This window comes from Gossypium hirsutum, chromosome A13 (genome assembly GCF_007990345.1).
Source record: "Gossypium hirsutum isolate 1008001.06 chromosome A13, Gossypium_hirsutum_v2.1, whole genome shotgun sequence".
Taxonomy (NCBI): Eukaryota; Viridiplantae; Streptophyta; class Magnoliopsida; order Malvales; family Malvaceae; genus Gossypium; species Gossypium hirsutum.
The window spans coordinates 15508749-15580837 of record NC_053436.1 but is presented as its reverse complement, the minus strand read 5'-3'; the positions used below and the strand labels follow the sequence as shown (position 1 = coordinate 15580837).

The window sequence follows — 72089 nt, the reverse complement described above, 5'->3', positions numbered from 1 at the left end:
CCGCACAATCTGAGAAATATACAATTCCGCTAGCTTATCGAGTGAGTAATTTGTACGGACCGAAATAAAATGAGCAGATTTTGACAATCTATCAGCAATAACCTAGATTGCATCCTTCTTGCTCGATGTCAACGGTAAACCCGATACAAAGTCTATCGTGACTCGATCCCATTTCCATTCAGGTATCATAATCGGCTGAAGTAATCCAGAAGGCACCTGATGCTCAGCTTTCACTTGTTGACATACTAAGCATTTTGAAACAAAGTCAGAAATGTCTCGTTTCATACCATGCCACCAATAATGCTGTTTCAAGTCATCATACATTTTTGTGCTTCCATGATGAACAGACAAATGACTACTATGTGCTTCTTTCACAATCGTCTAAATCAACTCTGAATTTCTCGGAACACATATTCGGCCTTTAAATCTTAAACAATCATTGGAATCAACTTGAAACACTGAATCAAGTTTTGAATCACATTGAGCTCGTCTTGCTAACATTTCATTTTCAACTTTCTGAGCTTCGTAAATCTACTTCATAAACAATGGTCTCAGTTTCAACTTAGCTACAATTAAACCGTCATCAAATAGAGCCAACTGAGTATTTATTGCATGTAAAGTAAACAAAGATTTCTGGCTCAAGGCATCAGCAACAACATTAGCCTTCCCGGGATGATAATCAATCACAAGCTCGTAATATTTAAGTAATTCTAGCCATTGACGCTATCTCAAATTAAGATCCTTTTGAGACACAAAGTATTTGAGACTTTTGTGATCGGTATAGACGTGACATTTTTCACTGAACAAATAATGACACCAAATTTTTATCGCAAACACAATGGCTGCTAACTCTAAATCGTGCATTGGGTAATTCTTTTTATGTGGCTTCAACTGTCTTAAGGCATAAGCTATATAACTTTGCCTTCTTGCAGCAAAACACAGCCTAGACCATTCAACGATGCATCACTAAAAGCTGTGAATTCTTTACCTGACTTAGGTTGAACTAACACTGAAACTTTAATCAATAAAGCTTTTAACTGCTCAAAACTTTTTTGACATTTTTCTGACCATTCTAACTTGACGTCTTTCTGAAGTAACTTTTTCATCGGGTGCCAACTCAGTTAAGAAATTACTGAATATCTAATCATTTTATAAAATAACATATATATATATATATATATGCTATTATTTTTTTATACTTTTATATAAAATCTAGAAATATATGCTCATGATGGAATTTGAAAGCCAAGACACCCTGGTTTTTGATATTTTAAATTTAAAATTTGAGGTAAAATCTTATTTGGTTTTTATGTAAAATTTTTATAAATATATTTGTTAAACAAATTTGTTTCACCTACACCGCAAATGTGTTATAATCTAGTATCTATAAATACTTAAAATCCTCATGGAAAATGATTAAAAATCTGATTTTTTTACAAGGTAAATTATGTTACTTTAGTGTTTTTGTTCTTTTTTTTAAAATTTTTTTATACAAAATCAATAAAAACACACATAAGATGAGACTTGAACCTAGGACATAATTTTAAACAATCAATTTTACCATTTCAATCAAAATTTCATTTTATTTTTATATAAAATTTCAACAAACACAGTTTTTACCCGAATCTTTTTTTTGAAGTGTAATAAGTACAATACAATTATAAATATAAGTCTGAGTAGCTATAAATATCAATTTGGAACCCGCATCTTGAATGTGTTATAATTTAATTATAATAAAAAAACCACTTAAAAGGATTATTTTATTGGGATAAATCTCATAGTTCTAGAAACATTTAAAGTAGTTTTTAATATAATATTAAAGCGAAGGATGAATGACTTCATGTCATTTAATTCTTTGGCAAAATTTGTACTTTTTTTTAATTATCAAATGGGCTTGAAGGCCATTACCTCATATTAACAAGCATTAACAAGTACAAGCTCATGGATATCGCTCGGATACTCCATGTTAAAAGGAAATGTACAACGCTTATTAACAACAAGTTTACAAAGGCAATCAGCCACTCTAACTCTATTGCTTAAAAGAACGACCCACTCAATCTTTAAAATCGATGAAAGAATCCAAAAAATCGAAGATTTCGTTTAATCGAAAACTAAAAATCGAAATGTCCTCACGACGAGACTTAAATCAATTGTCTAAATCCACACAGTCGATCTCGAAAAGAGCCATTGTGATGTTATTACGAGCCTAAATAATCCCTTTCCTCAAAGCTTCCGCCTCAGCCTATTCAACATCCATTTTATGGTCCAAAAAGACCACGCGACCACCTAACACCAAACCATTATGATCCATCGCAATGATCCTAATGCCACCACCGAGTCAAAAACTACAACATCAACATTAATCTTAATGGCATCATTCGAAGGCTTGATCCACCTATGGGGCCTAGGGGGTCTGAGGTTCATCGGGGCATGCGAAAGATTAAAAATCTTGAAATTGTCCCCCAAAGTTCTCGCTTGTTCCCACATCAACTGAGTATCATCCTCCTTACCCCAAAATAATGCATTGTTACTACTGTTCCATACATTCAATAAAATCGTGATGAGATTCTCAAACGCCTTAAGATCCGATAAGCGAGTAGCGTCCTCGAGCCAATCAATATAACTCTCATAAGAAGAATCAAGTAAACGTCTGTCAAGCTCTCTAAAAGAAAGAACTGCTCTGGCCTTAGGACAGTCTCTAAAAGCATGGATAATAGTTTTATCCCGAAGCCTGCACCAGTGGCAAACCCAATCGGAGCCCTGAAAAATTGAAGCCATTTTGACATTAGTCGAAAGTAAGTTATGACTAACCTTTCACGCAAAGATACGGATTTTAAAAAGCACATGGTGTTTCCAAATAGTCCTTTAGAATAAACGATGCGGCGCATAACCCATCTTCTTGAGAATGAACCAAGAATAGCCAGATTTTGATAAATAGCACTTAGACTTGTTGTGAAACCAAACAATCCGATCTGAAAGACCATGCTGAACAATCGGTAAGGCACAGATATGATCACTTAGCCTATCCCCATAAAGCTCCTCCACCCAATCTTTATCCCATACATATGAGTTAGGCCTCCATAACTCACTCACCAAACTGTCATGAATGCCATTGAAGGAAGTCCTCAACAAATTGCCATCAAGACCCTCAAAGCCCCATTTATCAACCTTGAACCTAGCAGTCATGCCATTACCTATTTGCCATCCAAACCCGGTCTCAAATGCTTTAACCGCATGCAGTATACTCGTCCAAAAGAATGAGAGCTTATCTATCCCCTTAGGCTGGAGCACATCTTCATTTGGAATGTACTTGGAGTATAGAACACGATAACATAAAGTATCATTATTGTTGATAAGCTACCACACTTGTCTCCCGATGAGCGCAATGTTGAAGAGCCTCAAGTACCTAATGTAACACCCTTTACCCGTATTCATCGCCAGAATAGGGTACAAGGCATTATAGGAGTTTACCAAATTAATTTTCCGTTATTACAAGTTAAATACTATTCATTTACTAAAACATGTCATGACGTCCTTTAGATGGGCCTCCAAAGCCCAAAACATACTTCGGGACCAAACCAGAATTAAATCGAAACCATAGGAAATTTTTCGCAAAATCCCAAAGTTTTTATTTTATTTTATTTTATTTATAAGCTCAATATAACCCCTTTATAAATATCTAACATTCCCTGCAAATTTTAAAACCAAGACCAATCCAACCAACCAATTCATTTCAACCAATTTGATGCCAAATTATACTTCTATTATAATTATACCATTTAACATATTCATCATTCTTTACTTTAATGCATATTCATTAAACAAGTCTTAGCATTTATATAATCATCAAACCTTATACACGCCAAATAAATCAAAAAGGAAATTTACAGAAGCTACCGGAGATAATCTGGATAGTATGATCCTCTGTGTTGATCCAATCCTCCGTATACTTCTACGTCAATTTACAAGAGACATTGAATACACTCAAGTAAGCTTATAGAAGCTTAGTAAGTTCATAGGCATAAAACATAAATCTTGCCAAATATTTATACACTTATACAATATACACAATTATTAAGTTCACCTGTCAACCACAGTCATTGGTGAGTTCCCTTGTATAAACTTACTACTACTTAGCCATTTCTTTTAATTCTTTTGGGCCCATTTGTCACATATCATTCTTAATGAAATTAGGGAACGGTTACGGAAAATTGAGTACTTCACTTCCACTCTGCCAAAGTATAACTATGGTCTTTCGTATGATCACTTATCACTTTTTGAAGTCATAGTCCTGCCACGGTCTTACACTGATCACATTTATCACTTGTCATTTGTCACTGATCAGATAAGTGTAGCTAAAGCTATCACTTATCACTTATCACTTGTCACTGATCAGAAGTACTCAAATCTGACGTTCCGCTCAATTTGATCATTTATTCGATTTTCGGGTTATTATTTTATTCTCTATTCATCAATAAATATATCTCATCATACATTATATAATTCATAAAATTAACATTGAATCATTAAATTTCAACCATATGAACTTACCTGGGTCGATTTGCAAAAATTTGTGAAAGTTTAGGAACTAATCAGCTACTTTTTCTTTTCGTCGACTTGCTTCGGGTTCTCGATCTATCATTGTAAAATCATTCACTTATCAGTGTTGACTTCATCTTCACTCTATTTCACATTCTTAATGCTTATAACCCGCTTGTAAGTAATATTATCTATAATTTCATTATTTACTTATGTATATTCTAATGTTGTACATCCGTGTCATAGTCACTAAATTATTTTTATCTTGAGCTACAGAACTCCAAATTAGGATTCGCTAATTTTCCCTAAAACTAGACTCACATATATTCTTATCATAAAATTTTTAGAATTTTTGGTTTAGCCAATAAATACATTTTATTCTTTAAAGTCACCCCTGTTCTGCTGTCTGACAATTTCGCCCTTCTTCACTAAAAATTAATTATCTCCTCGTACGGAATTTGGATGATGTCTGTGTTTATTTTTCTTGAAAATAGACTCATTAAGGATTTTAAAAATATTAATTTAAGCTCATAATTATTTTTATCCAATTTTTTATGATTTTCCAAAGTCAGAACAGGGGAACCGGAAATCATTCTGACATTGTCTCACAAAATTATTATATCTTATGATCTATAATTCCGTTGCTTACACCATTTCTTCTATAAGAAACTAGACTCAATAAGCTTTAATTTAATATTTTATTCATTCTCTAATTAGATTTCTACAGTTTTTTGTGATTTTTCAAAGTTAGACTACTGCTGCTGCTGTCCAAAACTGTTTTAGTGCAAATGTTGATTTCGATTTTTGCCCCAAATTTCACAGTTCATACAATTCAGTCCTTGCTCAATTAACCCCTCAATTAAGCTAATTTTTCCCAATTAATGCTTTACCTAGACATTATAAGTTATTTCACAATTATTTAAGTTTAGAATTTCCACATAAAACCCTAAGTTCAAACCCTTTCACTATTAGGTCCCAAACATTCACTTTCTATTCAATTCTTTCAATAAAATCAACATATAAACAATTTAAAGCTCTAATTCCATGCTAAATCATATACTTTCAGCACGTATTCATAGCAACTTTCAATTTCTTTCATAGAGTTAAAGACTAATGAATTCAACAAGTGGACCTAGTTGTAAAAGTCACAAAAACACAAAAATTTCAAGAAATAATCAAGAATTGAACTTACTTGCAGTAAAAATATGAAAAACCAGCTTAAGAAAACCCTTCTATGGTGTTTTTTCTGATGAGAATACAGAAAAATAAAGAGAAATCTAGATAATTCCACTTTAGTCCTAGCTTTATTAAGTAAATTTTACAATATTCCAAATTTACCCTTAATTCTCCTTATTTTCTTGCTGATTTCATGCCTTTGCCGTCTATCCCAAATAGACATTGGGTCCATTTTCCTTTTAAACACTCTTTCTTTTTTCATTTAAGCTATTTAATCATTTTCTAAAATTTTACATTTGTTACAATTTAGTCCTTTTTAGTCCTTTTTATGGCTCAGTTTAAAATTTTCAAAGTCTAGATACCTCGTTTTTTATTATAATTATTTTAATATTTATTTCTAGTCCACTATTCGCTACTTAAAAAATTTTCCTAACTTCATATCTAACTTATATTCACTAAATTAATAATATTTTCTATTCATTTGTCGGATTTAGTGATGTCGAATCACTGTTCCGACACAACTGAAAATTTAGGCTATTACACCTAAAGTCGAGACCACCAATACCCTTAGGTATACATAGAGAGCCCTATGCCATCATCGCCCAACCACGATCTTTGTTGTTTTTGCAACAAAATTTGTACTTAGATATATAAGTTGGGGATGTAATTTTTTTCTTATCTATTTTGATTTTTAATAAATGAATGTCTACTTAAAAGTTGGTTGATGTAGTTTATAGTGTTATATTGTCTCATAATTTGGTTTAATTAATAAGTATAAATTAATAGGTATATTGACAACATAACTAGTATACACTTAGTCAAAATTATTCATCAGCAGGTTAATCGGTTGTAATGAAATTTTTAAGTTGGAATGTTCAAAGTTTAGGGAAGCCTCTGACAAGTCGTCGTCTCCATCATATACTACAGGACATAAACCTCTTTGTAGTTTTTTTTATTGAAACAAAGCTACAGAACTCGAGGATGGCTACTATTTGAAAGGCGTGTGGGTTACAAAATGGTTTAGATATTGTGCAGTTGGGCGTAGTGGTAGACTTTTGATTGGTTGGAAGAATACTTGTATTGCTTCTATTCGATCGTTTTCAGAAAGGGATATTGACTTTTTAATAGTTGATGATTCAAAAGGTAAGATATGGAGGTGTACAGGTTTCTAAGGGGCTTATGAGGAATGTAACAAAGGGACTTATTGGAACATTCTAAGACAACTAAATGATTGTCCGAATATGGCTTGACTGGTCATTGGAGATTTTAATGAGATTATGTTTTCATCTAAGAAACAAAGAGGGTTGTTATGAAGTGATCGGTAGATGGAAATTTTCCAAAATGCATTATCGGATTGTCTTTTAGAGGATCTGGGTTATAGTGGCACATGATTTACCTAGGAGAAGGGTCGTACTAAGGCGACTAACATTTGTGAGCCGCTTGATCATAGAGTTGCAAACAACCTTTGGTGGGACCTATTTCCGTGTTTCAAAATTAAACATCTTACACACTCGTTCTCTTGCACACTCGTGGCAGTTTAAGTTTAAGGCAACATGGTTAATTGAGGGCACTTGTGAGTTTGAGGTAAAACGTTTATAAGACGATTTAAGGGGTTCAATACTAGAAAGAGTAAAATTAGTTTGTTAGGGGATTAAGGTTTGGTTTATGAAAATTAAACGAGAGAAAAATATTATAGAGCATGACCTAAAAATTTACCTCGACTTATAAATTCATTGGCTCCAACAAATGCGATACTAGGAGAGATTGTGGATGCTAAATTAGTTTTAAATCTGGCGGTCGATAAGGAAAAGTTGTTCTGGGAACAAAAAGTGATGGTGAATTGGATTAAGAGAAGACCAAAATACTACTTGTTTCCACAACTTCACCTTGTAATGACGCTGAACAAACCATATTGATGGATTGGTGGACAGTGATGGCAATTTCTTTGATGATGATGAGGTGTTAAGTCGGATTGTACAAGATTATTTTGTTTCTCTTTTAACGTCACATGGAGTGGGGAACTCAGTTGAATTTTTGAAAGGTATTTACAGTTGCATAACACAAGACATGATTTCTGAATTGATTAAAGACTTTTACCATGAAAAGGTATATACCACTTTGAAGTCTATGATCCCTTTAAAAGCGCTTGGGGAAGATGGGCTTTGTATAGTCTTTTATTAACAGTTTTGGCATATTATCAGCTCAGATGTCTTAGAATTTTGTATTGCTACGTTAAAAGAAGAAGTTCCATTGTCTGAGATTAATCATACTCGTATTATTTTAATTCTAAAGGTTAGTAATCCTAGAAGTACGTCTCAATTTCAACTCATTAGCTTATACAATATGTTATATAAAATTGCATAAAAATGCTAGCAAATATATTTCAATTTTTTCTTTACTTATGTATTGATGAGGCGCAGAGCGTGTTTGTCATTGGAAGACTCATTATCGATAACATACTGGCTACGTATGAAGTGCTTCATTCGTTTAAAAATAGGTGAGTTAGTCACCATGGCTCCTTTGCTCTTAAACTTGATATGAGTAAAGCTTACGATAGGGTGGAATGGCAATTTATTGAGACTTTATTATGAAAAATGAGCTTTTTGAATAGATGGATTCAGTGCATTATAGGGTGTGTTATGTCGGGGTTCTACTTGGTAGTCTTAAATGGGGTGGTAGGTGAAAACTGTCTGCCTTTTCATGGATTACGACGGAGTGACCTCTTAAGTCTATATTTATTTTTGATTTGTAGTGAAGGGCTTTAATCTCTTCTCATATTAGCATCTCTTAGTGAAAGGTTAATGTGAGCTAGAATCGCTAGAGGTGTATTGCTAATCACGCATCTGTTTTTTGTAGATTACGGTATTATCTTTGGTGAGGCTAATTGTAACACTTAATTATTACTACCAACCCAAAATTTAAGGAAGTTAGGGTTAAATTGGAAGGATTAGCAAAATTTTAGACTCTACTAGGGACTTCAAAAAATTCAAGAGTTGAATTGCGAATTGTTTTATTTTAATTTTGGTTCGATTAGAATGGAATTGGCTCATTCCATAGTGGGAGACAAAATGATTAAGGATGAATGGATGTGGGAAATATTGAAGATTGTGCCAAATGAATATATATACATAGGTGTGTGTGAGTATGGAGCAAAATTTCTCAATTTTGCTCGCACATTTTCCTTATTGTAGCACCACCTTCTCTAATTGCTCTAAAAAATGAGAGGATTTAGCTAAATGTAACTCTGCATACCATAACAGTCTTGTGATAAAAGTCTGGTAGTAGAGAAATTAGGGAATTGGTAAGTTTCCTTACCTCTCTGTACTTATAGATTAAAGAAAGAGATAGGATAAGAACTCTTAAATGCTTTCTACAATAATAAATTTTGGGGTTTTAAGGTTTGAATGCCTTTAAGATAACCGACAAGTGGTTGTTATGTTTAGTTTCCAGGAAAATGGAGGGTCTAGCGTTTGGATAAAACTGAGCTATTAAGAATAAGGAAGCAATGTGAGTTTCTGCACTTCTTTTCTGGAATTCTTTGTTTTAACTTTGTGATAAGTGTTGGGATGACAAATGATAAGCTTGTATGAAATTTGTTTGATGAATAGGTATCCGCCAAAGTAGTTTGATATATGTATCATGTTTTAAATGATAGCATACTCTTTGCTGGTATGTAAGTAAAATGCATGTATTGTATGATTAACGATGGAGAATAATGAGGGGTTAGACAAAGTTAGGATTGGGACAAGGTGATTTCGTTAGATATCGTTATACGGGGTTGCCGAGTGCACTCATGATGTGCGAAGCTTTGGGCCTTTGGAAGGGGACACTGCGGTGTTTGAGCATTAAGGTTAGGAATGGTGAAATGAAGGAATGAGAGGAGGAATAGGAAAATTGGAATTTCGTTAAGATTCCACCATCCAAGATTATAAGGAGAAAACCGCAATGTGCGAAGCTCTAGGCATTGTGAGGAAGATATTTCGGTGTTCGAGCATTAAGGTACATCTGAGATAGATCAATATCGATAGCATAATGTTCCATAGAGCATTACTGTGATGATGTTCAGCAGACTCTATGTGGCTACACCGCAAAGGCGGTAGGTCTTTTGGGGCAACACCTCAAATAGTTATAAGGTATAATACCATAGCTCGGTTCTGGCAACCAATATAGTTCGTCGGGAAAATAAACACGTAGTAGTCTACCATGATAGTAAACATATGATTATACTGGAAAAAATCATGGATCAACACACTAGTAAATAATCCACCAAAGAAGATAACAAGAGTGGATCAGAGAATGTCTTAAATTAACAAAGGTAAAAAAAGGAAGTGACTTCTCAGATAGGAAGGTATACGTATTGTGTTCAGTTTGAGTCCATCAAGAAAGGTGCAAATCCTACATTGTTGAGGGAAATAAGGAATTGGGCTAGATAATAGGTCAACCACCAAGTAAACTTGAGTTTAGGAAAAACCTACCAGAGTCTTCAGGAAAGAAAGTGCCAGCCTAAGGCTAAATGACTAGCGGAGCCCGCCAAAGGCTAGTGATGGGTGAGAGTTCGATAGGACCATGAAAAGTGATAATGATCCTAATGTTCTACCCCAGGCAGGGGCAACAGGTCCACATAAACACCCTTGATAAATGGACTGAAAGAGTGAGTATTGTAGAGGTTACACTACAAGCATCAGTGTTCCGAGGAGAAGGGAATGTTATATACAGAGATAGTTTTGTAATAAAGACCCACATTTTATTTGTAACGGCCCAAATTTCAGTGATAGCGGAATAGTAATTTGAGATAACTAAATCCGACATATGAGTCTAGATATTAGTAAGTAATAGTTAAATGTGGTTTTAGAAATATTTTCGAATTAGTGAAATTATGAATTAACGGAAATTTGTAGATTAAATGAGATAAAAATGAGGTATCGAGACTTTGAATTCATAAATCGAGCCATAAATATTTTTAGAAATATTTATGGAGTGTTAATAAGTTAGTATTAAAGGTTCATTAAGAAATTTTAACATTTCGGTTATTAATTAAAGAAAAAAGGACTGAATTGAATAAAGTACAAAACTATAAAATATGATTAAATAGCTTAAAAGATTATCAAAGAAGGAGTTAAAAGGTAAATAGACCCAAATTACATGGATTGACAGCATGGGTGTGTAGGAAAAATAAAAATCAAGTGTGACCAAGGGCAAAATTGGAAATAGCATAAAGGTTAGTAGTTAAAAATGAATTAATTGAAAATTCTAGATATTTTCTTCATCTTCTCCAGCCAAAAATAGCCATTAAAGAGTTCTTAGAGCTGGTTCTCATATTTACTACATGTAAGCTCAATTCTTGATTATTTCTTGTAATTTTTGTGATTTTGAGACTTTTACAACTAGGTCCTATTATCTAATCCATTAGTTTTTGCTTTTATGAATGATTAAGAAAGTTTCCATGAGTAAGGGATGAAAGTTTATGATGATTTAGTATGGAATTGGGGTTCTAATTTTATTATATGATGATTTTAAGAAGAGATTTTTATAGGAAATTATTTTTAGGACCTAATTGTGAAAGTTGTTGTAATTAGGGTTTTATATTAAAATTTTGTGTGTCAAAGACTGTGAAATAGATTATAATGTTTAAATAAAGTGTTATTTGAGAGAAATTAGTTCAATTGATGAATAAATTGAGCAGTTACTAAATTGTAAAAATTTAAAAAGTTTGGGGTAAAAGTGTAATTTTGATATTAAAGGGTATGAATTGTGAAATAGAATAGAATTGAATTAGATGCTAATGAGGGAATGATTTTATAAATATAGATCAAGAATACGAAGTGAATCGTGGAAAGAAAAAATTACAAGAATAACCCTTGAAAATTCTACGACTTTTGCAAATCAGCGTAGGTAAGTTCATATGGCAAAGTTTAATGTTTTATCATGAAAACCTTATGATTACTAAGGTATCTTATTGTAGATGAACACTATCAAATTTTATTAATTACAAATGATATTTAATTAAAAGTGCAAATTAGTTGGAATAATGGTTTTGAGTGCTTTCATTCAATGAACATTATAAATTGACGGAATAGATGTGATAAGTGTACCTGTATAAGACCATAGCTGGGCTATGGCATCGGTGAATTGTGATATGTATTCCCGTATAAGACCATGGCTGGGCTATGGCATCGGTATGATGTGATAATATGCCTCCACATAAGACCATATCTGGGATATGGCATCGGTATGATATATGATCCATGTAAGACCATGGCAGGCTTATGGATTCGATGTGTGATAAGTGACTATGTGCAAGTCCATGGTTTACTATGACAATGTGATAATGAAGCACTCAATTCTATTATTGTTCCCTAATTTGACAATGGAAGTAAGTGAGAAATGGGCCCAAAGAAGTTAAATCCGTGAATAGCAACATGGAAATTATTCAAATGAGCTTATTAATGAATTTGCGATTTACAGGATAAATTAGTTAAATTAAAAGATATATGATTGCATACAATGTTCGGTAAGATTTATATTTTATGCCTTTGATCTTACTAAGCTTTTATAAGCTTACTTGTGTGTGTTATTTTTTTTTGTAGATTGACTTATATATATACTGAGGATCGGATCTACATCAATGATCACACTATCCAAATTTATTCCGATAGATTTTGTTAAACAACTTTTTAGTTTATATGGCATGTATAAATATTTGGTTGGATAAAGTTATAGATGGTTAAAGTTTGTAAAAGGGATTGTCATATGTGTATGAAACTTAGTTTGATGGTTAAGTAGTAGAGTGTTAATATAAAATGCATATTACGGGCATAAATAGGTTGGTTGATTATAATTTTTACATAATTGTGTTTAAGTGCAGGTAATGGATGAAAATGTGAGAAAAGTGGCCTAAAACGGCCTATTTTTGTCCACATGGTTAGACACACGGGCATGTGTCTAGGTCGTGTATGACAAACGGTAAGCACACGGGCGTGTGATATGACTGTGCGTCCCCTGCATCCTTAAATATGAAATCAGGATAGTACACGGGCCAAAGACACGACCATGTATCTTGGTCGTGTGAAGGACATGGGTTTCAAGCATGGTCGTGCGTCAAATTCATGTGAAAATGGGTTTAAAATGGTGAAAAATCCGTTTCCCACGCGGCCTAGCCACATGGGCGTGTGCCTAGGCCGTGTGCCTCTTTGATACTTAAGAAATTGCAAGTCAGAATTCCACACGGGCTGGCCACAAGGCCATGGGATCTCCACGAGCTGGCCACACGGCCATGTCCTAAGCCACACGGGCGTGTGCCCCTATCTTCAAGATAAAATTTCCAAAGTTACCGATTTAGTCCCGAACCACTTCCAAAGCATGTATTGGGCCCCGTAGGCCCATATTAGGGACTTTATCGTAAAATTTGAAAAGATTTAATTTAAAATGTAAATTTTAGACTTGGTTTTATACGAATGCTAGTGTATAAGTCCGATAATGCCTTGTAACCCTGTTCTGACAAAGGATACGGGTTAGGGCTATTATATTTAGTGGTATCCTAGCTTCAGTTTAGCCGATTCTTGGAATATGTAAAATGTGAAAAGTGTCTAGAATTGCATGCCATATAAATCTGTGATAGTGTGATGTGTATGATCTGATCTAATCCTTGTTTTTTATTATAGATTATCTTCGATTTGAAAAGATGTCAGATAGACTAGAACAAATTGAGTAAGAAGAAGTTAATAGTTGAGTACAAACCTCTGAACAAGGAACAAGTAGTGAAGTTCTAATTTCATTGATAAGAGAACAAGAACTCAAAAATATGATTTATGGATTTATAAATCAGTGGTATAATGAGAATATGCAAGAAAGAAATCAGACTCAGCAACCTCCTCTCCCTATTTCAACATCGGTAGTACCCCCAGTTGCTCCTCCACCTCCTCTGACAACAGAATTCAGTAAACGTTCTCTGTTTGAAAAGCTCAGAAAATCGGGGAAGAACAGATGATGACCCTGTCAAAGCTGAGTATTGGTTGTAAAGTATAATGAGGGTTTTTAAGCAAATGGCATGCTCACCAGATGATTACTTAATATGTGTTGTGTCATTATTGAAAGAAGAAGCTTATAACTGGTGGGAAATAATAGAAGCTGTAGTACCGATTGAGAAAATCACTTGGGAATTTTTCCAAAATGAATTTAAGAAGAAATATGTTGGTAGAAGATATTTAGATAAGAAGAAAAGAGAATTTTTCGACTTTTGGTAGGGAAACAAGTCAGTGGCTGAATATGTGATAAATCGTAATTTATACATATTTTTACCTCATGATTAGCATATTTTTGGATGAATTATCCTTAGATTTGGTGAATTCAATGCTCCTAATCCTTTGATTTCATGTTTTATACTTAGGTGAGAAGAGGAGAGTAAAAAAAGTGATAAACAGTCCGAAAACGGAGAAAATGGACCAACATGTGAAATCAACACGGCCTGGACTTCCGTACACGGGCAGGCCACACGCCCGTGTCTATTTAACAGACTCAAACACGATTTGAAGTAATCGCACACAAGCGTGTCACACGGGTATGTCCCTGTCGAGCCCAAGTCTAGTCCTATTTGGAAAAGGCCACTCTTGAGGGTTTAAAAGCATTATAAAGCTTATATAAACACCCCATGAGGTACCAAAAATGGACACACGAAGTAGGAGGCAAGGAATTACTGGAAGAAAGCTGATTGATCCATCTCAGAAGCCGGATTCACCTTCAAGACTGAAGATCTCCCTTCAATTCCCTTCAAGAGTTCTTGGGTTCTCTTTATGTTTTGTTATCATTATTCTTTTGAGATGTTTTCTTTCATAAATATGAACTAAATCCCCTAAACACCTAAAGGGAATGAAACTTAAGACGGATCTTGTTATTATGTTCTGAATTATATGATAAATATTTGACTTGTTCTTAATTATGAGTTCTTAATTCTTGCTTTAATAGTCCAGGATATTGATTCAAGTATTGACGTGCTTATTCAGAGGAGCAAAAGTCCCTGTCTAAGAGTAGATCTAACATAATTAAGCGGAGTTAATTGCATGCCTAGAGATAGGGTGACAAGATTTTGCCGGATTAGGGTGAAACCTAATCAGGGAATCTATAGATCGAGTTAATGCAATACTAGGGAGTCAATTAGAAAGAGATTTCAATTAATCAACCTAGGGTTAGACATTCTTAGTCTCGATAGAGATAATAATATAAATTAGGAATTTCTACGGATCAAGTCAAGTGAATAAATCGTCTGATTCAGAGTCAATAACAAGTGAAGTCTAGGTGGATTTTTCCCTTAGGTATTTTCCAAATCATTCAGTTTTCCCAAAAAGTTATTTCTCCAATTTACTTTCTGTGCATTCTTAGTTTAGTAATTAGTTTAGATAAAACAAACCCCCTTTATTTTTAGGCTAGATAATAAAAAGAAAGTTAATACTAGTACTTTTAGTTTCTTTGGGTTCGACATCCCAGTCTTGCGATAAGCTATACTACTGTTCGATAAGGTGCGTTTGCCTTTGTCGTGATAATAGTTAGTTTTCAAGAACGGACATTCATAAATTATAAAACTTATCACGATTCACATCACGATCAATATGAAAGAGAATTTGTTTATCTGAGCAAATATGCACGAGATATTGTACTCAATAAGGAAGAAATGTACATCAGATTCGAAGAAAGGCTAAATGATGAGATCAAAATGATGATAGGGGGCACTGAGATACGAGAATTCGTTGTACTATCAGAGCGTGCTCAGAAACTTGAAAAAAGTATATAATAGAAAGATGTAACGAGATAGAAGGAGCAAAGAATTTTTCAAAAGAAGTGCATCTAAGTCATTTTCAGCTTTACCGGTGAAGAAATCTAAAGAAGAATTTAGTCGAGCCACTTCAGCACCAGAAAGATCGGTAAAGAGTAGACCAAGACAATCTGAATACAAGGCATCTGACAGACCTGTGGTTAGCGTGGGTAGTGTGCAAAATACCCAAAGGCCTTAATGCCAACATTGTGGAAAAATTCATCTCGGTGAATGTAGAAGTAAGTTAGGGGTTTGTTATAAATGTGGGGCCACTGATCACTTTATTCGTGATTGTCCCCAACTACAAGTAGAAGAAGTGGAACAGAAGGAGAAACTAAAAATTTCTTCTCAAAAAGGAAGATGTTCTGGTCAGAGCAGTGCTACAGGGGTTACTCATTCGAGTATGAAAGATACTGCTAGTTGATCAGAAGTTAGGGCCCCTACTCGTACTTATGCCATTTGAGCAAAGAAGAAACGACAGCTCCAGACGTAATTGCTGGTACTTTCTATCTTTATGATGTTACTGTGTATTTAATAGACCCTGGGTCTATGCATTCATATATTTGTACTATGTTAGCATCTGAAAAGAATTTATTTGTTGAGCCTATTGATTATGATGTACAAGTTACAAATCTGTTAGGCCAAAGTGTGGTAGTGATGTACAAGTTACAAATGTGTTAGGCCAAAGTGTGGTAGTTAATCTAATATGTCATAACTATCCACTAAAATTAAGGGCTATGATTTTTCCGCTGATTTGATGTTGTTACCCTTTTGAGAATTTGATATTATCTTGGGTATGGACTGGTTAATGAAACATGATGCGGTAGTGAATTGTCGAGAAAAATGAATCAGTTTGAAATGTCAGACAGGTGATATTATTTTGGTTGAGTCTGGAAATTTGGGTGATACTGTTAGAATGATTTTATCTATTTCTGCGTAGAAATTGTTGCGTAAAGGAAATGAGACATATTTAGCCTATATTCTTGATACTCGGAGTTCTCAATCAAAGTTAGAACAATTATCTGTTGTGAATGAATTCATGGATGTATTTCCTGAAGAATTGCCAGGTTTACCATCCAAAGAGAGGTTAATTTTGTGATAGATGTGCTTCCGGGACAACTCTCATATCAGTAACACCATTTAGAATGGCTCCAGCAAAATTAAAAGTGTTGAAGACACAGTTACAAGAGTTGTTAGACAAAGGGTTTATTAGACCGAGCATGTCGCCATGGGGTGCACCTGTCTTATTTGTGGAAAAGAAGGATAATTCATTAAGGCTGTTTATAGATTACAGGCAGTTGAATAAGGTAATGATTAAAAATAAATATCTTTTGCCTCGTATTGATGATTTATTTGATCAGCTTAAGGATGCTGCGGTGTTTTCGAAAATAGACCTTAGATCTGGGCATTATCAGTTAAAGGTAAAGGAATGTGATGTACCGAAATTACCTTTTAGAACTCAATATGGTCATTATGAGTTCTTAGTTATGCCATTCGGTTTGACAAATACTCCTGCTGCTTTTATGGACTTAATGAATTAAATTTTTCAGTCTTACCTGGATAGATTTGTGGTTGTATTTATTGACGATATGCTGATATATTCAAAGACAGAATCCGAGCATGCTCAACATTTGAGAATTGTACTACAGATTTTGAGGGAAAATAGTTATATGCAAAATTCAGCAAATGTGAATTTTGGCTTCATGAAGTGGGATTCTTGGGTCACATTGTGTCGGCTGATGGTATACGAGTAGATCCGAATAAGGTGGCAGCGGTGATTAATTGGAAAACTCCGAAGAATGTTACAGAAGTACAAAGTTTTCTAGGGTTAGCCAATTATTACCATCGATTTGTGAAAGACTTTTCAATGATTGCTTCTCCGATGACCCGGTTACTACAGAAGAATGTTGAATTTATATGGTCTGATGAGTGTCAACGAAGTTTTGATTAGTTGAAGAAAATGTTGACAGAGGCTCTAGGGTTAACTCAGCCTGAATCAGGTGTGCCGTATATGGTATATAGTGATGCATCTTTGAATGGTTTAGGCTGTATATTGATGCAGTCAGGAAAAGTTGTAGCATATGCTTCTCGGCAATTGAAATTACATGAGAAGAACTACCCCACACACGATCTTGAGTTAGCTGCTATTGTATTTGCTTTAAAAATCTGGAGACACTACCTATATGGGGAGAGATGTTATGTATATACAGACCATAAAAGTCTAAAGTATTTAATGTTGCAGAAAGAGCAGAACTTGAGACAGAGACGATGGATAGAGCTATTGAAAGATTACGATCTTGTCATTTACTACCATCCGGGAAAGGCAAATGTAGTGGCAGATGCACTTAGTCAAAAATCGTCATTATTGACTCTTCAAGCGTTGAATGCTCATTTTTCTGTTAATGAAGATGGTTCTGTGTTAGCTGAATTAAAGGCAAAACCAGTATTCTTTCCACGAATTCGGGAGTTGCAAGATGAAGATCCGAAGTTAGTGTTGAAACGACAGATGGTTTAAGACAACTTGAACTTAGAATACCCTATTGATGATAGTAGTATGTTATACTATCACAATAGAATTTGTGTTCCGAATAATTCAGATTTGAAAAATGACATTTTATCAGAAGCTCATAGTAGCATGTATTCGATTCATCCGAGTAGTACAAAGATGCATTGTGATTTGAAGCAAATGTATTGGTGGCCTGGTATGAAGTGAGAAATTTGTGAATTTGTAGTAAAATGCTTGATTTGTCAGCAGATAAAAGCAGAACATCAAGTGCCTACGAGTTTGTTACAACCTGTAATGATTCCAGAATGGAAGTGGGAACTTGTGACGATAGATTTTGTATCTGGGTTGCCTGTGACTCCAAAGAAGAAAGATTCAATTTGGGTGATAGCGGACAGATTGACTAAGTCAGCGCATTTTATTCCAATTAGAACAAATTTTCCATGTGAAAAATTAGCGAAATTATATGTGTCAGAAATTGTAAGATTACATGGAGTGCCAACGTCAATTATTTCTGATCGAGATCTGAGGTTTACTTCGAGATTTTGGAGTAAACTACAGGAAGCTTTAGGTACTAAGTTAAAATTTAGTACAGCTTTTCATCCTCAGACCGACGGGCAATCAGAGCGAGTGATTCAAATCTTGGAAGATATGTTAAGATGTTTCATACTTGAGTTTGGCGGTAGTTGGGAAATGTATTTACCTTTAGTTGAATTTGCTTATAATAATAGCTATCAAGCTAGTATCAAAATGGCACCGTTTGAAGCTCTGTATGGGAGAAAATGTAAAACCCCGTTGTATTGGTCAGAATTAAGTAAATAGAAATTAGTGGGAGTGGATTTAATTCTGGAAACTGAAGAGAAAGTTCAGATTATTCGAGAAAGTTTGAAAGCTACTTCCGATCGTCAGAAGTCGTATGCAGATTTGAAAAGAAGAGATATAGAGTTTAATGTGGGTGATTGTGTGTTCTTGAAAGTTTCCTCTGGAAGAAAGTTCTACAGTGTGGTAGAAAGAGAAAGCTTAGTCTACGATTTATAGGGCCGTATGAGGTCATTGAGAGGATTGGTCCAGTAACTTATAGATTGGCCTTGACTCCGGAACTTGAGAAAATCCATAATGTATTTCATGTATCTATATTGAGACGGTACAGATTAGACCCTTCACATGTGATTCTTCATACTAAGATAGAGCTACAATCAGATATGACTTATTCAAAGGAACCGGTAAAAATATTAGCTAGGGAAGTTAAAGAGCTACGGAATAAACGAGTACCATTAGTAAAAGTGTTATGGCATCGACATGGATTGGAGGAGGCAACCTGGGAGACGGAAGAATCAATGAGATCACACTATCCGCATTTGTTTTCAAGTAAGAAATTTCGAGGACGAAATTTCCTGAGAGGGGAGAGTTGTAACGGCCAAAATTTCAGTGATATCGGAATAGTGATTTGAGATAACTAAAGCCGACATATGAGTCTAGATATTAGTAAGTAATAGTTAAATGTGCTTTTAGAAATATTTTCGAATTAGTGAAATTATGAATTAAAGGAAATTTGTAAATTAAATGAGATAAAAATGAGGTTTCGAGACCTCAAATTCATAAATCGAGCCATAAATATTTTTAAAAATATTTATGGAGTGTTAATAAGTTAGTATTAAAGTTTCGTTAAGAAATTTTAACATTTCGGTTATTAATTGAAGAAAAAGGACTGAATTGAATAAAGTACAAAACTATAAAATATGATTAAATAGCTTAAGAGATTATCAAAGAAGGAGTTAAAAGGTAAATAGACCCAAATTAGATGGGTTGACAGCATGAGTGTGCAGGAAAAATAAAAATCAAGTGTGAACAAGGGGCAAAATTGGAAATAGCATAAATGTTAGTAGTTAAAAATGATGTAATTGAAAAATCTAGATATTTTCTTCATCTTCTACAGAAAAAAACAGCCATTAAAGATTTCTTAGAGATGGTTCTCGTATTTACTACATGTAAGCTCAATTCTTGATTATTTCTTGTAATTTTTGTGATTTTGAGACTTTTAGGTCCTATTATCTAATCCATTAGTTTTTGCTTTTATGAATGATTAAGAAAGTTTCCATGAGTAAGGGCTAAAATTTTATGATGATTTAGTATGGATTTGGGGTTCTAATTTTATTCTATGATGATTTGAAGAAGAGATTTTTATAGGAATTGATTTTTAGGACCCAATTGTGAAAGTTGTTGTAATTAGGGTTTTATATTGAAATTTTGTGTTTCAAAGACTGTGAAATAGATTATAATGTTTAAATAAAGTGTTATTTGAGAGAAATTAGTTCAATTGATGAATAAATTGAGCAAAGACTAAATTGTAATAATTTAGAAAGTTTGGGGTAAAAGTATAATTTTGATATTAAAGGGCATAAATTGTGAAATAGAATATAATTGAATCAGATGATAGTGAGGGAATGATTTTATAATTATAGATCAAGAATACGAAGTGAATCGTGGAAAGGAGAAATTACAATAATAGTCCTTGAAAATTCTACAACTTTTGCAAATCAGCCCAGGTAAGTTCGTATGGAAAAGTTTAATGTTTTATCATGAAAACCTTATAATTACTAAGGTATCTTACTGTAGATGAACACTATCAAATTGTATTAATTACCAAATGATATTTAATTAAAAGTGCAAATTAGTTGGAACAATGGTTTTGAGTGCTTTCATTCAATGAACATTATAAATTGACAGAATAGATGTGAGAAGTGTGCCCGTATAAGACCATAGTTGGGCTATGGCATCAATGTAGTGTGATATGTACTCCTGTATATGACCATGGCTGGGCTATGGCATCTGTATGATGTGATAATGTGCTCCATATAAGACCATATATAGGATATAGCATCGGTATGATATGTGATCCGTGTAAGATCATGGCAGGGCTATGGCTTTAGTGTGTCATATGTGACTATGTGCAAGTCCATGGTTTACTATGGCAATGTGATAATGAAACACTCAATTCTATTATTGTTCCCTAATTTGACAATGGAAGTAAATGAGAAATGGGCCCAAAGAAGTTAAATCCGTGAATAGCAACATGGAAATTATTCAAATGAGCTTATTAATGAATTTGTGATTTACAGGATAAATTAGTTAAATTAAAAGATATATGATTGTATACAATGTTAGGTAAGATTTATATTTTATGCTTATGAGCTTACTAAGCTTCTATAAGCTTACTTGTACGTTATTTTTTTTGTAGATTGACTACATACGGAGGATAGGATCTACATCAATGATCACACTATCCAGATTTATTCCGGTAGATTTTGTTAAACAACTTTTTGATTTATATGGCATGTATAAGTATTTGGTTGGATAAAGTTATAGATGGTTAAAGTTTGTAAAAAGGATGGCATATGTGTATGAAACTTAGTTTAATGGTTAAGTAGTAGAGTGTTAATATAAAATGCATATTATGGGCATAAATTGGTTGGTTGATTGTAATTTGTATATAATTGTGTTTAAGTGCAGGTAATGGATGAAAGGGTGAGAAAAGTGGCCTAAAACGACTTATTTTCATCTACATGGTTAGACACACGGGCGTGTGTCTAGGCTGTGTGTGACACACGGTAAGCCCACGGGTGTGTGATATGACCGTATGTCCCCTGCATCCTTAAATATGAAGTCAGGATAGTACACAGGCCAAAGACACGGCTGTGTGTCTTGGTCGTGTGAATGACACAAGTTTCAAGCATGGTCGTGCATCAAAATTGTGTGAAAATGGCTTAAAAATGGTGAAAAATCAGTTTACCACACGGCCTAGTCATATGGGCGTGTGCCCAGGCCGTGTGCCCCTTTGATACTTAAGAAATTGCAAGTCAAAATTCCACACGGGCTGGCCACACAGCCATGAGATCTCTACGGGCTGGCCACACAGCCATGTCCTTGGCCACACAGGCGTGTGCCGCTATCTTCAAGATAAAATTTCCAAAGTTGCCGATTTAGTCCCGAACCACTTCCAAAGCACGTATTGGGCCCCGTAGGCCCATATTAGGGACTTTATCATAAAATTTGAAAATATTTAATTTAGAATGTAAATTTTAGACTCGGTTGTATACGAATGCTAGTGTATAAGTTCGGTAATGCCTCGTAACCTTGTTTCGGTAACGGATACGGGTTAGGGGTGCTACATTAGTAGTTATCGAAAAAGAAAGCTGAGCATCGCTAGCCTAGAATATTAAATATGAGTATCAAGGATCCTATTCGCCAATGAATGGCTTAGGGTAGTGAAGACATTAGTTTTGCCAACTGAGTTGTCAAATTCTCTTACAAAAATAGAGAGTTTGACTTTAAGCAAGATGCCTTATTTTTACAAGATCTATGCAGATATATATACAAGTTATGTGTTGATCTCACTGAGTTCATTTGAACTTATGAAATTATTTTTTGAATGTAGGATTAGGTAAAGATATGGGTATCACGAGGGACCAAGCAAGTTTTTGCCGGAACAAGTGTCGCGTTGTAGCTGTTCACGTATATAGAGAGGCATTCATAGCAGCCTTGCCTCAGGATTCAAGCTGATTAGGTCCATATTTGAGTATAACTCCAAAGTTTCTAATTAGATGTTAGAATTAAGGTCATAAGGATTACCCATTAGTTGAGAGTGAGATTTGTATTATTTAGACTCCCTAAAAAATAAAATAAAATAACATTTGAGTTATTAAAGTATGTAATTAAATATAAAACAGAATTACCATTTAAGTTATTCGGTTTGGTGTATCATCTAGTGCCTAGATCTGGCTATCGGGTTGGGTATAGGGTGTTACATTAATGCTTTGGGTGCGGCTAATTTGAAGAGTTTGTTGGGAAAATATGTAGAGTCTCTGGGTAGTTAATTAATTCCAACAAGGCTGGAGTGTTTTTCAATTCAAATTGGATTAAAGAAAATAGAATGGATATGTGTCAGATTCTAAGGGTGGTTAGTAACAATAATCCAAAAAAATATTTGGGTTTTCCAGCTATAGTAAAGTGCTATAAAAATTGGGCTTTCTTGAATCTTCGGGACAAATATAATAAACAAACCTACATTTGGAGCTCGAAACTATTGTCTTTGGGTGGTAAGGAGGTTTATCAAATTGATTTTCTAGGCAATTCTGATGTATGCAATGTCATGTTTTCTCTTACCTAATACCTTTTGTAAAAAACTTGATGCTTTAACTGTACGATATTGGCGGAAAAAATCTGCTAGGAAGAGGGGCATTCACTGGTGCTCTTGGTCGAATCTTTGTTGTTTTAAAGAAGACGGAGGACTAGATTTTCGGGATTTAGCAAAATTTAACATTGCGTTATTAGCTAAACAAGGATGATGTTTACTTGTTAATCCTGGATTGTTAATTGCTCAAGTGCTACAAGACAAATATTACCCAAACTCTAATTTTCTTAAGGCATTAATTGGCTCTAATACATTTCTAACATGGGTAGCATTTAGTGCTCTAGAGGGTTGTTGGAATCTGGTTTACAATAGAGAATTGGGTCGGGTTCATTAATTTCTATATGGAATGATTTTTGGTTGCCTAAGGTTCCTTTGCGCAGGGTGGAATAACTGAGAAGTGATGGACTTGATTTGGTTTCGGATTTAATTATTCCGGGTACAAATAAATGGAACTTGGAGCTTATAGTTTCAATTTTTACTAAAGATGAAGCTAATTGCATCATGAATATTCCTTTGCGATGGAGATGACTGACTGGTTTAGAGTGGTGAACATTCTGGCTTATACACCGTTAGAAACAGATATCGCTTGCTAATCAATCCCCCTGTCTTAAACTTGACTATGCGTAACGTTTACAAACAACTTTGGCAATTGCAGTGCCCGTCCAAGGTAAAAATGTTAGTTTGGAAGTTTATGTGTAATTATGTCCCTACAAAGCACAATTTATTTATAAAGAGAGTTGCTACAGATGCCTTATGTCCTCAGTTTTTTTTTTAATATCGAAACTTTTAATCATGTAAGTAGAGACTATGTGTGTGCATGTGGAGTTTGGGATAAATTGGGAATTAAATGGCCATCGGGTATATCACAACTAGACTTTACCGACTGGATAACATGACTCTATGTATAATTTACAGGTGCAAAGAAAATTGAGATTGCAATAACAGTGTGGGCAATTAGGAATGCAAGAACTAAATTTCATATGGAAGGTTCCAATCAAAAGGTTGAGGAACTTATCACCTTTTTTCGAGGGTATTGTACTTAGTTGGATGTTATAGCGTTGCAAATGAAGTATCCAAAGCCACAGGTTGAGGTCCTCCAGTCTCCATTGATATCATCGTATGTCAAAGTTAATGTAGATACAAGCTTTGCCCCTAGAAACAAACATTTATGCTTAGGAGTGAATACTCAAGATAATAAGGGCTAAATTTTAGGCTTTTGCTAGAGAAACAACTATTGTATTTGTTCCACCTTTGTAGCAGAGGCATTAGCAATGGTGCATTGGCTACAGTTTACAACTGACTTAGGCTTTCGACATGTGATAATAGAAAGTGATCCATTATCAGTAATTTTGAAGCTAAACTAGTAGGAAATTGACTTATCGGAGATAAACTTGTTTACCTGAGATGCGAAAAACTCTTGTAAAGCTTCATTTCCTGTTGATTTGCGTTCATCACCAGAAATGGTAACCAAACTACACACGCAATAGCATTAGAGGGGATGCTTAGGCAAGGGGAGGCTTTTTGCGTAGAAGATGCACTACCACCGGCCTTGACTCGTGCTGCAACCGATCGTCGATGTATGGACCCACCTTGACGATCAATGGTGCATACGAAGTTTTTGGGGAATCATCTTTAATCTGTTTTTCCCGTTTCTTTTTTGGTTTTCTTCAACGTTTTATGATGCTTTGTTAAGGAGATTAGTGTCGGTTGAGCTCAAGTTTTGTTAAAGAAAGGGGATGGTTGGTTCATTTCTTTAAAATTTTCTTCTGTTCTTGAATGTTGTTTTACTTTTCGGTCTTTTAAGGATATGTTTCCAAAGACTTTAAATTTGTTTTGTACCCCTCTCTTTTCATCAATAAATTCAGTCAGCTATTATTATTAAAAAAACTTATACGAAAATAAATCTAGATAGATTTTGCCTATAATAAAACTTAAACCAGAATAAATATAAAGCGAACTCAAGCATAGTTTCACTTATCATTAAGCCACGACCTCATTACTTTAGATAACACCATCAATCTTGTCTCAAATTTGAAAATCCTATTCGATTAACTTGAATTTAAATAGGATCCAATCTTATTTTATAAAAGATCAGTACTTTGAATTTGCTCAATCCAAACTTGAAATCACAAATACGGATTAGATCAAATCAGTATATCTATTAAATTATAAAAAATATTTTTTTTTCATTTACAATTCAACTCCAAACAAAATTTTTAACCTACATAATCATAAAAAGCTTTCAAAATATAACTTTGTTAAATAATAAAGGTTAACCCTATTAAAATTTGACTTTATTTTATTATCTTTAATAATATAATAATTAAATTGATCTATTTAATAATAGAGAAATTTGATCCAATATCTATAACGACGAACCTATCAAATATTTTTACAAATACTTTCACAAATACTTATTACATCCCTATTTCATTTTTACTTAATAACTATTTCATTTTAGCTAACCAAACGTACTATTGATCAAATCCAAACCCAATTTTATCATACTCAAGTGAGAAGCAAAAGAGTGAGTAGATCCCACATTCTATGTGAAACGTGTAATCCACGGTATGAGCAAGAGCGTGGGATAAGTAATTTATTGCTTATTTAAGTAGTGGCGAAAAGGTTGCTCAAGTGAAAATTGCTTGGGAAGATTGGAAGAGGGAAAGGCCGAGAAAGCAGGGAGCATATGACATGTAATTATTTTTGTTTATTTATTTAATTGTATTAATTTTACGAAAATATCATATTTTTAAATAATTTTGTTATTTTAATAACTAAAAAATTATAATAAAAAAGTATATTTTGATAAAATGCTTTTCCATCATTCTCCTCTTTGTCTTTCGGTCTACTTTTAATTTCATCCTTACACTTTACAAAAATTAAGAAATTAGTCCTTATATTTTAACTGGTTAGAATCTAGTTCTTGTAAAAAAAATTGAGAAGTTAATCAAGTTATTGGTAAACACATGAATTTGAAATATTGATATCTATTAATTTATTGCATATGTATTATCAAACTTATTTTGTTGCTAATTCCTCACATATAAATTATTAATTTATTAATTTTTAGATTAAAATTTTAACAATGTTATCCAATTTGACTAGCTTTTCAATTTTTATGAAGTACTATTATGATCAATTTTAAGAAATTAAAATAAATGAATTAACATATCAATTTTCGTGAAGTGTAATTCATTTATTAAATCTAAATATACAAAATGATTTATTATTAGACAAATTATGGATTTTTTTTCTCTTTACTTTAGTGTTTTAATATTTATAATTTAATATTTCTAATATTATTACTAATCAGTAAAGATTTTGTGAATTAATTGTTGCAATTTTCTTTTTTTACCTAAAACTTAAATTTCTTTATCTAATTAAAAAGGTGAGATTATGATTATCAAAATATTCTATTTTTCATTCCAACAATTTTTAGTTCAATCTCTTAATTAAAATTTACCTTTTTTAATAAAGATGTTAATGTGTTCAACTATTACTATTACAACTAATAATAAAACCAAATTACAAGAAATTAAAATATAAAAATTAAATGATTAAAATATATGTGGTTAATGTTTGTGTTTTTTTTTACATTTGTTAGGTCTTCTATTTTTATTTATAGAATTTAGTAATTGTATTTTTTTAAATTTAAAAATTTAAGTTTAATTATTAATATAATTTAAAATTTTATGTAAATTTTTTAATATAATATTTTAAAATAAAAAATTCACTTGATAATGATGAAATATAAGAAGATTGTTGCAATGAACTTGAATTTTAGCGGTGTTAATAATTGTACTTGCATCTTAACCAAATTAAATCCCTAAGTTGAATTAGCAATAACGCAATATTTAGCCCATGAACTCAACAACTTCTCACAATTTAGTCTTTAAATTTTTTTTGTTCATATTAGTCTAAAAATTAACAACTTTTTCAAGTTTTGATCCATATGCTCACGCGAGGTGATGACATGTCATAATCTTAAAATGTAATGTTATCACATAGACCAAAAATAAGGAAAGTTGCAAGTTCCAAAATTAATGTGGACAAAAAAAAATTTAGGGATTAAGTCGAAAAATTTTGTAAAGCTCGGGGCTAAATGTTGCCTTATTCCTTGAATATAGTACAAGGACTAAAACCAAAATTTCACCGTTTTATTCTTTAATACACAGTAAACTTTATATTATAACTGTCGAGGGTGTCGGAGCAAAATATAAATAGCGTTTGTTTTGGTTCTTCTCCATAGCCCCAGCTTTAATGGCGTGAAGAGAGTAGAAAGGGGGAGTGTATGTATATAAATTTCTACGGTTCTTAAAAAGTAACCGTATGTGATGTGATCTCCTTCAATCTTTGCATGCTTCACCAACTCTTCAAACAAAGAGAAAACCCAAAAATTAAATTCATTTTTCATATCACTGAAACTGCAATTCGTGTAATTCATATTGTTCTTCACTCAAAGAAAACCAACCCCAATTTTTTGTTTTTTTTTTCTTTCGAAATCTGAGCAAAACCCAGACGATAAGAAGTGGTAATTGATTCTGGGTATTTGTTATTTAAGTCTTTTTCGATTTGTATCTGATGTGGGTATTTTGATTTTCTTTTTTGTTTTTCTGTTGTTGTTGGAAGCCATAGCTGAGATTTTGGTGAAGAAGCAGAAGAAGAAAGATAGAGGAAACATGAAGGATGATGAGGAGTTTGAAATGTTGTTAGATGAGATCCCTCATGCAACATCACATCATCATCACCATCATCTTCATCTGCAAAAAAAACATGATGATAATAATATTCATCACCATGTGAATGGGTCATTTCATGGCATGTATGGTCTTATGTATGATGGTACATCAAGTCATTATCATAAGCATACATGTGTTTCTCCTGTAAGCGGTTTCTCTTTACACTCAGATGGTTCTTCCTCGAGTCTGTTTTCTAATGATGGACAGCAGTCTTTGTCTGAAAATGGATCACCAACTCCACCGGCATTAGAGGACCTTAAGCCACACTTGCCTAATGCACTGCTGATGGATTCAGCTGTTAGGAACAAGGGTGGCAGTGAGGGTGGCTTGATTGGTGAATTGGGTCTTTGTAGAAACCGTAGTAAAATGTATATTAGCAACGATCAAGAAAAAGTTGATCCCAGTTTTAGAGATTTTGTGGGAATTCAACCCACTGTTCCAATGAGTGTTCCATTGAATTTCAATGGTGGGTTTAATATGGCATTTTCCAACGATGCTTTGGGTCCTCACCAGGGAATGAGTTGTTTGAATGGTGCAATGAGATCTCCATGGCAGAAAGGTGATTCTGTATTGAATTTAAGCACTTCTTTGAGTAAACTTTCAGTGAATGATGTTTTGGTCCATGGTTCTCCCAGGTTGATTCAAGCAACCCCTCATGTAAGTGTTGAAAATCTGCTACATCATGGGCTACCATCACCATCCAATGGGATGGTTAGAGCACATTCTAATGCTAGAATCCCACAAGAAGGTCTTGAGGCTTTTGCTACTGAGGATAGTTTCATTATCCAAGGAAAGGGTTTAAATTACATGATCAATAAGGGAATTGATTGTTGTTCAAGGGAGCAAAACAAAGGTTCTCTGCAGGAGGTTGGTGCGAATAAGCGTCAAGAAAGAAGGTCATTATCGTCACAGCTCGATGGTTGGTCTCAAATTGCAGCCGTTTGTGGAAATGTTAAGAATGCTAAGTTATATAGCGATTTCTCTTTGCCACCTAAGTGTAACTCTTTGGCAGAAGCTCGCGGATACATATACTTAATAGCGAAAGACCAACATGGCTGTAGGTTCTTACAACGGGTATTCGATGAGGGTTCCCAACTGGATGTGCAAATAATATTTAAGGAGATCATTGATCATGTGGTTGAACTTATGATGAACCCTTTTGGGAATTACCTCATGCAGAAGTTATTGGAAGTGTGTAATGAAGAACAGAGAATGCAGATTCTGTTAATGGTTACAGAAGAACCAGGGCAACTTGTTAGAATATCTCTCAACACTCATGGGTATTTCTGAAACCCTGCAATATATTAATGTATGCATTCTTATCTGCAGGTTCTAACATAGTTTTTCATTCTTCCAGCACTCGTGTAGTTCAAAAGTTGATCGAGACTCTCAAAACCAGGCAGCAAATTTCACTGGTTATATCAGTACTTGAGCCTGGGTTTCTATCTCTCATCAAGGACCTGAACGGAAATCATGTCGTGCAGCGTTGCTTGCAATGTCTTAGCAGTGAAGATAACAAGGTAAGCCTTCCATCTGCTGAATTGTTGTGCATTAACATATGAAATGTTATTTTTTTGTATAAGCTATGGACCATGACATCTTTTTTCGGGGTCTACATAAGGACAAGAGGTAAATGATATTTGATAGTATCCCTTTAGTCCCTAATAGATTGAGCCTTTAGTCACATTCCATGTGCTTCATAACTGCAAGCCATATGAGCTGTTCAGTGGATGTCATATTCTTTGGTTAATCATCAATTGGTGTCTGAACTCCAAAGTCCAAACATGATGCGTCTTTTATAATACCAGAGTATGCTTTTTCTTTTTCTGATAAAGGGTTAGATGTCTTAAGTTTAAGCAGGCAGAAAATTAATCAGCCATATAATGACCTAGTATCTCTTTGGAACTATGAAAAGTTGTGTAAACTTGATGCAAAATAGTGCTGTGTTTAACCACATCTTTGCTGTCAATATACGACATGCTGTCTGTTAGCTATTTTGTGCAGATGTTGCAGTTGGCAGTGAACTACTTGATTTAGTAGGGTGGCATTTTACGTATCTCGATGGTTTTATTTAAAATTCTGTTAAGATAACGAATGCATAAGTACTTGTCGAATATCATTCAGCTTTTTTCCTGAGTCATTATTCTCCTCCATAGATATCTCACATTTTTATTTTCAAACCGCTTTACAGTTTATCTTTGTAGCTGCCGCAAAGTATTGCGTTGATATTGCAACTCATCAGCACGGCTGTTGCGTTTTGCAACGATGTATTAGCCATTCAACTGGTGAGTATCGAGAAAAGTTGGTTGAAGAAATATCCACCAATGGGCTTCTACTAGCACAGGATGCATATGGGTAAGTATTGATACGATATTATTAGTCTATAATTGATTAATTGTTAACCACCACTCAGCCTTTTTTTTTTTTTGGGGGGGGGGGGTGGAGCTTTTGTTATAAGAGAAATGTAGTTTTACCAATGACTTAGCTCTCATCTTGAATTTTTCTAGAAAAAAGAAAAAGAAAATCTCGAAGTACATAACTTGATATATAGAAGTGTATGTAATTATAAGAATTTCGAATTTGCTGAATAGCCTAACTTCTTGGTCGACTGGAAATACAGAAGGCATGGGAAGCAGAAAATCTTCTTGGCATATGGGGATGGTATTAGACCCTCGGTGTTTAGTCCTTATGTGATACTAGTGATACTAGAATGTGGTGACAATTGCATGAAGTAAATTAATGGCTTGTTATGTGTTATGTATTCAATTCTGGCATGAAACATGCTGAATATCCTCATACCTGTCTACTCAGTTGTTCCTGTTGGAAAATAACTGTTTGTCTTCACTAGGTCCTTCAATGTTCATAAGGCTGAATTTACAGCCAGGTCTCTGAGACTGATCTCTTATCAATTCTTACATGAAAACTTCATGAAGTTTGCTTAACATATGACCTCTTATACACATGATCATGCTGGGAAATTCAAATATAACTTCTTTCTTTCCTTCTCTTTTAGATATCCAGTGGCCCAAACTGTTTGTTTGGTATACTGGAGTCATCTTTTGCCTCTTTACGTTAGAAAAAAATGGCAAAAAGAAGTCTTTGAAATGGTGAAAGCTTTGTATTTTTGGAATACTTTGTCATGAGACCGGTTAGTCCATTCTCTCCAATTGGGGACCAGTGGACCCTGCAATGAAGTTAATGATAGATACTCTTTTCTTTTATGATATAAAATTAATTATATTCTTGTTCACTGCAGATTTTTGTTTTTTCATTTTGCAGAAATTATGTTGTTCAGTTTATCTTGGAGTTAAAAATCCCATCTGCCACTTCAACTTTGGTTTCTCAATTTCAAGGGAACTATGTACACCTCTCATCGCAAAAGTTCAGCAGTCATGTGGTTGAAAAGTGTCTCGCGGTATTAAATGACGAGAGCCGGTCAAGAATCATCCGTGAATTGCTCTCTGCAACTCACTTCGAACGGTTGCTACAAGATCCTCATGCAAACTATGTTGTGCAAACTGCTCTCCGTGTTTCTGAGGTTCTAAAGTCAATTACTTTCCTTTTATCAATGAAGCCCCCAATCCCTTAACAAACACTCTCCCTCATGTCTCTGGTTCAAAAAGCACAGATATAATACCTACTACATGTATGGCCCATAGTTTTGGTCGAAAATACATGCTAATACGAGAAGGAAAACTTAATGATCTCACGTTAGGATCAAATTGTTTGGACCAAAACCCTCTTTCTCATCCGAATTACACACTCTGGTTTCTTACTAATTTATTTACATTTTACAATATTGTCATCGGTTTCTTGTGGCTTCTTTGTTGATGTTTGTGGTTCTTGTTTTCTATGTCAGGGACCTCTGCACAACTCTCTCATCGAAGCAATCGAGTCCCGTAAGGCAATCTCGCGCAACAGCCCATATTCCAAGAGGATTTTCTCTCAGAAGCTTCTGAAGAAGTAATGTAAATTCTCCTTGTCTATGCAAGAAGCAATGTTCTGTTTTTTTGTTTTTTTGTCCTACTGGATTTAACCATAAAAGGCTCATCATTGCCTATAACTAAAGCAAGAGTTTTTATCTTCTCAAAGTTCATGGAATTGTCTTTCCATGCACTCTGGAAAGAGTGTAACAAATAAAGCAATTTTCGCTTCAAAAAGTTGCTTTAAATTTTGAACATTGTATTATCCTGTTGTCTTTTGGTTATCTCTATGCATTGCATATCAAATATCTTTGTTTACTTTGCAATTCTCACTGTATGAAATTGTACACTGTTTACAAGCCTTGGGGATTTTTATGGTTCCTCATATGTGAATGCTGCCATTTTGAATTATATGCAGAAGGATAGACGATGCATTAGATTTTACTCTTCATTCTTTTTGGGGTTAATTGCATGAGGGATCTCGAATTATAGATGTTAGCTTAGGTCGATGCCATCTTTAATAACATGCACGAGGATAGATGATCCATTAGAGTTTACTGTTCATTTTTTGGGGGTTAATTCAAAAGTGGTGCTCGAATTATAGTCCAGATTCTAAATTAGTCTTTAAACTTTTAAACATTCTAATTAAGTTCTCAAAGTATCTAACATGTACTTCTACCAATTTAATGTCAACTTAATGCTAGCTTGGGCGTTAAATGTCATGTCGACGTTTTAGGGTTTTTATGGTTTATTCATTGGATGCCATTTTTAATAATGTACATGAGGATAGACTTAATTTTTAGGGGTTAATTGCCCAAGAGGTCCTTGGGCACAGATGTGGATGTCATTTTTATAATATGCAGGAGCACAAATGCTGCATTTGATTTTACTCCCATCTTTTTTGGGAGTTAATTGCACGAGAGGTTCTCGAGCTATAATCCAGATTTTAAATTAGTCTTTAAGCTTTTAAATATTTTAATTGAGTTTTCAAACTTCTAATTTTAATTTAAGCGTTAAATGTGGGGTCGACTATGATGCATAGCATATTTAAAACTTGTTGAAATATGGGTATACCAAGTCAAGTTTTTCATGCCTAAATACAATTGTGTTTAAAATTAATCCATGTGCTTTAAATTTGTTTTATGTTCAATCCAAGCTAACATTTGACTAAATTGACAGAAGGACTTAATAGTAATAGTAGTTAAGTAAAATATTTTAAACTTTGAAGTTAAATTTAAATTTTAAATAATAATTGAACAATGTTTAATTAATTCGGTCCAGTTCAAACAATAATTAAGTTGTTCCGAAGTAGTAACTTTGGAGCTTAATTTAAAATTTAAATAATAATTTAACAACATTTAATCAATTCTTGATCTGATTGATCAATTCGGTCTAGTTCAAACAATAATTAATATGTTCCCAAGTGGTAATACGTTGTCAACAATGTAGCTTAAGAACGACGCTCTTCGGAAGTCCTATGCTGGGAATACAACTACCTTGCAGTATGACTGTCAAAATAATTTGTAACCAAAAAAAAAAAAAAACAAGTGTCTATAGTTGTTGATATCAATATCGATTTATATAGAAAGAACGATTTAAAATTTTTGATATTTAAATTAATTTTTAGTGTTTTTTTAAATAATTTTAAATTTTTTTATAATTACATTAGAAAATATATAATCATCAAATTAAGTTATTGAACTTAAATAATAATTTTAAAATTTACATTTGTATTAAATGTATTTTTAGCATATCTTTTATTAATAAACTAGAAATTATATTATAAATATATGTTAAAAGTATTGATAAATCAAATTTCATTCATATATGATTGATAATTTTACTATGGACCAAATTAAATTGAGTTCGAGACTTTGACTTAAATAACAAAATAAATTAATTTAGAATAAATTTAAAATATATAAATAAATAAAAACTTTTAGATCGAGTCATGTCAAGTTTGAATTTAGATTTAGAGATGTTAAATGAAATTGTGGATTTAGATAATATTCAGATTCATATTTTAAAATTACTATCTTGAATATGTGATGCGGATAAACATCCTGAATATTCATTATTAAAGTTGCATTATTTATTCAAATAACAGATATAGATTTGAATTTCAAATCCACTAATTTCAAAATTCTATAAATTTTGATTATATATATAATGAATTTTATAGGATTCAAATTTAGATTTTTGTGGATTTAAATATCCCAAAAGTAATTGAAAATTTTGAGTATAATTATTTGCTATTTTAGACATCTTTTAGATAATAATATTTAATTTAAATTTAAATTTAGATAATAATATTTGGATAAATTATAAATAATAAATAAGTTATATTTTTAGAAAAATTTATGATTTAGAAGGTTAAATTAGTCATATATGTAAAAAAAAAGTTTATTGACTAAATAAGTCGATTTTTTGAATATTTGAGGAAACAATTCTTTTTTGAAGAGAGAGTGAAAAAGCATGCCGAGCTAGACGCACTTGTCCTTCAAGTTGTATTTTCTAACTTTTTAAATATAATTAGTTTGTTTGGTCATATAATTAAATGTTAGTGATTTTGTTTCAAGCTTTTTTTTAATTAGTAATTATTTTTAAAAATAATTTATTTTTAATTAATTTTTTAATTAACAACTCTTTTATTCATAAAATCAAATAATTATTAAAAATATGATAATTTTTAGTAAATATAATTTTTATATGCGTAATATTTATTTTTCAATCCATATCATGAGTGTAGTAAATTTTAGTATTATATATTTAGAATATTTCACATATAAACATAATGATATTTGAAATAATTAATTGAAATATTTCACATATAAATATATTTGAAATATCATGTCCACAATGTAGATGAAAAAATAATTATCTTTGAAATATTTTAATTATAAAAATATTAATGACATTTGAAATAATTATTTCATTTAATAATTTTAGAAACCACCATACGCACAATATATGTGAAGAAAATAAAAATTATACATAAAGAAAAATATATTAAAAAATTAGTTGATGTTTATATTATATATAAATGAGTTAGTAATTTTAAATACTTTTAACATAATGGTATATGTAAAAAAATATATTTGTATTATATAATTACATATTTATTATTTAATTTATCAATAAAATAGTTATTAATTAAAAAGATGAATTAAAAATAAAAAAATTGAAACCAATATATTTATTAATTAAAAATAAAAAAAGCTTGAAATAACATGAAACAAAAATTACAAATCAAACCTAGAACTTAAAGATAAAATTACTAACATTTAACCATTTAACTAAACAAACTTATTATATTAAAAAAAATCAAAAAATATAACTTAAAAAGAAAAGTGCATAGCTGGATGCGTTTTTCCACACACTTTCAAAAAATGACTTATTTTCCTTAAATTTTAAAAATATTAACCTATTTAATCAATAAACTTTATTTTTAACATATATATGAATAATTTAACGGGTTTAGAATTATGATTATTTAAAAAACTAGATATATCCACTTAGGCTTCCTTTGGATCCAATCGGGTCTCAGTGCGTTAGCCTTTTTAGGCTAAAAAAAATTGCAACTGAAATGTTAGTAAACACAAGGCTATTTGGAAAGCATTCTTCAGTACGTTGAGAATGCATTTCACCTCACAGGAGGCTTAAATCCAGACTGGAGCCTTTTGGTCCAGTAAAAATTTAACAACTTCAGTTGTTTTTTCTTTTCCTCTTTTACCCATATATTATTTATTTTTTTCTTATTCTAGAGTTGCTTCATTATTTTATTAATAATGTTTTATTTTTCTAAAGGCTCAATAATTTGAATAATTTTCAATAATGAATTGAGCCCTATAATTAAATATATGATTAATTTTGAAATATTAAATAAAATAAATATTTGAATTTTTCTGGAGTTTTAATTATTTATTATTAAAATTATTATTAAAAATAAATATAATTGAAATAATTTTTAATCATTTATTAATTTTGTAATTGTTAAATAATTTTAAAAACTTCTATTATATATCAATTTTAATCTGATGTCCTTAATAGTCATTTTTTATTTTCACATCACTGCTACAGCTGCGTTTGAATCTAAACACACACTCCACCATTGTTTTTAATCTCACAGCTACATTATCCAATCTCACCGCTACAATAATTAATCTCACTACCACCGCTATTTTTAACCTTACTGAAGTTAAACACACCACCTATCCAAACTAAGCCTTAAACTTAAAAGCCTTCCTCCAAATATAAAAAAGAAAAAAGGATCCACTATAAAGCAACCTTTAATTAATTAATGAGTTTTTTTAATTAAAAAAGGAAGGGGCGGTGAACTAATAAATAATTAATAAAAGAATTTAAAAAGGGTAAACTACACATTAGTCACCCAATGATCTAAAATTTTTATTTTAGGTATTTAAAATAAAAAGTTTGCTATTTAGGCATGACATTACATAGTTCGGTCATTTTAGTCACTGCCATTAAAAAAATAATATAATAACAAATTTAGTCCTCAACTTTCATGTATTATATCAATTTAGTCATAATTTTAAAAAATTATCTCTCAAAATTTACAAATATAATAAAATAAAATTCAAAGAAATATTTAAAAATACATAAACATTTTAAAAAATATAATAATAAATTTAAATTATATTAATATAAAATAAAATAAAAACCTCTACCACCCCGTACCCATCCCTCTCCTCCTCCCCCACTAGAGCTCCCCCACCCCCCCCCCCCCCAAAAAAAAAACCGGGCCATAGGTACCAGTTCTGCAATGAAAGTTAAATTAACGTAAAAAACTAGCCTCAGTGTATACTCTTGCAAATCCACTCGAAAGGGCCATCACTTATAAAGCATAAATATATGAATTATAAGAATTTATCATAAGTCAAAACTTAAATTTGTTGTTATATTTAAGAAAATATTTATGTACTTTTTATATATTTTTAAAAAAATTTTAGGATTAGGATCAAATTGAGAATATTTATAAATTTTGAGGGTTAATTTTTAAAATTATGACTAAATCGATATAATATGTAAAAATTGAGGGATAAATTTGTTATTATACTATTTTTTAACTGCCACATCATCTTATTAACGAGAGTGACCAAAATAACATAATTATATAACATGAGTGCTTAAATTATAATTTTTTATTTTAAATACTTAAAATAAAAATTTTTATAGTTAGATGACTATTTATGCAATTTACCCTTTTAAAAATTATCAAAACCGTCACCACCCGGTAACGCTAAAAAGTTTAAACGCCATGCTTTCGAAAATTTTCAGGACACGTGTCGGATTTTTGAGAGATTAAAGGAGGTGGACCAATCATGTTAAAGAAACTGATCGGATCTCATCGCCCAACTCTCATCCACTAATTCTGATATCAAACCCCTTTTAGCTACGCCGTTGTTTTTCATATCCTCGCCACGTGTTATCTTATAGTCAACTTGCTTCACGTTTTAACCTTTTAAAAATTAAGAAAATATTTAATCACAAAAAAAAAAGCCATAATTATTTTAAAAAAATTCATTCTTCTATTTGTTCTCTAGAACCTCCCAGAAATCTCTCATATTTTGAATTTACGGTAAAAAAAGAAGCTGTTTCGGTTAATTGGTGAATCACTTTGTACTGCGGATTTTGGAGCTTTGGTTTTTTGGTGAAGTTGTGCGTTTACTGGAAAAAAATCTGTTCTTTTTTTCTTTGGAGTATTTGATTTTCCGGTGAAATTTGTCTGTTTCAGGTAAGATTTTGTTATTATATCGCTTTTTTTTGTGCGGAACTTTTCTTTTAGTTGATCTGTTTAGATTTAGGTTGGTTTTTGATTTTTTATTTATTTATTTTTTGTTTAGTTTATGAGAAATGCTTGAAATGGAACGTTAGTTTTTGTTTTTTATTTTTGACATTTTTATAAGCAACTTACTAGAAGTTAAGTTAAATCTGATACTATTTGCGGTTATAATATTATTTTTTGCCGTTATTAGGATTTGAGGTTTTAGTTTTACAGAATTATTCCGCTGTTTGTTTGATGAGAAAAAAATGATTTGCACAAGAAAAAAACCCTGAATTTTCACTATTTGTTTACTGCTAACTAAGATATGGATTGAGTTTGGTGCTTTGTGCTGAAAGGTAATATAATTTTTGTTTGATCTGTATTCATAGCTTTTAGTTTTAGGTTTTAGATTTGATTACTGCTCAAAACTGAGGATTTTTTTTAATAAAGGATTTTTCTAATTTGTGAATTATTCTGTTTTTCCCGTTAGAAAGCTTAACCGGAAAATAATTGTCTTCCATAAACTTGGCAGCTGATAAAAAGATGGAATTTATGTTTAGTGGTGGATAAGGATCTAGGAGGAATGTCTGACTTTTTGTATGAGGTAAGTTTCTTGTTTACCTTTTACTTTTACTTTTTCTTTTTCTTTTCAGTTTATTTCCAATTTCTAGTAATCTAGTGCTGCAGTGTTAAAAAAGTTAGTGTAGGATGCTATAATTTCGTCTTAATAATTCAACGTGAGATTGGTTTTGCTTTCAGTCGTTCATTAGTTTTTTCATGTAAATAGAACTTAAAGTTGTATAGCATCGAATAGAACCTCTCTTGTTATGATATTAATGGAGGGACTATTGAGTATTTAAGGGTGATGGATTTGTTCTGAAGAAAATCTCAAGTACTTTAGTCTGAAGCTTGTTGTTTCCTTGATTTGTGGGTTTTGTGTTGCCTGTTGGACTTTGTTGGCAAGTTAGGATTTCAGGGTTTAGTTTGCTCATTCTCTTCTTCTTTCCAAGTTACATTATGTTATATTATATATCATTATTATGTTCTTGGAATGGTTGTTCAATTTTGCTCTTTTATTAGAGACTGGACGTCCTGATAAGTGCCAGTGAATTTAACCCAAAAATTGATTTTATTATTTAAGTTGTTTCAATAATTTAACCTAAGCTTGTTTGCAGGTGACTGATATCATTGCACCGAATAACAATTCCTTTGTACTAATGTCTTCTTCTTGGTGTGTTGTTTTAAATAGGATTTTAATCAGTTTAAGGACTTGATATGCCAATGTTAGATTTGCTTACTAATGCCAATTTTTGGTACACAATAGAGCTGTTATCTAGTGCAATGGTAAAAATCCTTGGGGTTGAAAGTGTGCAAGAGCATGGGCGCAGGCAGAGGCACGAGATGATTGCTTTATAAAAAAAATTACATATTAATAGTATTTATGCTGGTGGGATCATAATTGGATGGCTATTCTTTTGAAGATTGCTCTTCAGATTCGCCTTGAGCCACCTTAGTGACCACCTTGTTTTTGGTTGCATTACCATTTTATGAAATGCCTTGTGCTAGATAAGGGATGTAACTCAATTCATCCTTCTAAAATTATCTTTAATTTCATCTACTCTATTTTCATTTCCTTTGACAATGAATGACTGATTATGTCTGAACTTACGTAATTGATGTTACAGCTTGAAGATAATGTTTGGGATGAATTTGGTGCTAGTGCTATCGATGATCATATAGTTCCTCGTACTGTTGATGAATATGGGGCTCAATTCAAAATTCAAGGGGATTGTCGAACAAAACCACAACATGAAGTGATTGGAGTTGCTAGGAATGCAGATAATACGGCTAAATATGGTATTTTGGGCAAGAAGAAAAAAGGCATTCATACTTTGACCAAGAACAAAATGTTGGAAAAATACCCTTGGTCTCACAGTTCTGATGGCATATTTCCCACTTCAGGTGATAAGGACTCACTCAAAGAAGTTATGGGCATGGTTTCTGGTGATCCAATGATGTCCAGCCAGGGTCTCAAAACTGGTGATATAGATTCAGTTAGCAGTGATTTCTGTGCTGAAGATCCTGTCTTGGTTGACAACTGTGCTACAGAGGACACTAACATCTATTGTTTTCCGCTAAATCACATGTCTGATACTAATGATGATCTCAGATTTTTTAATAATAACCATGAAGACAAAGAAAACAGCGATCTCCTATGTTATGCCTGGGGAGATATTGGAAATTTTGAGGATGTTGACCAGATGTTCAGGTAGTTCTTGAAATCCTATTATTAATAAGTTTCTCGTTTTGCTTTACTAGGTAAAACCCAAGGTTCAGTAGGATTTGTGCTTTGAGTATAACATAAAAGCATCTATGTTTGAACATCCGTAAATATCCACATACATGTACCTGCACCATATTTGTACGCATGCATGTATTTGGGTTTACATAGTACTTATCAGTACTTAACCTTTCATATTGATCTTACAGAAGTTGTGATTCAACGTTTGGGTTGGGGAGTCTCAGTAATGAAGATGATTTGTGCTGGGTTTCATCTTCACATGCTACTGAAGGATCTCAAGATGTGTTGAAGGCTGATGCTAAGTTGAATGGTTTACCAGAGCATTGTGCAACTTCCAGGCCAGACAATGCCGGTCCTTCAACTATTGATTCTTACAAGAAAAATGTACTTCTAAGTGACAAAATAAGTTCCCTTGATACGAGTGGTGATAATCCTGGTCTTGCTGACATGTCTTCTTTGGATGTATCCAATAAAGAATCTGAAATTAAGGATGACTTGACACCCACTGAGCAGGTTAGGAAAATCTTTCCTTTTTCTGAACTTTATCTCTCTCCCTATTGATCTTTTTAATTTTATATTTTGTTTAGGAATATCTGAATATCTAACTTTGTCAGCTAGAAGTTGTCATCCTCCAAAAATCTTTTAGCCACTTATTCTTTCTGAAGATGAATTTCAAGCTACAGTAAATTAGGATGATAAATAGAAATATTACTAATAAGGTACTTTGAAGGAAACCGCAGCCTACTATTGGCAAGAATTATGCCATTTTTATAGTCCTTGTTCATAATGTATATAAATCTTCAATCTAAAGTCGGATAATAAATACTATGATCTACGCATAAGCTGGTTTCAGATGAAAGAGTTGATTGTAAATTTTACATATTATTGCCATGTGGAATCTTTACTATGTTGTCTAAGTTGTATCGTTAAATTACAGATCAGCCCACAAAAAAGGCAGTCCAAGCAACTGAGAGCATCTGGAGAAGAAACAGATCATCTCCTCGAAAATGGTGGCTCTTTTTACCATTATGGTAATATCAAGCAGTTTGCAGATGTGAAGCATCCCTTTACTGATTCGTCATGTCAACTCTTTTCCCCACTGGACCTTCAACAGCACAAGCAAAACAGGGGCCCTGGTTCTGTAAGCTATGGGCAGGCCAGTGTTCACTATATGCATCTCAATAACAGCGGTCCTTCAAACCAAATTTCAAGATTTCCAACTCTAACTAGTGCCAAATCTGAAAATAATGGGCATCCTTCGACAAACGAGTCATCTTGTGCATCGAATCAGGCACAGTCCATAGAGAGCTCTCGGGGTCTTTCATTTGAGGTTCCTGACATTATAACGAATGAGAAGATGGGAAAGCCATTTCATCAACAAGAAACAAAAGCCCCAGTCAACGGGAATATCAACCAGGCAAGAGTGGAAAGTCAGATTGCATTTTATGATCCAGTCACTGTTCAAAAGCAGGTCTGTCAGTCTGAACAGGACGAAGGTCATAGTGAAGTTGAAGGATTTAGTGTAGGGAAGCAAGCAGAATCAGGTTTTTCAAACAGGCAGAAAAGCTCTTGTGTAGGTTCATTGTTGGGTGAAGTCTCACTAGAAGCAACCAGTTTTCGGCAGCTTCAACAAGTCATGGAAAAGGTATAACCGATGGAAAGGTTTTATGATGTGCACATATTTGCGTCTCTTGTGGGTAATTGGTAAAACAGTAATTGATTGAGTTAAAACTGCTTGAATTTTCAGTTGGATTTCAGGACAAAACTGTGCATACGGGATAGTCTGTATCGCTTGGCTAGGAGTGCTGAACAAAGGCATAACTGCACAGATACGAAAAATGGCATTAGAGATGATGAAGATGCAAGTGGTCCATTGGTGGCCGAAGAAACAAACAAGTATGTTTTGTTGCTTTGAACATGAATTTCTTAATACTTTTGATCTTGTCACTGTTTGACCACATAAGGCAAATGATGTGAAAATCTGGACATTAATGATAATAACACATAAGATGTGAACTTGGCAAGTATCGATTTCTAAGGAACTATGAACAGTTACATCTTGAGTACAGTGTGCTTCTTTTGTCTCATTCTTTCTTGTAATTCTAAATGCTGCGTTTATTCGTTTTGTTTTCCAGGTGCACTAGATTTATGGACATAGAAACTGACACAAACCCGATAGATAGATCCATAGCACACTTACTATTCCACAGGCCTTCGGATCCGTCTCTAAGGCCTGCTACTGATACCACTTCTCTAAAGTCTCATGGCATGGTAAAGCACTTGTTCATTTTCTGTTTTGAAGAAAACTCATGTTTCCCCTAAGCTCACAAAGCATTATTGAAATGGCAGATTCTTGGCTCCCCCACTGCTCGACCTGCCTCCGCTGAAAAGCAAATCGATCATGAAGAAAACAGTGCTGTTTCAGATAACAACAGGTAACTTTGTGGATTTGATAAAATAACAGAGTTCAGCACTTTGTAAATTGTTATCTTATTTATGATCATGTGAAATGATTGTGGGTGAGGCTCAGAAAATACGAAGATGATGCAAAGGGTTGATTCTGCATTTTTTTTTAGGCTTTGATTTTTTAGATAATGTTTTGTTATAACTACTTATAAGCTATTTGTCCACTTATTTGTCACTAATACTTCAAAAAAATTTCTATTTGTTTTTCACAAACTATATGGACTTTTGTGGAACCATATAAGACCAATTTTTTCTTTGAAGAGTACTTATATTAAGGAACTAATTTGTGGACATTTATAGTGTTGAAGATGAATTTTAGTTGTTGGAAACATTAATTAAAGGTTTAAAAATTGTTTCTGCAACTTAGGTTTCAAGACTTGCCAAAATATCTCAAAATATGGGTGAAAAATATAGCTTTTGGCAGGTTATATCTCGAGACATACAATCTTTGAAGTAGATTTTTGTATTTGAACTTTTGTGTATCTAGGCATATGGTCTTATGTTTTCAGACTCGACTACCAAAGTGTCTTAAAATTATTTTAAATATCTTAGAACATTTTGGTATTTACTAAAAAAAATTGATAAATTAGTGTATATTTAAAACATGTCTTTGAGTATTACTATTTTTTGAAAATGTTTGATAAAATTTTCAATTATATTTTCATCAAATGATTTGGAAAATATAATATAGATATAATTTAAGAAAAATGACTTGAAAAATATAATATATATAATTGAAGAAAAATTCACATCTTGAAAACGCCTAGACCATTTAGTCAATTACAATGAGAGATATAACAACTAAGCATGAGAGAAATTCAATAAAATTCAAAAATTTAAAATAACTATATGCATGTACTCAAAATAAAACATGAATAACATGCACCAACTACCAATAGCATGCATTTAAACAATGTATCAATAAAACATACATGTATAGATATTAATGTATTCGTATAAGCATATGAAAAATACATTCAAAGTAAAGTGGATAAGCAAATTTCATTTCTCTCTCTCCTTTTTGGTATACTAAAAGGTATTTAAAACAATGAATCATGATTTTAATTTTAAAGATGTTTTAAAAATCAAAGTTTAAAGAGAATAATAATTAATGTAAGTACACAGTGTCATAAGATTAAATTGTCCTTTTCTGGACAAATATCTCGAGACATTGTTGCAGTAAAACAAAAAAAATATAATTTAAACAGGTCAAAACTTATATACGTAAAACCTATACAAAATATTTTAGCACGTTTATTATTATAAAACATGTGCAAAAAACGAACCATAACAATATGAGCATACTTGAATCAAAAAATCACTAGGTGACGTCTTTTTATAAACATAAAACACCTCAAGCCAAGATATGAAATAATTTAAAATTTTCAGAAAAGGCATATAAATTTAGTACAAGGGATATTAAGTATTTGTCATATATTTCAAACATACTCCGAATACAAATGTACCAATATGCAACTTATATGAACTTGGATCTATTTATTAGCGATAAATATATTCTAAAACTTACACTATTTACATGGATCAAATAAAACTTGACTTTAAATTTTTAAAATTTTCTTTCAAAATGGCTATTAAAGTAGTAATAAAATCATAAATACATTTTTAACCAGTTTGAATTTTTCAACAATTATAAAACAAACTTATTTAATAGATCAAATGACATTGTTAACAAATCACATCTTAATTTTTTTTTTAATTTGGACTCTTGATGGAGAAATATGTAAAAATATCACCATAAATTGTTTTGAAGCATTTACTAAAACTTTTTTTTTTGATAAAAAATAACATCTCTAAATGATTATTACATTAAAAAAAATATTAAAAAACATGTCTAAATGATTTTAATGTTCATAATTTCTCATAATCAATATTTGCATTTAAGCTGTAGGAGTCCTACAAACTAGCATCAAAACTCAAATTGTTGCAAGTTGCAATATTTTTTTGTCAAAGCAAAATATAGAAGTAAATTCTAAAAAATGTTAATTCATTTTTCCCGAACATTACTTGTTTAGAAGAATTTTTTTAAAAAATGCTTTTTTTTTTCGTAAAAATTATTTTCAAAAGTAAACTTAAAATCATTAAAAAAAAAATCTAGTTCTGTTTTCTCCTAGAATGTGCATGTGAAAATTCATAAATGTAATGTCTTAACATGCAGGCATCCTAAGGATAAATTTAAGCATGATTTCAACAAAATAAATCAATAAATTACAATTCATGCTCAAGCAACCAATAACACAAGATATAATTTGAAGCATAAAAGTTATCCATCCTTCTTTGTGTGTCAAAAGCATCCGAAATGTTATGCTTTGCTTCTTAATGTTTCAACATACCTGCAAGAGACACTTGGATTTTGGTACTCAATTTGCTTTGGGTCCTTGGAAATTGGTTACATGCCTCTAGTTCATTTTGAAATCTATACTTGTTTTTTTATTAATTTTTTTATTGGATAAGTATGTAATATATGATCATAAAAATGACTGCTCATGCTTTATCATTTTTGATGAATTTTCTAAAGGTAATCAATCCTTACATACTCAGTGTAATCTTGAACGATTTTATGGAACAATTATTCTTCACATACTTATCATAACCTTAACTGATCTCATTGAACAATGGCGCACTTTATTACATCAATGTAATCTCAGATAGTTGCTCTGCCTTCGAGGCAAACTTAATTCCGAACGGTTATTTTATCTTTCCTATGAACATAATTTTTAATTCTTACCAATAGTCTCAATGCTTATGATGTTGGCGTAATTCGAAAGACTTTTGGATTACCACAAATTTTGTAAGAAAAAGTAAGTAAATTTCTCTTAATCAAATTGACCTCATCCATAAGGCAAAACTCTTACTGCTGCTTTTGTGTTAAGAAAAGTTACTTTATAATATTTTCTTAAATTGGAGGGAATTGTTATCATAAATATCTTGATCACATTGTGAGTCTCATCAAAGACCTATTTATTACATTTTTCGAGATTAGGCAAAGGGAATTCAATTACTATTCACGTATTTGGGCTTTTTCTTTCACTAAGGGAGCTCTTCATTACTTCTCTCCCTCATTTCAGTCACGGATGGATCTACGTCTTATACTGGTGAATCGTTCTAAAATTTCACCACCTTCTCCACCTTGTTGAAACTTTACATCAACAATAGGCTTAATCCACGTCAAACTTAGTTAACTAAATCGTATTTTTGCGTAAACAAAATTATTTTATTCAAATTGATTTGTAAATAATAATATTTAATATTAATTAAGAGAAGATATTTATCCATTATCTATATAAAAGTTTTATGTACTATTAGTGAATAATAACTTGATATTTCATCATCAAATGAAACAAAAAAGTAAAATTTATAAAAAAATACTAATAAATTTATTTAGATGTAATTAAATATTAATTTATTATAAATAAATACAAAAATAATCCTAAATTCAAGACCCTAGAATTTAAATTTAACATCTTAAATTTTCTTTAAACATGAGAGTTATTAGTGATTATATATAGTAGTTATAATTAATATTTAAATAAAATTATTAATATTTAATTATAAATTTATTTTTATTTTAAAGTGTTATGTTATTAATCATTAACAATGCATGAGACTCATGCATAGACGACACATGAAACATTATTCAAATTTTAATTTATATAGTATTTTATTTATAAATTATTTAGGTTAATATGTGCTTCAAGTATATATATATATATTTGTACATTTAGTATTTAATCACTCTATTCTTATTTTTAAAAATTTAGTTCATCTATTTCTTGAACTTCAAAATTTAAGTCCAATTACTAATATAGTTAAAATTCTTCTATTAAAATTTTTTTGTATGGTATTTAAATTTAAAAAAGAAATTCACTTGATAACAATATATCAAAAAAAAAGGTAATGAATCCGAATGTAATAGAAGAATTTTAATAGTTTCAATAATTTTATTTGTATTTTAAATTTGAAAAATAGAGCAACTAAATTTTGAATCAACGATTTATTACAAATAAATTTTTTTTTTGAAAGCACATCCTTAATGCCTTTAATTTTAAAGTTTTGCTTTATCTTCTATGAGTCAACTTTTTTTTTTTTTTAAATTTGAGTTTTACGTATATATAAAATTTTGAGCTGAATTTTACAATAAAAAATATGTTGTCTAAGATTTATTACGTTAAAATTAATAATTCAAATTCAAATTTTTATATACTAATAAATTATCACACGTGTAACGTGGAAAACATATTTATAAAACACATGTGGATGTGAAAATTACAATATATATATATAAAATGCAACTAATAAGAATACAGCAAACGCATATATATTCAGAATTGTAAGAAAAACAAATTAGTTTAAAATTTGTAAGTTGAAAGAAAGAGTATTGGCAAATTCATCTAATAAATAATATTAGATGCTCTGCAAAATGTTATGTGTTCTATATAATTGAATGGTCTATACCGTATCATAATTTTACACAATTCTTAATTTTATTTACCTATATATTAATTAACTTATATTTAATGTTTTTTTTATTTTTTTATAATTTTTGTAACGTTTCATTTATAATGGTTATGAAATTAAATCATATTAATATATAAATTTATTTTTAAAAACATAATAATTGATATTAGATTAAATTTATTGCAACGTTTTTTATATTAGTATCCAAAATTGTCCGAATCTATTTATAAGCATTATTGGCCATTATCAAGATTAGTTTTGTTTAATTATAAATTTTAGCTTTTTTTGCTTTATTAAAATTGAGAGGCTAGTCTTTATATTTTAATTTTTCAAATTTTAGTTTTTACATTTCTTGTATACTTATTATTATCCTAAATGATTTCATTGGACAATGGTTTGCCTTACATTAATGTAGTTTTTAATGGTTGCTTCGCCTTCAAGACAAATTTAATTGTTAGTATTTAAATTTATCATATTTTATTAAAATAAATAATAAATTTAAAGTTTAAAAACATTCATTTTTGTTGAGAATATTTTAATTTTTATTGTTTTAATTATAAAATTTATCAATATAAAAGTAAAAAAAAAAAGAAGAAGTTATTTTGTTGGATGATTTAGTTGGATTTCATTAGAGTTACAGAATTAACTGAAAATAGACAATAGGTTTTGTTAGAATGATACGAAATTGATTAAGTAATTTTCAATCAAAACAAAAAAAACTTTAATTGATATTTTTTTCTAATTCCTTTTTTATTAATTTAAAAATTAATATATAATAAAATGAGATATTTCAGTGTGAAAACCTTTATATTGTTCAATTTAATTTGTAATAATAATATTTAATATTAATTTTTTGATTTATATATAAATTATTTTTTTATTATTTTGTGGTTTTTATAAATTAGTTCATTAATCTTTTTTTTTTTAAAAAATCATTAACACCTCTAATTTTAATTTTAATTTATTTTTTATGAGTTAACTTTAAGTTTTTAAGCTTCGATAATGATATGCATAAATTTATGAGTTGGATTTTGCCATAAAAAATTGTGTTGTCTATTTATTATGTTAAAATTAGTAATTAAACTTTGACATAAGTTATTATTTTGGCACGATAACTTATTTAGCACTTAAACAAATTATTTTAACTCTTAATTTAAAGTTTCAAATCATTTAAATTTGCGATAAAAAATTCATTTTGGCGCAATTAAATATTTTTTAAAATTTTAAAATATTTAAAAAAATATAAAAATATTTTTATATAAAAATTGTTTTTTATTATTCAAGACTTTCTATAAATTAATTCATTAATTTTTGAAGAAAAAAATCATTAACACCTCTAATTTTAATTTTAATTTATTTTTAAGAGTTAACTTTAAATTTTTAAGCTTCGATAATGATATGCATAAACTTATGAGTTGGATTTTGCCATAAAAGTTTGTGTTGTCTATTTATTATGTTAAAATTAGTAATTAAACTTTGACATAAGTTATTATTTTGGCACAATAACTTATTTAGCTCTTAAACAAATTATTTTAACTCTTCATTCAAAATTTCAAATCATTTAGATTTGCGATAAAAATTCATTTTGGCACAATTAAATATTTTTTAAAATTTTAAAAAATTCATAAAATATATAAAATATATATATTTTAAATTTTTTAATTTTAAAAAAATTAATTAATTCCTAACGGGTATACTCATGGACTATTTTTTTTTGTTTTACAAAAAATACTAACAGATAAACGTATATTACCAAAAGAATTAATAGTTAATAGTTAATAGTTAAATGTAAAAGGATAAAATTTTGATAGATTTTTTGTGTTGGTTTTTAAGAGAAAAATATGTTATTAGTGTTTAATATTGAACTAACAATAGAAGTTAAGTTAAATTTAACTACATAAGCTAAATAAAATATGAGACAGAGACTAAAATCATAACTTTACCATTTATGTAAAACAATAGAGAGAGCAGCAAAGGTTTATGTAAAACAATAGAGAGAGCAGCAAAGGTAGTTTTCCACGGGCCTCTCTCTAGTAAGCCCTGCCGTGGCACCATCATAATAAAAAACAAAAGCACTCGGTAAGCTGGGTATATACTTAATCAATGACGTGACCATCTTCTCTGTCTATAACTTTGATCAAGGCAAAACCGAGCACTGAATTTGATTGGACACAAAACGACCAAATCTGAACCACCGTGTTTGGCTTCAAGCTATCCTTATTGTTCTTCAACACCTTACTATAATCTCCATTTATGATATATGATAGGCTCAATCCGATGCTCCACTTGGTCAAGTTTACCGTGTTGGAGATTTGAGTGGAGACGATAGAATTAGAGACTTATATGGAAATAAACAATACACTCCGAGGCGCGGATGACACTTTCCAAAGAGAACTATTTGCCTCCACACAAAGTTGCTAGAAGGTTAAGAAAAACGTCCTTCTGGGATACAACAAAGTTTTGAATTTCCTTTGATTAGCAAAATCAAGGAATTCCCTAACTTTTACTCTAGTTTTTGAAAATAAGATTGATTGTAATTGTATATTTTTTGAGCACCATAATGCCTCTATTTATATGCACTCAATGAATGCAAATTTGAAAGCCACAACCCTTCATATTGGATATACATCTTGAGAGAAACATGTCCTATGGAAATGTATCCATTGGATGATAAATCATCACTTTTAATTTGAATAGTACTTATGAATAATTAAATTTGTAAGATGATATATCATCACTTTTAATTTGAATAGTGCTCATGATTAATTAATTTACAATCTATAATTTCCAATAATCCCCCACTAGATTGCTAGTTCTAGAAAATAAGTACACAACGATTATGCATAAAGAAGGGTGTCCAAAGGTTTAACCTTCCTTTAGTGCAAACTCTCAGAGTATCAACAAAGTGAATGGTGGCTAGTCGCTTGAACAATCACTCTTAAAGTCAATACTGGAAAATTTCACACATAAAAAGTTTAATTTGCTTTAGCACCATTATGGCCATGTGCTTGTCCTGTTTCATGAATGTAACACCCCTTACTCGTATTCAACGCTAGAATAGGGTTAAAGAGCATTATCAAACTTACAACACAATTATACATAGTTTTAGCATAGATAACATCATTTCATACATTCATCATTCAAACTCAATCAATTTGTCTCTAATACGAGCCTACGAGGCCCTAAACATGCTTTAGGAATGGTTTGAAACTAAACCGATAACTTTTAAAACATTTGGAACACATAGAAAATTTTTCTCAAAATAAGGGACACACACCCGTATGGCCAGGCCGTGTGTCTCACATGGCCACCAGAAAAGCCCGTGCCACAGGCCGTGTGGACATTCAAAATGGGAGCACATGGACGTGTCCCAGCCCGTGTTCTACCCCGTGTAACTCTCTGACTTGGGTCACACGGCCAATACACAAGCCCATGTGCCCTAAAAATGGCCAAACACACCCGTGTGCCAGGCCATGCCAAACTTGTAGGGTATACTGACTTATGCCACACGGCCAAGTCACACACCCGTGTGTAAGGCCGTGTGGAGCATACTTGTAACATCCCGATTTTGGGTCTAGTCAAAACAGTGGTTTCAGGACCACAAATATGAGGCCATAAAATTTATTTTAATATTATTTTGAGGTCAGCAGTATGATAATATGATTGTGTAAAAGTTTTGTTAAGAAATTTTACCATTTGAATGCTTAATTTGTGAAAAAGGACCAAATCGTGTTAAGTGCAAAAATTGTGTTCCATTAGCTAAAGGTGTTAAATAGCTATAGAAATTAAAAGTTGAGGTCCTTAATGAGTAATTAGGCCATTATACATGTGTATAGCTGCACATGAAGTGTAATAAATGAAAAGTCAAAAAGTCAAAAAAATGGGCATGGGTTGGTATTTGATGATACAAGCAAAAACTAATAAAATAAAACAAGTGGCCATCTTCTTCTTCATCCATTCTCAACCAAAAATTTGAAGGAGAAAACCCCATGGAAGCTTGAAATTTTTAGCAAAGTAAACCCTCTACATGTAAGTCATTTTGGTGTTAGTTTTTGATGTTTTTGAGATTATTGAAGCATGATACAACTATTTCTACCATTATTTTGAGCTAGGGCTTATGTTAAAAAATTTACCCATGTGTGTCATGCATGTATTTTGATGATTAATGGAGGAATATGGAAGTTTGGTGTTAGATGAACATCTTTTTCTAAGAGAATTTTTCATGAAATCACCTAAAAGGACTTGTTTGTAAAACATATAAAAATAGGTGTTAAAAATGTGATTTGATGAAAATTTTGGGTTGTTATAAGAGGGAATATGAATCAGCTATGCTTGGGTAACAAAGAAATTGGCTCCATTTCATTTTACGAGCCTAGGGGCTAAATTATAATTATGTAAAAGTTTAGGGATAAAACTATAATTTTTCCAAAATATGATTTATGGGCTGTTTTGAATAATGTGGTAATTAAATAAGTGAAATTTTCTATTATAGATTATGAAAAATGGAGTCCGGGCCTAGACTGGGGAAAGAGCAAGATCTTGGACTAAATCAATAAATTGTCCATATTTTTGTACCGAGGTAAGTTTGTGTGTGGTTGATACAACTTTTTATTATGAATTTGCACTTAATGTTATATGAATTGTATAATTGTCTCGTGAATATTATTGATGTTGTTCGATAAAGATTTGAGGTGATAAAAGCTGCTTGAACCTTAGGAATACTTAAGCTACAAATATTATGACATTAGGTTGATGAGATCCCATATATGACCATATCTGGGATATGGCGTTGATATAAGATTTTGTGTAAGACCACTCTGGGACATGGCGTCGAAATGAGAATTCGTATAAGACCATATCTGGGATATGGCATCGATGTGAGATCCCATGTAAGACCATGTCTGGGACATGGCATTGGCATCTTATTGTGTGTATGATAATCCCGAGTATCCTTAGTATTCCAAATGGTTCAATGGGTAGTCCAAGGATTTGTCAAAGATTTGTCGAGGTATGAGGGTACAGGTATGTATACCAAGCTTGTAGTTATTGAGATTACAAAATGATGAAACTTTGGTCAGATGAGAATAAAGATATTATGATCTCGAGTTCTATTGAACATTATGTAAATTGAATGAGGTAGGGTATGATTACAAAGATTACTGAAAATGAGATGAGTCAGATTATGTTATGTATGTGTGCGATAATGCATATTATTATTGCTTATTAATTACATGTAAGCTTACTAAGTTTTATGCTTACTCCCTCTCTCTTCCATTCCCTTGTAGTATGGCCAAGCTAGCTCGGAGATCAAAGGACGTCGGAGGCTCATTCACACTATTATTGGATCTTTTGGGTATAGTTAGTCTCAACATTTTGAGTATGGCATGTATAGGGACTTGGTCTTTAGTTATATGTCATATTAGTCTAGCCAAATGTGTTGGCTTATAATGATAGTTGATTCATTTTGTGTACGTCCATGAGATATGGCTCATAATAATTATTGGGTTGTAAACCTATTCATCCATGTATGTATGTGCCAATTCTATTATGATATGGCCTATGGTTATTGATGATTGAATGTTTATGAATATCTTATATGTGTATAAGATGGTATGAAAATGCATGCATACAAGTTTAAGTAATATTGCTTATTCGTATATGCGTGTTGGTAAGATTTGATTTTTCATATTAGGGAGTTCTAAACAAGTATAATGTGATGGGAAGTTGTCATGCGTAGGCTATGTTATGAGTGTTAAGGTATCATTGCAGCCATAGAGGTGTTTGTACAAATAAAGGTGACAAGTGGCTTGGAAAATAGCCTTAAAGTCACCCACACGGGTAGACACATGGGCGTGTGTCTAGACCGAGTGTGACACACGGCTTGCCCCATGGGCATGTGATCCAGTCGTGTGTCCCTTGCACCCTAATTAATGCAAAACAGAATGCCTAGTAGTAAACATACGGGCAGAAACACGACCGAGTGTCTCGGCCGTGTGAGAGACACGGCTTCAGAACATGGGCGTGTGCCCAGGCCGTGTGAAGTTTGCACCTGATTTTGGAATTTAATTCGCCACACAGCCTAAGGACACGGGTGTGTGCCTTGGCCGTGTGACCTTATTTGGTTGATGAAGCCATAGTCAAAGAGTTACATGGGTTGAGGACACGGGCGTGTCCCAAGCCACACGGGCATGTGTGACCACACGGCTTGCCAACACGGGCGTGTGACTCTCCAAAACAGGAAAATTTTCTAAGTGTCATAAAAGTTCCTAAAGTTCCCGGTTTAGTCCCAAATCTTTTTCGATGCATGTTTAGGGCCTCGTAGGCCTGTATAAGGGATGTTAAGTATATGTTTGAATGCCCTTAATTGGAACAAAATTTTATGGTTTGGTTTTCGTGCGTTTGATTGCGTTAGAGTACAGTAATGCCTTGTACCCTGTTTCGGCGTTGAGTACGGGTAAGGGGTGTTACAATACTGACTTGATTTTAATTTCAACACTAGGGGACACACGGCTGTGCAACATGATCTTTGGTCACGCACGGCTGAGACACATGCCTGTGTGGACAAAAATAGGCTATTTACCAAGTCAATTTGCCACCCAAATTTGCATATACCTAGACAACTAAATTGACACCAATTCAAATGCCTAAATAAACATCCAATTTAGCCACAATTAATTCTAATTCATACCATAACCAATACCAATATTCCAACATGCTTATAACTTCAAATCTTACTCTATCAAAACATACCAAAGTAAATATATAAATCAACTAGTTGAACCTTTACTTAACATGCATCATATTGTACCAATTCACAAGCATGATACTAATTCCACAAACCTCATAATACAAGTCATTCCCACATCCATTGATGAACTCAACTATTAACCATATATGAACATATATGCACATAACCAAATACACCAAATTAAGCCAAATCTCATGGCTATATATACAACCAAAACATGACCCTTCACAAGTTATTTCAAATGTCAAAACTCAATACCAAAATACATATAAAAAACAACCATAATCCTATACATGCCATATGACCAAACCAAAAGCTCAAAAGTACCAAATGATAGTAGATAGTGTGACGTAGCCTTCGACAATCCACGAATCTAAGCTAGCTTTGAATCTCTATAAAATATAACAAAATAAACAATGTAAGTTATACAGCTTAGTAAGTTCATATGAAAAACGATAAGCAAATCTCATAAATTGTTTACCAATCAAATGTTTGAAATCAATGAACAACAATTCAATTAAGCTTCAAAACTATCAATACCTCATTCACATAACTTACCAAAGAATTCATCAACTACATAATTTCAATATCCGAATAGTATTCCGTACATACCTGTACCAATATGTAACAAACTCATGTTCAAACAGAAAATGTTGAATACTCAAATTCTCGCACACTAAGTGCCAAAACATAGCCAAAGCTATTTTAATCTCACACACTAAGTTCCTTTCATAGCCAAAGCTATCACGATCTAGCACACTAAGTGCCATATATAGCCGAAGCTATTTCGAATCGCACACTAAGTGCCATATATAGCGGAAGCTATCTCAAATCTTACACTAAGTGCCATATATATATCCGAATCATCGTCAAACATGACTATAATCTCATATACACAATTTATACAATATCACAACATTTAAAGCATAATTGTAACAATGCTTATCACAAACGAACTTACCTCAGATATTAAAATAGCGAATCAAGTCGATTAGTCGATAACTTTCGTTTTTCCCCGATCCTGGTCCGAATTCCTTTTTTCTTGATCTAAATATATTAAAAATTAACTCATTTAATCAAATATTTATTCAATTCAATCCAAAATATACATTAGGGATATTTTACACATTTGTCCCTAAACTTTTACATTTTTTTACAATTTAGTCCTTATTTCATAAAATTGCAAATTCGTGCAATTTAGTACAAACTCATGATTAGCCGAATTTAATACATGTTACTAGCAGCCCATATTTTCAATTTATTCACACTTTTAACCACCACATTTCACATTTCTCAATTTAATCCCCTATTTTGCATTTTCACTAAAAATCACTTAACAAAACTTGTTTAACTAACATCAAATATTCAAAATCTAGCATAAAACATTAAAAATCATACATATTCATCAATGGAATCATTAAAAATCTTCAACAGTTTTGCAAAATAGTCCCTGGGCTAGCTAGTACTAGATGCAACGATTACAAAAACATAAAAATCGTTAAAAACAGATCAAAAACAAGCTTACATGTAAGGATGAACCCTAGCCAAAAATTCAAGCTTCAAATATGGTGTTTATTTAGTTGATTCGCTGGATGATGATAATTAGGAAGACAACCATTTGTTTTCATTATTTTAGTTAGGTTACTTAATAATTTACCATTTTAAACTTGGTTTAAAACCTTAAAATTCACTTGTTTTATGCCCATAAATGTCCATTACCTATAGTAATGGTTTAATAACAACATAAGGACTTTCATTTATATAATCCATAGCTAACAGATACTTTAATCTATTAGAACAACACTTTTTCACCTTATGCGATTTAGTCCTTTTTATCAAATTGACCAATCAAACGATAAAATTTCTTAACAAAATTTTCACACAAACATATTATTATGCTGTAGAAATTAAAATAATAATAAAATAAATATTTTAACCTCAAATTTGTGGTCCCAAAACCAGTATTCTGATTTGACTAAAAATGGGCTGTTACAATGAACATGTACGAGAGAACCATAAAAAAAATCTCGTTGAAGAGGCACCATTTCATGTTCATATAAATGGATTTCATGACAATTAATGTCCATCCATTAAGAGTAAAACTCATCCTCCTAAATTTAAACACTAAATCCTAATCCTTTGTGTTCGTTGTCATTCGATAACTTGTTATTACCTTTTGAAACTTGAAACTAACTTTTGACTATAACAAGGTAGGGTTTCCATTATCAATGACATGATCAGAATGGTTTTAATCTCATCTTAGTGGTCGTACTCTTAACCAAATCCCTTGACAAACCTTTTGTCAATGGATTCGCTAAATTGTCAATTGACTTAATGTAACAACCCGATGGTTGGGGGTGTCAGAAAGTGCATTTCTGGGACTTTGTTTCTGCAAATTGGACTCGTAAATAATAAATATTTATGAAGCTAGTTTGTAATTAATTAGGTTTCGGTTAAGTGAATTTGCTCGAATTAAGAGTAATTAGGTATAAGGACTAAATTGCATATAAAGTAAAAGTTGAATTATAGATTAAAGAATAATTAAAGGGACTAAAGAGGAAATTATACCATTTTTTATTTAGTAGGACGGCATTAGGTATAAATTAGGTGTAAATTTATTATATATATTATAATAACTAAAGTTAAAATATATATTATAATATGTTTACTTAATATTTAAGTAAATATATATTATATAATGATAAAACAAATAAGTTAAAGAAAAAGAAATAGAAAGTTAAACAAAAGAAAGAAAAAAGAAAGAAAAAAGAAAGAAAAGGGAAAGAAACAGACGCAAGGCTTAGGGGTTTCAAAGTTTCCAAGTTTAATTGGTTAGTCAATTTAGTCCCTTTTTCTTGTAATCTTTACGTTTTTGAAATCCCGATGTTAAGTATTACCCGATCCATGTTGAAATTTTAGCAATTATTAAGTTCTTAAGTGTTGTTAATGTTGAATAATTTTAATATTAGGGATTAAATTGATAGAATTTTAAGCTAGAAGTGAAAAATGATCAAATTGTAGAATAAATTGTAAATTTTGAGTTATAAGGACTAAATTGTAAAAATTTTAAAATTTAGGGGTTTAAGTGAAAATAGGAAGTTAAATTTAGTTTAAAGTAGAATTTTTATGTGTAACAACCTGCTTTCAGTGAAATCGGAACAGTGGTTTCGGGACCACAAATATGAGGTTAGAATAAAATTTATTTTAATATTATTTTATGGTCTATGGTATGATAGAAATATCGTATGAAAATTCCGTTAAGAAATTTTATTGCTTATATGTCTAATTTGATAAAAAGGACTAAATTGCAAAAAGTGCAAAAGTTGAATTCTAGTAGCTAAAGGCATCAAATAGCTATGGAATTTAAAATTTGAAGTCCTTATATGACAAATAGACCATTTAGAGGAGTTAGTAGATAATGATGATTATTCATCATTGGAAATTAAGAAATTATTAAGGTTAATTTTGGAAAAATGATAAAATAATGATGATAAATGAAATAAATAATTAAATTATTATCATTTTCATCATATTTCCTAAAAAAAAACATGAAAATCCTAACCATGGAAGTTGAGTTCAAGGAAGCCTATTTAGCTTAAATAGGTGAGTATTCTTATCATGTTTTTAATGATTTTTATGTTTCCGAGATCGTAATAGCTTAATCTAACTATCTCGGGGATTAATTTGCAAAGTTATTAAAGTATTAGGATTTTTCCATAGATGAGTATAGTTGAATTTTGAAGTTTTATGGTAGAAAATGAAAGGTTGTTATTGGAAACACAAAAATTTATATACTTTTTCATACCCAATTTTACTTAAATCCATGCAAATCCAGTTAAATTCTTGTTGAAAAATAATTAAATATTATAAAATAATTAAATCATGTTAAAAATATGAACATGGTGAATTTATTTAATTTTATACTTAATTTTGATTAATTTTGACTATTTTTGACAGATTCGCGCAAAGGGCGAAAATTGGCTCGGCTGACACTACTGAAAGCACAAAACCGAGAAGCAATTTGAAGTATCGAGGCACTTTAATTTCCAGCCTAAGACGGTCCAGAAATGTGTATTAATTCATAATTTAATTAATTTTAATTTATTCCCCATTTAATGTGGGTTAAATAAATTATTTTTAATTAATTATGGAGAAAGGGTCCAGTTGAACCACACTGGTCGAGCCAAATTGAGTGAACCAAACCAGCCATTAAATGGGCAGCCCAGAACCGTCCATATGCTGACCCAAATCAGGATTTTAGCTGATTAAATATGCTTGCAAAAAAGCCCTCAAAAGACTTCTAAATTGCATTCAAACCCCACCTTAAATTATGGCTTTGTATATTTGCCTCAAGCTTAAAATAGCAAAGTTGAAACTGTCACTTTGCCATGTGTGTGGCCGGCCAAGGGAGGTCTCTTTGGATGCTGGAATTTGCTATTTTTAGCAGCCAAAATCAGCTATAAAAGCCACCCCTTGCTGATCATTCAAGGCATCACTCACTCCATATCATTCTCTCATTCCCTCTCTCACTTTTCTCTCATTTTTTTCCATTCCATTCCCTCTTGTTCAAGTGCTGATTTCTTCTCTTGGGAAAGAGGCTTCTATCAGCCATTTTGGAGCAGCAATTAGGTGTTCATAAGCCACCTTGATAGCCAAGGCCAACGAAGAACGAAGAACGGAGCAACTAGTCAAGCCACGGAGAAACACTGGATTTGCCTCTTGTTCCCTAACTCTTTAATTTTTGTTGTTGTTTTGACGAACATGTTTATGAATATTTATGCTATTGAAATGGTTATTTTAATAAATTCAGCTTAAATTATGTTTGTGTTGGGTTGATTATATTCTGCCTGCTTGAATTGTTAAAATGATGTTTATGCTGTTATAGGCCTCGGTAAATTGCTTGGTTAAGTAAAATCATGCCTAAGTTATTCTTGCGTTACGACTGTGAGGTAACTAATAAATTAATTATTTAAACGGATCAAAATTGTAATTAATTGACACAGTACTTAATCAATGTATGTTTATTCTTCTAAGGTAGCTGAAGGTAAATTAGCAATGTATCTGGCGATATGATTAGATTATTGTGATTAAATTGTTTCAAGTTAGGGATGCCTTGTTACTTCACAAAGTCTTTTATATGCTTATTAGATTTAATTAATCGTTTGAATTGACATAGGGATATGCAAGAGATTGGTTCAATTTAATGAGTACGTATATGCAATGACATGTTTGCTTTCTAGAATCTGTTTAGTCGGTTGAATTAACATAGGTATATGTCAAGAGATGAATGGATTTTTGTATGTAAATTTGTTCATAAGTTAGCAAATTACCAGGTTGCTGTGAATTTATTCGTAACAGTGTAAACATGAGTTTAATAATTCTAAGTTAAAGGAATATGATTAATCCAACACAAGTATGTTACCTTGATTAAATCTTATCTGAAATCATGCATCAGAACTCCTTTGTTTTATTTTTAATCATTTACTTATTTTTTAAATAGTTTTTGACCATCTTTTAAAGCCAAATTATTTTTACCTCACCAAAGTGTTTTACAATTAATTTCATAAATAATTCTTTTACAGTCCCTGTGGGTACGATAACTCTACATTTACTTGTCACTTTATTACTTGTTGTGATTGTGTACACTTGCACATTTTTTCCATCGTTCCTGTTATCAGATAAACAACTTTTGTACAGAGAATTTTGATGAAATTATGATTTAGGGACTAATTTGAAAATATGATAAATTCATGGAAAATTTTTAAATTTTATGAAATTCATGGGCTGCTATTGTTAAATATGAAAATTGGCTAGGCTTGAAATAAAGATTAAATTGTATGAATTTTATTTTTCGAGCCTAAGGACGATCATAATTAATTAAAAGTATAGGGGCAAAATAGTAATTTTTCCGAAGATGTGTATTGGATTGAATTGAATATGAATTATATTAAATTGAGTTAAATTCATTCGTATAGATCTAGATAGACCTAATACGAGTTAGATCGAGGAAAAGAAAAAGTATCGGATTAGTAGCCTTTGTATCTACGAACACTTATCGAGGTAAGTTCGTGTAACTAAATTGTATATTTATATATTTTAAATTGAATATTATTGTGTGTGATTTGTATAAAATGCCATGTATAATATCGATCACATATGAGTCCTATTTGAACCTTAAAATTCGAAGGATACAAATGACATGTCATTAAGGTTCCCGAATTGGTTGTAATCCTTCATGTGTTGCGGACACACCACAGCTCTTATGAGCGTCTCGATACTTGGCTCTCACGAGCTTCTCGTTATTTAGCTCTCATGAGCTTCCTGATTAATGGCTTTATTGAGGTTCCCAAAATTTGGCTCGAAAGAGCTTCCTGTTATACATCTCACATAAGCTTCTTGTTATATGGCTCAGAAGAGCTTCTTGTTTACATGTTTGTATAAACAGACATGTACATGAATTGACAGATTACAGTTTTGTGCACTTCATGTGTACTATCCTTGTATCCAACGATATTTTAAATTGTTCAATGGGCAAAGTTCTGATATGAGATAATATGAGTTCGAAACGAACTATTACCCGTTTATACATGAAGTACATGGAAATGATATTACCTGATATACTGATACATGAATTGGTTGTTACTAGAATGTGAAACTTGCTTGATGACTTTGTTTCTCCATGATTAAGGGCTATTATATGTGATTACTTGGCTAACATGATGAGGATATATGTTTAGGCATTTGGCCAAGTTGGTTTGGATAATTCTTGTATGTTTACCTTATATGTGAAATAATGATAAACTCAATTCCATGTTATACGAATTTACTAAGCTTAAATGCGTACTCTATTTTATTTTCCCTATTTTATAGTAATACAAAAGCTTGATTTGGTTGGAAGCTGGTCGGAGTTACTTCACACTATCCATCGGCCTATTTCGGTATATATATAGTAAATCAATTTTGGTTATAATAGCATGTATAGGTTAACTTGGCCATTGACGGCATATAAATGTATTGATGAAACTAGCCATTTGAATGGCTTGTGTTAGTATATTTTGATTTGTATATAAGTGGTTTTTATCATGTTTGAAGTGTGAGTTTGATTATGCATACATATGCATTTGGTTATCTAGATAAATAAGAATATTTGGTTGACTTGTCTTTAAATTGTCATTTGAGGTGCCTAAGAGCACATTGGTTGTATGTGGTAATATGTCATGTTTAAGACATAATTTTGGCTTGTTTTGATTGATTTTTTATGGCTTGATGATGTCCAAAAATGTTGATTTAGGTGGATGACAAATTAGGTGAGAAATATGGCTAGGAAAATTACCTATTTTTGTCCACACGGGCGTGTGCCTCAGCCGTGTGTGACACGCGGTCAGTTGACATGGCCATTTGTCCCTTGTTTCGTAAATTAGCATAAAACAAAATGCTCACACAGCCTAGCACACGGGCGTGTGGCTTGGCCGTGTGACCTAAGTCAGAGAGCTCATAAATTTGCACACGGGCTGGGACATGGTCATGTGTCCCTTGATAAACCTCAAAAGTAACATATTTTAATCCCATGCTTGGCATATTTTTGGATGATTTATCATAAGAATTAGTGGATTTGATGCTCCTAATCCTTTAATTTCATGTTTTATATCCAGATGAACATAGGAAAGCGAAAAGTGCAAGAAAAAGGCCAAAAAGGACAAAATGGGTTTATTTTAGAGTTTCACACGGCTTAGACACTTCCACACGGGTAATCCACAGACCCGTCTGTCATGGTCATGTAAACTTAAAACCATTTTAGAATTACACACGGCCTGAGCACCATCACACAGGCGTGCCACACGGTCGTGTCCCTATCGAGACCTATTTTAATTCTACTCGGAAAAGGCTAATTTTGGGCTATTTTAGGCATTCTAAAGTCTATTTAAACACCCAAGAAGAGGATTAAAGAGGGAGACACAGAGTAGAAGGCAGAAAATACTTGAAGGAAGCCATTGGAATCAGCTCGGAAGTAGGATTTACCTCAAGACTGAAGATCTCCATTCAATTTCTACTGTAGTTTTTAGGTTTCTTTATGTTTTTTTGTTTTCCCAATTTTGAGATGTTTTCCCCCATTGTTATGAACTAAATTCCCTAAATACCTAGGAAAGATGAAACCTAAGACAAATTTTATTATCTTTTGAATTATATGATAAATACTTGTTCTTATACATAATTATGAGTTTTAATCCTTGCTTTAATATTTCAGGATATTAATTCAGGTTTTGATGTGTTTATTCAGTGGAGCAAAAGTCCCTATTTAAGAGTAGATCTTCCATAATTAAGCAGATTTGATTGCAATCCTAGAGATAGGACGACATAAATCTGCCAGTTTAGAGTCAAATCTAATAAGGGAATCCATAGATCGAGTTAATGCGAAAATAGAGGTTTTAGTTAGAAAGAGATTTCAATTAATCAACCTAGAGTCAGTTGTTTTTAGTCTTGAGAGAGATATTAACATAAGCTAGGGATTTCTGCAGATTAAGTCAAGTTAATAAATCGTCTAATTCAGAAGTAATAAGTGAAGTCTAGGTGGATTTTTCCTTGGGTATTGTCTTCTCCATCAGTTTTCGAAAAGTATTTTCCAACTTTTATCTTTGTCGTGTTCTTAGTTAATTAGATAGTTAATCTTAGTTTAAAAACATCCCTTTAATTCTTAGGCTAGATAATAAAAAAGATAGTAATTACTAGTTCTTTTAGTCCTTGTGGATAACTATACTACTGTTCGATAGGTGCGCTTGCCTTAGTCAAATTTTTGGTCAGTTTAACAATCATCAAGTTTTTGGCGCCGTTGCCGGGGACTAAGATATTAGGAACGCTTGAATTTTATTACTTTAGCCATTTTTTTATTTTTACAGATTAATTTTTTTAATTTAATTTTTACTTCTCTTCTAATCTCCCTGTTATTTGCTTCTGGCAGGAATCTCTAGTTTATGATTAGAAAGAACCCGTCAAGACCTTTGCTATTTGACAGTGAGATAGAGAGCACAGCTCGCAGAAATTGAAGAGAAATAAGGCGAAGCCTATAGTATATAGAGGAAGAGCAAGAGGACGTGACCGATATACCAGAAGAGATGGCGGACAATCTGAATAATCCGCTACCTCCTGTAGTTGCTGTAAATCTAGTAAATCAGAATCCTGCTCCTCGTACTATGTATGATTATGCTAAGCCTACTTTAACAGGAACCGAATAGAGTATTGTTGGACTTGCTGTTTTTGCAAATAATTTTGAACTAAAACCTAACACGATTCAAATAATATAACAGTTTGTTCAGTATAATAGTCTGCAGGACGAGGATCCAAACAATCATTTAGCAAATTTAATGGAATTTTACGACACCTTTAAGATCAATGGCGTTTCTGACGATGCCATTCGCCTTCGATTGTTTCCCTTTTCATTACGGAATAAGGCTAAATAGTGGTTAATTCGTTACCATGAGGGTCAATCACTACTTGGGAACAAATGACCGAAAATTTTTTGCTTAAATATTTTCCGCCGGCCAAAATGGCTAAATTGAGGAATGATATCTCCTCTTTTGTGCAGATGGATTTAGAAACACTTTATGATGCATGAGAGAGATATAAGGATTTATTAAGAAAGTGCCCTCATCATGGGTTACCTTTATGGTTACAGGTTCAGACCTTCTACAACAGTGTGAACCCCTCAACTAAGAAAACCATAAATAACAAAACACCTGAGGAGGCTTATGAGTTTATAGAAGAGATGTCACTGAATAACTATCAATGGCAAGTCATGAGAACAAAGCCAACAAAATTAGCCGGTGTTTTCAACCTAGATGCAGTCACCATGTTATCAAACCAGGTAGAACTCTTGAATAAAAAGATTGTTGGTCTATGTGGTTCTACGCAGGTACATCCAGTGATGCAGTGTGACACAAGTGAAGGAGGAATGGACAATTCAAAATATTTACCCTTCGGCCCCAGCATGGAGAACGAGCAAATAAATTATATGGGTAATAAGCTTCGACCTCAAAATAATCCTTACAGTAACACTTACAATGCAGGTTGGAGGAACCACCCAAACTTCTCATGGGCAGGCCAAGGAAATCAGAGACCACCACCCCCTCCAGGCTTCTAACAACAACCTTACCAGCAAGAGAAAAAGCAGAACCTTGAAGAGATGACGACGAAGTTTATTTTAGTGGCAGAAACGCGTTTTCAGAACACTGAAACTACATTTAAAAATCAACAAGCATCGATTTAAGGGCTCGAGAATCAAATAGGATAGCTAGCTAAGATGATTTTAGAGAGACCACAATGGAGCTTGCCTACTAACACCAAACCCAACCCAAAAGAGAACATGAAAGCAGTTACCCTAAGGAGTGGGAAAGTGTTAATTGAATCTGAAAAGAAGCTGCCACAAGAAGCTGATAGGAAAGAGGATGAGGAGGTAAAACCCGAAATCATTGAAAAACCAGTGCTGAGGGAATATAAACCACCAATCCCATATCCAGCAAAGCTGAAGAAAGACCACATGGATGCACAATTTGGTAAATTTCTTGAACTTTTTAAATAGTTGCATATTAATTTACCTTTTGTTGAAGCTAACTCACAGATGCCTACATATGTAAATTTTTTGAAGGAGCTTTAAACAAATAAAAGGAAGTTTGAAGAGTTTTCTGCAGTAGAACTCAACGAGGAGTGCTCAGCCATACTCCAAAATAAACTGGCAACCAAACTGAAAGACTCAAGAAGTTTTACTATTCCCTGCTTAATTGATAGTTTAAATGTTGAGAAGGCACTAGCTGATTTAGGCGCTAGCATTAATTTAATGCCTTACAAAATGTTCAAGCAACTTGGCCTTAGGGAACCAAAACCTACTAAGATGAGTATTCAACTAGCTGATAGATCTGTTAAATATCCTAGAGGTATTATTGAAGATGTACTCGTAAAAGTAGATAAATTCATATTCCCTGTTGATTTTGTTGTGCTTGACATGGATGAGGATGTTGAATTACCTTTAATTTTAGGCCGCCTATTTTTAGAGACTGCTAGGGCTGTTAATGATGTGGGTGACGGTAAACTTGTGCTTAGGGTAGGTGACGAAGAGATTATTTTTAAAATTTATGATGCCATGAGATTTTCTAGAGAACAAGATGACTCCTGCTATTTTATTGATTCTATTGATCATGCAACTCAAGATTCTTTACAGGAAATCTTTCATAAGGATACGTTGGAACTATTTCTTACCCAAAAAGAGGAGGTGAATGACGATGATTCTGTGTTAGGTAAGAGAAAAGCTAAATTAAATTCTAATGAGTCTTCACTGAGATAGAAGAGACAAAAGAATTATGAGGGTATTAAGGTAAACAATGAATTAAAATTATAACCCTCTGTTGAAGAACCTCCTAAATTGGAATTGAAGCAGTTACCAAATCACCTAGAATATGTGTTTCTTGGAAATAATTTCACATTACCAGTGATTATTGCTTCAGATTTACAGCCAACCGAAAAGGATGAGTTACTTTAAGTGTTGAAGGAGCATAAAAGAGCTATAGCTTGGAAGATTTCTGACATAAGAGGGATTAATCCTTCTTTTTGCACACATAAAATTCTAATGGAGGATGGATATAAACCTTGTGTGCAAGCTCAAAGACGACTGAATCCTAACATGAAAGAAGTCGTAAAAGTAAAGGTAATTAAACTTCTAGATACTGGAGTTATTTATCCTATCTCTGACAGTTCTTGGGTGAGTCATGTGCAGGTTGTCCCTAAGAAAGGAGGCATGACTGTTGTGGCTAATGAGAAGAATAAATTGATCCCAACATGAACAGTCACGGGATGGAGAATTTGCATTGACTATAGGAAGTTGAACGATGCCACGAGAAAAGATCATTTTCCCTTACTATTCATTGATCAGATGTCGGAAATATTATCTGGGCATATGTATTATTGCTTCTTAGATGGATTCTCTGGTTACTTCCAAATCCCAATAGCTCTTGAGGACCAAGAGAAAACGACATTTACATGTCTATACGGTACGTTTTCTTGTCGACGAATGCCTTTTGGATTATGTAATGCTCCTGCTACTTTTCAGCGATGCTTGTTGGCCATTTTTGATGAACTCATAGAAGACACTATGGAGGTATTTATGGATGACTTCTCGGTATTCGGTAACTCTTCCATCTTTGGCTTAAAAATTTAAAACGAGTTTTAATGAGATGTAAGGAAACAAACCTTGTACTGAATTGGAAAAAATGTCACTTCATGGTTCGTGAAGGGATTGTTTTAGGCGACAAAATTTCTAATAAACGGATCGAGGTTGACAAAGCAAAAATTGAAACTATTGAGAAATTACCTCCCCCTAGTTCAGTTAAGGCTCTAAAATAGCTAATCCTTTAACAAATTTATTAGAAAAAGATGTGCCTTTCGATTTCAGTCAGGAATGTTTAGAAGCATTTAAAACTCTTAAGGATAAATTAATTAATGCTCCGATTGTAGTTGCACCTGATTGGAAATTACCCTTTGAACTAATGTGTGATGCGAGTGATTTTGCAGTAGGTGTGGTTCTTGGAAAGCAAGAGACAAGCATTTTCAACCGATCTATTATGCTAGCAAGACATTGACAGCCGCACAAGAAAATTATACGATGACTAAGAAAGAATTATTGGCTGTGGTTTTTGCATTCGATAAATTTAGAATATATTTAATATTATCTAAAGTTGTCGTTTACACTGACCATTCAGCTCTTCGATACCTCCTTACTAAGATAGATGCAAAACCTCGACTAATAAAATGAATTTTATTATTGCAGGAATTCGATTTAGAAATTCAAGATAAGAAGGGAGCAGAAAATCTTGCAGCAGATCATCTATCCAGATTAGAAAATCCACATCTTAAGGAGCTTGATGAACATGAGATAAATGTCTCGTTTCTTGAAGAACAACTCCTGGTTATAACTGACTCTGAGGTACCTTGGTTTGCAGACATTGCAAATTATTTAGCTGCTAACATTACACCAAAAGGGTTGACACATCAGCAAAAGAAATGATTCTTTACTGATGTGAAAAACTACTTTTGGGAAGATCTTTTTCTTTTCCGTATATGTGCAGATCAATTCATTAGAAGATGCGTTACAAAGTCAGAAGCAATTAAAATCTTGGAACATTGCCACTCAAGACCGACTGAAGGACATTACAGTGGGACTAGAACCGCACATAAAAAGCTCGAATCAGGTTCTTATTGGCCCACACTATTCAAAGACGCCAACAGGTATGTTACTTCTTGTGATAAATACCAATGAACAGGTAATATCTCCAAACATGACGAAATGCCTGAAACGTATATGCTTTCAAGTGAAATATTTGATGTATGGGGTATTGATTTTATGGGCCCATTCCCTAGCTCATTTGGGAATAGATACATCTTAGTAGCCGTTGATTATATGTCCAAATGGGTGGAAGCCCAAGCTTTACCTGCTAATGATGCTAGAGTGGTGGTAAGGTTCTTTAAGAAACTCTTCTCTCGATTTGGAACACCTAGAGCAATTATCAGTGATAGGGGTACTCATTTTTGTAATGCTCAATTTGATAAAACCCTTAAGAAATATGGAGTTTACCACAGAATAACTACCCCTTACCATCCTCAAACTAGTGGACAAGTCGAAGTAGCAAACCGAGAGCTTAAACGTATCCGAGAAAAGACTGTAGAATCAAATAGGAAAGATTGGGCAATAAAAGTAGATGATGCTTTACGGGCCTATAGAACTGCTTTTAAGACCCCCATAGGAACATCTCCTTACAGAATTGTTTATGGGAAAAGTTGTCATTTACCATTTGAACTAGAACACAAGGCATTCTGGGCTATAAAGTTTCTAAACTTTGATAGCAAACTTGCAGGTGAGAAAAGGTTGATGCAGTTGAACGAGCTGAATGAGTGGCGAGCTAATGCATATGAGAATTCACGATTATACAAGGAAGCAATGAAGCGTCGCCATGATGCTCGTTTAAAGCAACACAAGCAATTTGAAGCTGGAGTTCTTGTCCTACTATACAAATCAAGGCTCAAATTGTTTCCTGGGAAGCTAAAATCACGATGGTCAGTTCCATTCATAGTCCAAACCGTTTTTCCATATGACACAGTAGAGGTAAGTCATCCAACCCACGACACTTTCAAGGTAAATGGACATCGACTTAAACTTTATAATGGTGAGGATTTTAAAGATAATATAGAGGAGCTACGACTCTGTGAACCTACCTAAGTATGCCCACAAGGTAAAGTCGAGCTTAGACTTTAAATAAGCACTTCTCGGGAGGCAACCCGAGCATTAACCCCACTAAATAAGTTTATTTTTCTTTCGTTTTTCATAGTTTAAATGCAGGTATTTGTGACACACACGACTGAACACACGAGCGTGTCCATGGCCGTGTTAAAATAGGGCACATATTTTACCAAGTCAAAGTGACACATGGGTTGCGATAACTAGCCACGACCGTGCGAACCACATGGTCATGAAACACGGGCGTGTCGCAGACCGGGGTGAAACTACACTTTAATTTCCCAAAAATCGGCAGAGGCACGGAATGCATTAAATCACCACTGTCGTGAGATGCGGTCGTGTAACCCACACGATCATAAAACACGGGCATGCCTGAGGCCGTGTGGGCACCTGAGCACACACTTTGAAATTTTCAACAAGTCAGAATGAAAAACGGGTAGATCTCATGGTCGTGCCCAAAATCCGTGGGCAATCCTGACTACAAAAAACGAGCGTAGAGAGTATGACATGAGCGTAAGAGAAGCGAACGACAGAGCACATGGCCGTGCGATGTGGCCATATGTGCCACACGGCCTGGACACACGGGCGTGTCCACAGGCCGTGGGCAACATTGACTTAAATCATCAGACCACAAGCACAAATTATGACCCGGGCGTGTTGGAACTTCCACGGGTGTGGAAGAAGAGAACGAAAGAGCACACGGTCGTACGATGCGGCTGTGCGCGCCACATAGCCTGGGTACACGGGCGTATGCGATACTGGCTTAAATTTCACGAAAAGCACAGGCTAGGAACAAGGCACACTAGCGTGGACCAACGCCGTGTGGCCCAACAAGAGGCATGCACGACTGTGGCCCTCTCATTTTTAACCCAAAACCTAAATCCTTCCTATTTAAGCCCCACTATTCACCCTTTCACCCCCTTTACTATTCACTTCCCCTAGCCACCGCAGTCAACAACCCTCTACTCAGGCCACCATTTTCCGATGAGCCACCACACTAAAACCACCCTTCCTTTCCCCCTTGCTATGCCTTTCTTTCTCTTTCCCCAAACTCATCCGACCAATACTCTTTCTCTAGCACCACTCACATACACCCCTACTAACCGACTCCCTATTCTATTGTATCAACCATTCGGCTACCACCGCCCAGCCACAGCCCTTATCGCCATTGGTTAAACTTGTTTCTGATTTCTCTTACTTTCTTTTACAGTTATTATTCTTCTTTTTCTTCTCTATTATTATTATTTGTTTATTCTACTTATTATTTTTTGCCACTATTTGGCTTCTGATCATAGTTATTTCTTAACTTTTATTATCTAGTTTTCATTCTTTGATGATATTATTTTCTTCACTCGCACAGCTCTAGTCACTAGTATTCCCATACTTACTCATATAGGATTTATTTTGACATTCCCATAAAGTCTTTTAAATTTCGTGTTTCATATATTAGTTTTCTACATTTTACCTATAAATCTTATTATGCATATTATTATTACTAGCATTTTTCATTAGGTTATTACTTTCATACTTCCCTTTTGTCATTAATAACTACATGTATTCTATTTATTTTAATTTCCTTCACATCTCATTTAGTCCAATTTGGAGTTACACCTAGATATCTACTTTGTTGCCTATGGATGATTTGTCACAATTGATTTCCTTGCTCCCTTCTACAGGATTATTATGACAAATACACTCAGAAAAACCAAAGCCGTAGTCCCCGCTTCTAAAAAACAGAAGGGTCCAGGAGCGACATCCTCAAGTGCGACCACTGAGATATGCCATCCCTTCATACAGTTCCTACCAGGACCTCAGAAGGACCTTTTCTAGATTCTTTGTACCAGACCCCTTGGCGTGGGTCAGTGCATCTCCTGGGCTGCATTGGACCAAGTCCATCTTGCTGACTTAATTTTAGCCCTCCTCGCTACCGCTCCTTGGGGCCGTTTCTTCGACATTATTGAGCTGACATACCTGGAGTTCACTTTGGAACTTTGTTTGACAGTTTAGTTGCAGATGGTTATGTCAGAGTTCGACGATCCAAGCACAGTCCAGTTTCGTCTTGGCGGTCTAATGTGTCAACTAAGTGTCCCAGAGTTTGACGTGACCTTGGGACTTTATACCGACGAATTTATGGAGGCTGACAGTTTTCCCCATCTTCACCATCAGATTCATTATTCACCCTCATCCTGTTAGGATGGTTTCTCACCTACAGTAGGAGCCTATGATCCCCATCGTTCGAAGGTATTAGCTCTCTCCCCAACCCTACGATACGTTCACGCACTACTTGCCCACACTTTAATAGGGTGACGAGAGAGCACTGGCATCGTTAATACTCACGACGCATACTTCTTATGGAGCATGAGGCAACGACATGTTTTTGATTTCGCATACTTCATCGCCCTTGCCTTTCGCCATCAGACCGAATGACAGAAAAAGGGATTCATCTGCACCGGCCCTTACGTGACTCGTCTAGCTCGACACTTTAGGCTCCTAAACACACTGGCGCAATCCTTATCACTCACACTCATCGGTCAGATGTCCCCACAGGACATCTCAATTATGCTCCACATAAGGATGATAGAGTGTCGTCGTGGGTTCGATCCTCTTCAATACTGATTAGCACGAGCCACCGATCAGGATGACCCCGAGGATATTACTGAAGATATCCCTTCCTTTCATGAGAACCCACCTTCTTAGCCACCGTCGAGTCACAGACCAGTTCATGCAGCTACTTCATTGACAGGAATTTCTAACCACTTGACTCGATTCAAGCAATATTGCACTCAGCAGTTCAATAGCTCCGCTCAGCGATTCGACAATATAGAGGCGACTCTGCAGTAGATTTGCCAGCATTTTCACATTTCGCCTCCATCACCACCACCTCACGATCCAGCTGCCGATGAGGACTTTTGAGTCCATTTATTTTCACTTTGTTTTTCCTTTCCTTTTGTTTTTATTTTTCATTTTATTTTTCATGTTCTAACAGACTTTTATTAGTATATTTTGAACCATTTAATTATATGGCTTTTCCTTTATTAGTAACCATAAAAGCCCCATCAATATATCTCCCTAAAACATTACTAGTAATATCGTAGTTTCAAAAGGTTCAGTCTATTGGTGCTAATCAGGAATATACAAACAACCCTCGGGGGAAAGATAATCCACGACTGCCATGTTCTGCTAGACCATGTTCTGCTCGACCACAACCATAGCCACCACGAAACTGACCACCATGATAACCTCTTCACTTAGCGCTATAATTGTGGAACCCAACCTCTACCACCACTAGAGTATCCTGCCCCACCTTCACCTCTGCCTAATTATGCATGCACTTCATTCCCAATGTCTATAAATCTGCTTTCACTATTCCATGGATTACATCCAAATTCAGGGCAGTTTCGCTTCTCCCCCTCTTTTATGATATTATGCTTATATTATTATTATCAATCTTTGTACATTGAGGACAATGTACATCTTAAGTGTGGGGAGGTTATTTATATGATTATCAGAAAATCCTTGAATTATAAACTGTTATCAAATAATTTTCTCATATTACTATTAGAATGAATTTTGATTGATTTATGATTTTTATTGATATGTTTTGGATTAAAACATAGGTAATTGTGCATTGATTATTTAAACTTTAGGAAAGTATAGAATCAAGCATGATAAGTTGAATTTTTGAGAATTAAAATTGTTAGGTTGTTTCCCTGAAATAAGGTATTATCTTGAAGTTCTAAATTTATAGGATTGACATCAAAAACCCATAATTTTTGTGAGATTTTGAGCTTTTTAGAGCATATATATTTCTTTCTCACTTTTATTGATGGTTATGAGTGAGTCAATACTAATTTTTTATTCTAGAGCTTGCATTGATTATACATGTCAAGACTACACCTTTGATTTGATATACTAAGATGATGAAAGCACTTAGGTTTTAACCCACATAGTCCATAAAAAGCCTACCCACATAATTAACCTTTAGTGAACCCTTTTGACCCTTGAACATCATTTCTTGATTTCCCTTTAATGATAACCCACAACTTAACTCTTTTTGATTCGTTAAGAATTTCTCCCTTTTTATTGAGATTTGATTTGATTAGTTACCTAACTATGTTCGTTCATTTCAGTTGCTGAATTATTTCTTATTATGTACTT

At 32.8% G+C, this 72089-nt stretch overlaps 2 protein-coding genes and 1 non-coding gene across 5 annotated transcripts; 2 read left to right on the top strand and 1 right to left on the bottom strand.

Annotated features, from left to right (window-relative positions):
• Positions 1-27456: 27456 nt before the first annotated feature.
• On the top strand, positions 27457-32197 carry LOC107893986 (putative pumilio homolog 10). Its single transcript, XM_016819144.2, has 6 exons — positions 27457-27748; positions 27847-29236; positions 29314-29476; positions 30148-30311; positions 31236-31494; positions 31816-32197. Exons 2-6 carry the CDS (start codon positions 27897-27899, stop codon positions 31921-31923), a joined length of 2034 nt encoding a protein of 677 aa, XP_016674633.1. The 5' UTR covers positions 27457-27748; positions 27847-27896; the 3' UTR covers positions 31924-32197.
• A 5107-nt stretch (positions 32198-37304) lies between these two features.
• LOC107893987 (protein LNK1) lies at positions 37305-42645 on the top strand. 3 transcript variants are annotated; one of them, XM_041084982.1, is made up of 9 exons: positions 37388-37634; positions 38197-38268; positions 39350-39521; positions 39627-39933; positions 40155-40479; positions 40904-41611; positions 41714-41862; positions 42102-42237; positions 42316-42645. In XM_041084982.1, the coding sequence occupies exons 2-9, from the start codon at positions 38248-38250 to the stop codon at positions 42403-42405; spliced, it is 1908 nt and encodes a 635-aa protein (XP_040940916.1). In that variant the 5' UTR covers positions 37388-37634; positions 38197-38247; the 3' UTR covers positions 42406-42645. The 3 variants fall into 3 exon arrangements, with proteins under 3 accessions (XP_016674635.1, XP_040940916.1, XP_016674636.1); XM_016819146.2 differs by having other exon boundaries at positions 37305-37634; positions 39350-39933; XM_016819147.2 differs by having other exon boundaries at positions 38155-38268; positions 39350-39933.
• A 20558-nt stretch (positions 42646-63203) lies between these two features.
• On the bottom strand, positions 63204-63310 carry LOC121212792 (small nucleolar RNA R71). The gene has a single exon (XR_005908166.1). It is a non-coding gene; the product is annotated as a small nucleolar RNA R71 (small nucleolar RNA).
• Between the last annotated feature and the right edge of the window lie 8779 nt (positions 63311-72089).

What these genes read in the sequence shown, in the direction of transcription:
- LOC107893987 (XM_016819146.2), top strand. Translation starts at nt 38,248, where the DNA reads ATGTCTGACTTTTTGTATGAG. An exon ending in TTCAACAAGTCATGGAAAAG is followed by an intron (nt 41,612 to 41,713) that starts GTATAACCGATG and finishes TTGAATTTTCAG; the next exon opens with TTGGATTTCAGGACAAAACT. An exon ending in GTGGCCGAAGAAACAAACAA is followed by an intron (nt 41,863 to 42,101) that starts GTATGTTTTGTT and finishes TTTGTTTTCCAG; the next exon opens with GTGCACTAGATTTATGGACA.
- LOC107893986 (XM_016819144.2), top strand. Translation starts at nt 27,897, where the DNA reads ATGAAGGATGATGAGGAGTTTGAAATGTTGTTAGATGAGATCCCTCAT. An exon ending in ATATCTCTCAACACTCATGG is followed by an intron (nt 29,237 to 29,313) that starts GTATTTCTGAAA and finishes TCATTCTTCCAG; the next exon opens with CACTCGTGTAGTTCAAAAGT. An exon ending in TTAGCAGTGAAGATAACAAG is followed by an intron (nt 29,477 to 30,147) that starts GTAAGCCTTCCA and finishes ACCGCTTTACAG; the next exon opens with TTTATCTTTGTAGCTGCCGC.